This window comes from Coturnix japonica, chromosome 1 (assembly GCF_001577835.2).
Source record: "Coturnix japonica isolate 7356 chromosome 1, Coturnix japonica 2.1, whole genome shotgun sequence".
In the NCBI taxonomy this organism is placed as follows: Eukaryota; Metazoa; Chordata; class Aves; order Galliformes; family Phasianidae; genus Coturnix; species Coturnix japonica.
The window spans coordinates 138,138,156-138,210,244 of record NC_029516.1 but is presented as its reverse complement, the minus strand read 5'-3'; the positions used below and the strand labels follow the sequence as shown (position 1 = coordinate 138,210,244).

Sequence of the window (72,089 nt, the reverse complement as noted above, 5' to 3'; positions counted from 1 at the left end):
GATTGATTTCCACTTGGATATTCTATATCCATTTAACATTTATCCAAGCATTTTAACAACCCTCTGGCTACAACCATTCAACCAATTCTTTATCCACCAAACAGTCCAGCCTTCAAATCCATCTCTCCAATTCAGAGATAAGGATATGGTGTAGAACTATGTCAAAGGCCTTGCACAAGTCCAGGTAGATGACATCAGTTGCCCTTCCTTTGTCCACTGATGCTGTCACTCTGTCATGAAAGGCCACCAGATTGGTCAGGCATGATCTGCCCTTGGTGAAGTTGTGCTGGCTGTTTTGAATCCTTAATATTTATTTCAGGAGGACCTGTTCCACAATCTTCCCAGGCAGAGTTGAGGCTCACTGACCTACAGTTCCCTGGGTCTACCTTTCTCCCTTTCTTGAATTTAGGAGGGATACTTCCCTTTTTCCAGTCACCTGGAACTTTGTCTGACAGCCATGACTTTTCAAATATGGTGGAGATCAGCTTGGCAGTCAGTTCCTTCAGAACCTTGGGATTCATGTCATCTGGCCCCATAGACTTGTATACATTCAGTCTCATGAGGTGGTCTCAGACTTGCTCTGCTCTTACACTGGGAGGGATTTTGCTCCCCTGACCCCTGCTTAGAAGTTTAGGGACATGAGAGGTGTGAGAAGCCTGACTGGACAGGAAGATAAAGGCAAAGAACTCATTAAGTGCATCAGCCTTCTCCATGTCTAAGGAGAACAGCTTTCCTTTTTCATTTGTCAGAGGGAATGCACTCTTCTTTGCAAGTTATTGTTAATGGAGCCCAGGAGTCTTCTGGACTGTTTACACCCCACTGTGTTGTTTTCCCAGCAGATATCTGGGTGGTTGAAATCCCCCACCAAGATGACAGCATGCAAGAACTATGCCTTTTATAACTTTGCAAGAAGGCCTTGTCAACAAGCTCCCTTTGATCAAATATCCAGTAGACACTGACCACCAGATGCTCTTTATTAGCCCAGTGCCTACTTTGAACCCTCAGGTTTTCAAGCTGTTCAAGGCTCTTTCTCAGAGGCAGCTTTCACAGTCTATCTGCTTAATGTACAGGGCAACTCCCTCCAGAGGGCAACTTCTGAAGGTGTAGAGTCTATATTCTATATTCTACGGAGAAGATCCAACCATTCTGAAAGAGTTGTAGATTTGAACTGTGGCAAGCTGATGGCTATTTTATTCTGTATACCTGCCTGATCAGGTAAAGACTATCTGAGTCACTTCTGAGTCACTTCAGTCAGAGTGGGTTTGAGACTGTGTCCTGCCAAAGGAGTGGAAGGCTGGACTTAGCAATATGAGAAAAAAACACACTGCTAGTGTCTAAAGCAGAGTAAGTGTTGTTTTTTGTTGTTGTTTCTTTTTTTTTGGTTGGTTGGTTTTTTTTTTGGTGGTGTTTTTGTTTTGTTTTTATAGTATGTGAAGTCTCAACATTAACTGTCATAATTAAAATCATCACAATCACCTCTATATAATTCTTTGTAATAATATGTGTCATATTTCTTACCCCATCATCCATTAAGGAACTGCTCTTGGCAAAACAAAAATAGAGGATGGCAGTTATGAAAATATTTAATAGATTGTGATTAAATTAAATTAGTAGTGTGTGTCCTCTTCAGCCTTGTATATACAGTCCCGTCCTGTGATCTTTGTGCTTATGAGTATGTGGATAAAAATATTTTATGAGAGATATTGCAGAAAATTAAATACTGGAGTTAAAAGGGGGGAAGCTGACTTTGATTTTTGCAATATTTTAATGTTGATACTGTATTTTGAATCACTGTTTTCTATTAAAAAGGAGTAGTAGAAAGAAAGGCATCTTTAATTAATATTCTTTATTATTTTTTGTTCTTTCTTCATGCTTTCCATTATAGAGGAATGGACACACTAGATCGGATATATACTCCATCCAGACCAGTACCTTGTTTCTGACAGAGCTCAGAGGAAGGTGCAAAAGCCTGCTGTCAGATGCAAGGGTGCTGTTCCCTCTAGCAGGAAGATAATAAAGCTGTTCACCTTGAGCAGTCTCCTGGAGATTCATCTAATGATACCAGAAATAAAGAATCAACCATTCACAATTTTTCTATCCATTGTACTGAGTGACCCTGAAAAATGGCAGAAGATATCACACCTTGTCCTTGATTGAAGCCTCGTTGTAGGACAATTGCCATTACTTGGAGTTAACACACTGAACTAGGCAGAAATAGCTATGGACACAACCAGCCCAGGATCCCTGAGAAATCACAGCTTGACATTCCTAGGCAAATGCACTGAAAGTTCCTCTCTGCTGATAGAGATGTTTACAAGGGAGTAATCTCAGCTCTTCTGTTTGGTGCAGTTTTGTGAGGATTTCACACACTCTGTCTATCCTTGGTCTTAGACCCAAGTTTCTCACTGGATTTTATCAAGAATTGATGGAAGTCTCAGCAAGAACATCAGCGCAGTCAGTCTGAGGAAAGTCAGACATAGCCACAGGACACAGGGAGTCACCTGCCACTTACACCAGCGTGCAGAGCTCTGAGTCAGCTTTGTGTGGAGTCAGACACCTTAAATGATTCATGGAAGCAGAGATGCCATAATATGGAGCTCCTTGAAATTCCCTTTTTCTTAGCACAGGCACTCAGGAATAGTCAATAGAAAAATACTGAGAGCAGGGATCTCTTACATCTTGTAAGTGCCTTGTTAGTTCTATACATCTGGAACCAGAAGCGGATTTGTGTCCACCACTGCTATTGCAAAGTGTTGACTAAGGACTACTGTATTAACCACAAATTGAGGAGAAAGTGATATAAGGCACACCCAGCCACTCTGTATTTAGACACTCTTCATGAGCAACCCAAGAGCAGGAGTTTAGGACTCCTGTACTAATGGCACGTTACACAAGAAAACTATAGGGAAAACTTGTCATCTGGAAAATTAATATTGTGCATGATTGCATTTAAAGTCAGTAAATTAATATATACATATATTTACATGGTTCATGTTTTCCTCATCTGCACACTATCTTCCACTGTGTGGTCATACATTTGACTAAATACATATTCTGTACCTTATTGAGTAAATCAAAGCTCTTTTATATTTTAGCTTTCATAGTACTATTGCTTATGACATACTCTGCCATTGGATTCAGATTAGCTTGGATGTAAAGTATGTACAGAAAACTACAAGAGACTATATAGTAGTTGACTCAGGGCAGCATCACAATACAACATATCTACTTATTCCATTCATCTCCTTTGCTTCTAACAGAAATTTATATTCAAGTTTAAATAGCCTCTTGTATATAAATTTTAGTTTTTGAGCTATTTTAGTTTTTGAAGAATTTGTTTCCTTTGCAAACTTCTTTGTAGTCACCTCTGTTGTAGCAGAAGAATGAAAATAAATCAGTACATTTTCATGATTAATTAATTACAAGGCAGAAGTGGAGACTGTTTACATTTCATTGACTTTATAATAATAGTTGCAAATAAGAGTTGCAAATGTATGTGTGATTACCTCCCTCCTTCTTGTTTGTTATTCCACAAAGGGCTCAAGGATGCCCTTATCTGTTTCATCAGTCATGGTTGTCAGAGACAGGATGTGGCGAGGATGGGAGAAAACAAAATAGGAAAGAAACAGGTTAGCACCGTCCCATGAAAAGATGTACATAATTACAGAGAAAGTATGGGCTATTTTTCAAAGTTATTAATTCTGTCTTCATTTTCCCTATGAGGAAGTAGCAATTTATACAGTATACTTATGGCTTAGGAAGAAGAGAAATTGTCATTCATCATAAGAGGAAGGAAGATCTATGATTTAGATGGTTGAATTAGATGGTTTGGATGGCCCCAGGGCTTAACACTGGGCCAGTAATATTCTGCATCTTCATTAATGACCTGGATGGAAAAACAGAGTGCACATTCAGCAAGTTCACAGGTGATGAAAAACTGGGTAGACTGGCTGAAGTGCCAGTTCATTGTGCTACTATTCAGAGTTAACTTGACAAGTTGGAGAATGGGGTACAGAGGTATCTCATCACTTTCAACAAGGGTAAAGCCAAAGTCCTGCATTTAGGAGGATTAACCCCAGGCACAAATACATGCTGGGTATCAATTAACTGTTGAGTGGCTTTGCTGGGAAGGTCTGTGGAAGAGAAGTTGACCTGAAGATGGACAACAAAATGACCATGAGCCATCAACGCACCTTCATGGCATGAAAAGTCCAGCAATATCCTGGGTTGTGTTAATGTCACAGGTTACCTAGATTTACCTGTGCCCATGACAGGGGGCAGCCACCCCGTAGGGCCCCTGGCCCAAAAGGGAAGGGAAAAGGGGAATGGGAAAAGAGAACAGAGGCAGCAATCTAAGGAGGAAAACTTATTTTACTAAATATGATATTGGAATACAAGATAACACAATATAATACAATATGATTGAGGCCAATAAATTGAACAAAACAGAGAGAGAGAGTCCCCGAAAACCGAGAGACCTACTGTGAACTCTAGGCAACACGGCTGGAATGCTTCTCACTCTCTGAGAGTCCGAGAGAGAGGGAACTCCAGCCTGGGAGCGAGATTATATATGTCCTCCTCCCGTGACTTATCTCTGACCGCGACATCCTATGGGATACGTAGTTTTCTTCTGAGAGCTGAGTATTTGGGACATTGTTATTCCACGGAACTAGAGTATGAAACTTTTAATGATCCATACTGCACATGATGTTATGATGTGCAATATTGACAGCAACATTACAAAACCATGACAGTTAAACATAATTTGGCGTGCAGACGAAGGCAGATGATCCTTGCCATCTGCTCAGGACTGGTAAGGACAAAACTGGAGTACTGTGTACAGTTCTGGGCTCCTCAGAGCAAGAATGGTATGGACTTACTGGAGGAAGTTCAGTGCATAGCAACAAAAATGGTTAAGGACCTTGACCATCTCTCATGTGTCAGAAGCTGAGAGACCTGGGACTATACTGCCTGGAGAAGGCTCAGGGGAGAGCTCATCACCTGCAGGAGTACGTACACCTGCTCGCACTGAATCAAGAAGAGGAAGCAAGAGTCTTCTCATCAGTACCCACTGACAGGACATAGGGCAACAGGAACAAATTAAAAATCTTGAAATTCCATCTGAAAACAGGAAAACTTTTTTTATTGCAGGGTGTGGTCAAGCGCTGGAACACCTTGTTCAGAGAGACTATGAAGTCTACATCCTTGGCAGTACTGAAAACTCAACCAGACCACCATCCTGGGCAACACAATCTAACTGACCATGCTTAAGGAAGGATATTATACTGTATGAGCATAAGAAGTCCATCCCAGTCTCAACAATTCTGTGAATTCTGTGATTCTCTGAATGGATTCTACTAAGTAATTGAAGCCTTCATGCAACGGTATAAATCTAAAAATGTAAGCATTTTCTCTTTTGAGTTGTCAACCAATTTGGTGAACATTTGACTTCTCTAACATCTAAAGTTATAATGGTTCTTGTCAAGTCCCATCCTCAAATTTTATCTGTCCCAATAGTGCCTGGAAGATGTTAAAGATCACTAATATGAAAACAAATCTTGAGGTCAGACAAGATTCTTTCATATGGAAAATATGATCTACGATAATATTTAGTAAATATTTATGTTTTTAATAGCTTTTCTGATATATGTATTTGGAGGGATTCGAGCAAGGTGTAATTTGTAGATGAGAGAGATAGTGCAGTACTTTAAGACTTTAAGAGGTTTTGGACATAATCCGAAAGGCCATATATTGTTCCTTCTAACTACTAGCAAGTTCTTTTAGTTGAAAACCTATGGGAAAGATCTCTTGTAAAAGTATGTACCTGTTAAGACTGGGAAAATAGAGGAAGAATATAACTAGAAACAACACAACTGGATTTACAGAGATGTTAAAATGCTGTTTTGAAGGTATGGACTGTCCTGTTTGTTCAGTAGTTACTAAATTAAGACACTAGCTTTAATAGTTGGTCTTGTGACTGGTGTAAACCTCCTGATAGCACACTTAGATTAATGGGTGGTCTTGCTCTACCCAGTGTCTTTTGTTTTTGCTGTAAGCTTTGCTTCACTTCTTTTGATCATAAAACCTTCCATGTACTGGATCAGTTTACTGATCTGACTGAGGTGATCAGAGGGACTATTATTAGAATACAGCCAAGGGCAGAAGAGGGAAGGAAGAACTACTCCTTCTGGTGGGAATGTGGTATTTGATCAGTTTAAATTGATAATGAAACCACACCCTTGCTGCCAACTGCAAAGCAATTGTCATCACCCGTTTACTGGATCACTGCAATGTACAGTTAGGTAAGAGACAGAGATACTGATTCATGGGCATTACTGGGGTGTTTCCTGAACAGGCAGTGACTATAGTTACACCTCTGACTGTTCAGGAGGCTGACCTGAGAAAAACTGTCTGAAGAGGTTACAAGTGAACTTGGCCTTCTGTATAAACTTCCTAGGGCTGCTTGTCTGTGGGTAGTTTTCAGCTGAACCACTACCCTTCCTCAAGCATTGGCTTTTATTTGACCTTCTGCAGCAAATTTCAGATGTTATTCTGTCTAGATCACAAGCAGTGTGGAAGAATAGCTAACATGCCATGCATTGTTCATGACATAGTTTTCATGAAACATCACTGTTCATCCTCTTTCTTCATTTGATCATAGATTTTTTATAATGTAAAATTTATGAAGAAAGAGTTATTCTTTTAGTCCTATAAACACTTCTATCTTTGCTTAAAAACAGCAGGACGTGTCTTCACGTATCCAGTTTTCAAAACCCTTCATAATCACAGATAATTATGATTTGCACTGTCAGTATCTAATATTATACTGATCCTTGCCTTCCTAAATCCTTTTCTACTTGCTTTCGTTTTCTCTTTGACATCATCCTCCTTTTGCTTTAGTGACTCTGCTACCTTCCAAATTTCAGTTTCTGTGTACTCTTCTTTTTCCAAACATTGGCATTTGCAAGTGCTTTTTTCATGAATTAAATTCTAGTCTGATTTGCTATAATTTTTGTGTGTGTCATGGTGCTCACTTATTACTTCTACAAGGACAGACTTAAAGTATTCATTTTCTTCAATAACAAAACACTGGATCTTTTGGTGTTTAATGTTTTGGTTATACAGAACATGAGATAGCACTGTAAGTTATATAGTATAATGTCATGGAAAACATCCAAAAATTAACATACTTATCACTTGGGAAAGAAGGAAAGAAAAGATTTTAATCTGTTCCCTAGAATGTGAGGTTGAATGCTTCCAAACAAAGTGTTATTGGCAATAATGGCAGGCTGAAGCTTGTATGTAGCTTGAACTCTTCTGATTTTTTTCTCCTTCAGTGAGCAAGAGATTGAAATTGATATTCCAGTCATCTCTTGTGAATGCTGTTTAAAAAGGATTGCTCTTAGTTTCAATTGAAATTATCTTTAGTTCCAGAAGAGATCTTTATTCAGGAGAAAATACCTTTTAGTTTTTCAAAGCCTAAAGCCAGTGTATATGAAAGATTCAATATGATGCCTGCTCTCCATGCAAAACTTCCAGGATACAAGAAAATCCAGGTTCAAAACAGTGTGATTTTTGACAAGGTTCTTGTGAACTTGCAACAGACTTCAGGCTAGTGTATTCCATACCCTAGAGCAGTGGTTGCAGAAGCACTAGCAAATAACTTCTATACTGCTCAGAGTTGAGAAATAGCTTGATTGTTTGTCCTGACCACAGCTATTTTTATAGAAAACCACAAGATTTTAATGGCTGGGCTTGATGGTATGTGAATTCTGCTCTCCAATGAGCATGAAGACCTGCAATTTTGGCAGTTTCATTTCCTGGTTGATGACAGAAGCAGAAAAAAAAAAGACATAGAGAAAGATCAGTGTGACACATACTGCTACACTTGATTTTGTGGTATCACTTACACAGAGAGGCAGCTGATTTAAGCTCAGAAAATGTTATTTGGGAAGAAGCAGGAAGTACACCAAATCTGGTATGTCACAAACCTGACTGTCTCTTTAAAATATTCTTAAACCTGCTTAACACACCCTCACTTTTCACCACTCCCTGGGAATGTGCACCTCATATAGCAACTTGCAAATCAAGAAAAACCAAACCCAGCAATTTATTCTCCAGAGCACAGTGGCTATTTTCACACACCCATCCTGGCTGTATAATTAAGCTACAGCATAGCTCACTGATGTGAAGCTTTCTGCTGCAAACTAAAACGGTAAAATCACTATGAACCTAGAAGTTTCAAATATGCTAGAGCAGAACTGCATATTTCAAATGAACATTTGAGAAAATATAAAAAATCAAAGACTGTGATTTAAGCATAATACTATGGAGATTCTGCTCACAAGTCCACAGATGTCAAATCCCGTTGATACTGGTTTGTCTGCAGCTCAGGGATCTGAAAAGAATGAGTACAGTTAACCAAAAGGCAGCTAAGCCCCCAAATTAAAGTCTTGCTTTTGTTATAACTAGACGGTTCAAGCCAAAAAGGATTTGACATATTCCTTCTAGAAATAGGAGTATTCCTTTCATACCCATGAAAGAAACTGCTCCCCCAAAAGAGAGAAAAAAAGCCAATTACTTTTTGTTTTCTCTCTCTCCCCTTGTCTTGCACATTGTCTGTGAGCTGGACTCCCATATGCCCAGGTTACAGTTTCCTCATCGTACTTTTTCTGTCAATTGTCACGGTTGCAGGGAGGCTGTTTCTACAATGCATCACTGGACATGCTTGAAAATAAGACAGATTTTGATTTAGTATAGGTGGTGTACTTTTCAGGGTGCAGAAAGAACCTTGCAACTTGAATTTTGTCCAGAGACAGAGAAAAAAATCTTCATGTTTGTTTCCTTTTGTTTTCTGTTTGGCAAGAAGTCACTGCTTTTTGTATGAGCAAAAATTTAGCTTGAAATCCCGATATTACATGGGATTGATCTGACATGTCTGTGTGTTCACAGTGTAGATGCCTACATTTCACTTGTCATCTTAGGCTCCCTTTCAAGACAGTGAAGCGAAACAATAACTTCTAGAGCTCTGACCTAATTTAGTCATCTACATTAATGAGATGAATTTCATTAGTAGACTCTTGGGTGACAAATGTAGAGGTAAGAGCCTGACTTTTGATGTTGCCCAGCTTTTTTATTAAACAGGGCCTGCGATGGAAGTCCTCAGCCCACACTGAAGAAAAAAGTATTTGAAGAGTCATCACCAGTTCGGCTTCTCCTTTCATTGAGTAGAATTCAAGTTATCTTCTTGGGTATTAATTTTCATTTAGTTTTCTCAGTATAAAAGACAGTACAAGGGTCTACAAAAACTCATTTTTTAAATTGCTGGGTTCTTCATGATGTGCTCCTATAGGGCCAAGGCAGGATCTGAAATGTTAGGAACTGATCTGAGACTCCATGATTACATCCAGATAATTACAATAATTTTGTTCAGACTCTTTCCCTTTCAATATCACACAAATTTCTTTGAAAATATCCTGTTTCAAAGCCCAGACTTGTCATTGATCTTAACAACAACAAAAATAAGTGAAAAAAGCCTTTAGTGCAATTCTTCATGTAGTGAGCATTAAAAATAATTTGAAAGACTGCTTCTGCCAACGTCCTTTCTAAAGTAGTTATAGTTTTTAAAATAATTTTTTCCGAAGTATATAATTTACAAAGAGAGAAGTTTATTTTCAAAATGCATTAACTTACATTTATAACAATCTATTGGCTAGTTTATATCATAGGAAAAGTGTTTAAAAAAGGCAAGAAGAGATCTCAACTGTTTCTTTGGCATCCCAGTTCACTATGCCCTATTTGGTGAAGTGTTGATTTAGGAAGTGTGTTCTGATTTCTTTCACATACCTTTCTTTGTGATTGAAATCTGCACTTGAAATTTATACCTCAGAATATTCTTGGAAATGCTCTTGATCCTTCTGCTCTCATGGACAATGGAGAAAAATGAAACAGCTGAATTCTGCTGGAAGGGGAGCAAGGAGAGAAGACTCTATCATTTTCTATTTTATTCCTGCAGATGACCTACATTTCAACACATACCATAAACCTGTCTTGCTATTTTATCTGTCCTTTGAACAGATGAGCAATTTTATTTGACTGCAAAGGTAGTTAGGTGTAAGAAAACAGTCTTAAACATGTATTAGCAAAATATAGTGCTCTCCATATTTACATATGTGCTTACTCTCCACAATCACCAAATAACTAGGCAAGAAATTTGGTCTGTCTGTAGAAACTAGAAAGAGTATGCTGTATGACTCAGAAAAGGAGCTGAGATTTACTAAGGGGATTAGCTTATTTCAATACCCAAACCATAAACATTCCGAAAAAAAAATCTTATATTACCTTCACTGTTTTACTAATTGTTACTGTTTTCTTCATCATCAAAGATTTAGGAACAGTTTAACACAATTTCAGTTTTTTGCATTAAACTTTTTCTGCATTCACATATTTGGACCATAGAAGCATAACATAGGTGTCCAGTCTTTGGTCAGCTTACTTAGCCCAGCAATCTATCTCCAACAGTAGCTAAAAGCAGATGCTTGTGGAAGAGTGGAGGAACGAGTTAAGTGTATGTATGGCTTTCCCTAAGTGTCCTTACATGTTCTATCAATTTGTATGTTAGAGTCTTTCTTAGAGTTTATTTAGTAGTCATCAATGGATTTCTCTTCCATAAGCCTGGAAGCCTTCTTATTAAACTGTTTTAGTTAGGAGTATACACTCATTCATAAATATATATATGCATGGAGAAACACAGACAGATATAAATGTATGGGAAATAGGGTAAGAGCTACTTTTCTGTCATTCTCATGTTTGACTTTTATGTGGATCTTTGAACAGGATCATGATTTGTTAAGCACAACAGTTATGTATTAACAAAAGTGGAACCACTTACTAAATTAAGATTAAATTAAATAGACAAAATATTAATTCATTAGTCCATCGGTTATTTTACTGATACAAAACTTCCTTATAAGATTTCAAATGATAGTTGTTCATATTTGTATCAATTCATTTGTACCAAATACTAAATGAAATAATTACAGTAGTAGAGGCTGCATAGTCCTCATAGATAATCCCTGCACAATACCAGGTTAAGGAGGAAAACCCAATCTATCAGATAAGTGTAATTTAAACCTCCTCACAAAGATATCGTTTTGTGATGTAGATACATCTCTGTATCTGCTCTGTTAAAAACAACAGCTTGGGGGATGTCTTTTATGTGTTTAAAATGCCCATGGCAGATTCATTGCTTTGAGAAAATTTTAGGTACAAAGCAGGAAAGCACCTTCTTCCCTTCAGTTTGTCCTCCAGATTCTTTAAATGAGATGTCTTTCCTGAAATCAGTACTGTGGGTTCTTTTCCAGATTCCTCAGTGAGGATTTCCAGGTAATGGTGGTAGTTTTGCTTATTCTTTAATGACAAAAGCACATCTACTTTGTCAAAATTGCACTACTATTGGTCAAAGCCTGATTTTTACTTCTTTATTTGTAAATGATAGCACAGTAACAAAGTAAGTGATTTATCAGCAGCATAAGTTACAAAACCAGTTAGAGCCATTCAGCTGGTACCATGCAGATGTCACTTGACATAGCCAGATTTTCAGAATAATATTATTTAGACAACTGCTTTTGCTAAAGTAACAATGGTAATGGTACAAGATTAAGATACACAGGTTTAGAATACTATGGACACAACTTATAGGGATTTTTGCAAGTCATTGCACTCATTTGCAGAATAGGGAGCTATTCAGATTGTCAGAAAAGCAGGACCAATAACACTGAAAAAAATTTGTCTGCCATGAAATGTGCTGGCACCTGCTATGATAAGCATGTTTTCTTTACCAAGCAATTTTAGAAGGGGAAATGGAAGAAATTGCTCGGCCAGTTTTTGTGGAAATTAGAAGCAGTAGGATGGTTTAGACAACTTGCATACTATTACAGCTTTTTTCCCCCCCCATTTCCAATTTTGCCACACCCTTTGGGAAAACAAGGGCTGCTGCATACATCTGCAATGTCATTAAGGATTTCCTTGCAATTAAAAAATACATATGAAAAAGCTCTGACAGTGCTTCTTCCTGCACTCAGGAAGATGTGGTGAAACTATCGCTCTGCACACCCTACATCTATCAGCCAAAAGGCCTTCTCAGAAGTGCAAGCCAGGCTGGCACACACACAAAAAAATAATCCATAAAACACATTAACCCTGTGCATTCTACAGATTTTTATATATGAATGAACTAATGAAATATTTTTCTTATTTTAACACTACCATAACCTACAAAAAGTGGTTCTCAATCATTTCAACACTGAACAACAGCTATTCTTAGCTAGTATTACAAAATGATCTTCCTCTCTGTCTCTTTTAATCTCCAAACATGAAACATACAATATAAAAAAGAGGAATTCCCTATGTAATACCTAAATATTGATTTAGTCTGTGATAAAGCCCCTGGAAGAACTTTACAATTCACTGTATAAGTTATCTGGCAGGTAAAAATGGTCTTCTGTCAAAAGGAAGAGTGCCATGAATTTGGTTTTAGACATAGTCTGTGTGACTTTTCCAACTGGTAAACTGCTGCTTTCTCTTTCTGTCCTTTCAAAGATTTAGGCATGCTCTGAGATGCATGTAGATAAGGCAGAGGAATTCTGACTTCTGAGCAAAGAGGAGGAAAAGGTTGTTAACATGGAGCCCAGGCACTTGGCAATGCCGGTAGTTAGACATCGCAAAGCTGCCTTCAAATTGCTTAACTATCTTTTAAATTTCCATCCCAGACTCATGCCTAGGGAGAAAGGGAGTTGCCATCTCACATCAAATCAGTAGGTTTGAAGTTTGGGTTTTTTTAAGATTTCTTTTCAGGAGGACAAGAATTTTAAGGGGAAAGTTACAGAAAGCTGTGGGATCTAGTGAGGAAATAGCTTGCCTGTTAAAAATAAACAAATAAACAAACAAAAACCAAACAAACAAAAAACCCAAAACAAAAACAAATGACACCCATGCTTCTTATTTCTTTATTTTCTCTCTGTTGCAGCAGTGAATCCTACTGGGATTCACATAACTGTATCTAGCCTGGTTCTGAGTTATAAATAACTCTTGATAAGGATGTACTCATAGGCAATATATTCCCTTGGTTATTTATTGTTACTGAAGTTGAAAAATACCCCTCTTCATAGAAATAGTAAAAGTTCCAAGCATCTTCTTATTTTTTAATGTTGGACTGGAGTGGAAATGAAGGTAGAAGTGATTCTTCTGTTAGCCACACCTAAGAGGAAGATGTCACCCTATGCACGTGCACCAGTCCCCTACCATTTGCTAGGCTGCGATTGCCTTCCCTAAATCTTTTTGAGTTACTTATCAAGGCTGCTACCTACATACATAGGTAATCTAGATGGTGCCTGAGAAAGAAAAATGTGCTGGTAGCACAGAAATGCAACAGTCCCACCAAATACAGGTCACTGTTTCCGTCTGTTAAGCCATGCTGGCTGTCAGCAGGCCATCATCCACTGCTGACACTTCACTGCTATGGTTTTAGTCTCCTTTAGACACAAGCTACATCAAACACAATTCACTTTGCAAAACTCAGATTGAATGAATAGGACCATGCCAGTTAATTAAGAAGGGGTAGATTTGAGCAAAGTTCCCCATTTATCCACACCTTCCTGTTAGCGCACACCTTGCTACAGTTTTGTTTGCCAATTAGTTCTCTCTGACACAAAGCTTAGGCCTGGCTGTCTCTAGTACAAGCCCTGTGCTCTGACAGGAGTAAGGATGAAGCTATACAATTTGTTTTGGCAAGCAAGTTTAGCCCTGTATATGCAAATCATGCTGCAACACTTGTCCTCTGGCCAGAGACTGAGCTTGGTATGTTTAACTTGGAGAACTGTAGCTATCTATTTTTTTTTATTAATAATTTTTATTATTATTATTATTATTTGGAAACTCAAAACTTAGAACACTGCTTGCTGGAAGGTCTTTAAGTCTTTTAGACACAACAGTAACAACAGACACATCTGATATTCCTAAAGACATTACTTTGCCAGTCCTAAATGGAAGGTTTGCACTTCTATTTTGGAATAGAGCCTATGAAAAAGATGTATTCTGTAAGGTATTCCTCCCTTTTTGGGAGGAGTCACAGAATGGTATTTGCCCAAAAAGTTGTCTGCTGAGTCATCACTCATTCCTCTCTCCGTTGTGTGTCTATGTAATACCTAAACAGGGCTAGGCTGAAGAACACTATTTTCACATGGCAGGCATCCTACAAACCTTAATAAGAATGTGGAAGGAGATTAGCTATACATTTTGTACTTGAAAAATGGAAATTCAATAAAAATTGGGAAGAAAATGCATTTTAGTAGCAGGCAAGGATGGGCTCTTTAGAAAAGTACAAGCTAAAGTTAAATATGTAGAACTATCCTGTTCAGAAAGAGGTGGGAATCAGCGAGTACAATAATGTGTTACTACAATTGGATACTACACGCACTTGACTTTGGAAACACTAATTTATCCCTAAATGATGGTCTTTCTGAACTACTTATGGACAGTTTTGTGTCAGTGGTACACAATTTTAAAAGTCAACATCCTTCACTGGAATCTATCAGTTCACTGGGAGAAGAAAAATTCTCTGAATGAGTAATGAGCCTAGTCCTCAGTGAGCTTGTTGGAAATGGCCTCCAAAATTTCCTATCAGCCTGATCTGCAAGAGACAGTGAACTATGACCATTAATCACTAATGTGTCTCTATTTGTTTTTATTAATAAATTTAAAAAATGACTTAATGTAATGAGAAGTTCTAAATCATTTCTTGCTTTCCCTCATAAACCATGTCAAGTCAGTCAATCTGCTAATGGGAGTCATCAGAATGATTTTCTATCAGTTGAGGATGTGGCCATTTGTGTATTTTCTATTTTATTTATTTATTTATTTGTTTGTTTGTTTGTTTGTTTGTTTGTTTTTGAGTGAGAGAATAGTGAGAAAAAGCAGAACATATAGAAGAAGTATAGAAGTTATGTCAAATAGGTAGTTATGAAATTAATTACCATCATCACCAAATTTATTTTAATTTAAACTCATAATGTATTCCTTCAACTCTGATAAATTAAAGGAACAGTATGGCTGTTAGCTGGTGGGTCAGGTAAATTGCATCCTTTGACTGAAAGACACTGGTGGTGAACCAGATACTTGCATGTATGGGGTTTTTTTTGCATTTCCATTTTCTGACACCACTGAAAGATCTGCTTCAGGAATGGATGTCTGTGCTATAACTGCGGAATTTTACTGTGGGGAAGGAAGGGAATGAGAGAGATGTTTCAAATTTTAACGAAGCCTGCTATTGTTTCAGTCTATCTATATTTCTGTCCCTTCTTCACATAAATATGGGCTTTACACTAGGGTCTGAAAACAGAATTGTCTCCTCATGATGACTGTAGAACAGTTCACATGATCTGTGGAATATACTTGAGACAGAGAAAATTTTGAGTTCCTCTGAAGTTCTAAAACCTAAATTTCTTCAGAAAAATGCAGAGGTGATTCATGGGAGATACTTGTAAGTCACTTCCACTGTATGCCTGTGCAGTTCAATTCCTGATATGTGGTACTGTGTAATATATTCCTTATTCATCTGATACAATACTTGTACAATTGCTATAGAGAAAATCAGACAGAATGATTAGCAGTGAGTCATATTTGCTTTAATTTGGAGAATGTTTTTGTTTTTTTTTTCCCCAGCTCTGAAACAGTAAGTAATTAGCATAGCTAATGATAAGGAATCATCATCCATTGAATGTGCTGATTGTTGCAGATCAGTCTATAATATAGCTGGCCTACTTTATTCTTAAGCTGGGCTCAGTACCACTGTTGGAATTTCTTGGAGTTATGCATTTTTCTGTGGAGGCTCTATGTGGTCATGACAACAAACAAAGACTTGGCAAGACTGTCTTAAAGGAAGACTCCGGCTTAAGGTAACAGAACTGGCTTGCTATATCTCCTGGTTTATTCTCTGAGTTCAAAGGTTATTAATATTGGAAATTATCACTTGAATTTCAGCAGGCTCTGTCAGCTTCACCCTTTTTGGTGTTTCTCAAACATAATGGCTAAAGAAGGCAGTGCTGTAAGACAGGTTAAGTATATTTTGGATTTATAGGCAAAGTTATTTTAGATAAATGTAAAATGCTGGCAAAGCAATGTCATCCAGCACCTGGATCATGAAAAAAGGGCCTTTCAAAATGAAATGATGCTTTGAGTCTTGAGTGTTGCTGTTATATATATCAAAGCATACATAGAATTTTGTTTTAGCCTAATTTCCATTATGTATTGCTCAGGAAGCTGGACTTCATCTGGGAGATGTGCAGCACAAAGCGTTCTTCTTGATTGTAAAACTTGAACATACAGTACAATATACTTCAACATGACTACTGTAATTATTTTTCACTTTTGGAAACCTGGAGGCTGAGATGTACAGAGTTTGGGAAGGTATACTTGTGTTTATTAACACTGAAACTTGTGGTTGTTAGTAGTTCATACTTGGTGTTTTCTGATCTGCTACTTTGCTTCATCAGCTGCATTTCATCAGATATAACCAATGTTTGGATAGTAAATTCATGTTTCTATCTAGTCTGTGAAGAGATAATCATCAGCAAAAAGAAGGACTTGAAACATGGCTTAAGAGACATTTATTATATTGCTTTGTGTCAGTGCTTGCTTTTTTTTAGTACTAAAAGACAGTCTTAAGTTTAATGATAGACAGTATGAGTAAAGGAGCTTCTTGTATAACCATGCCTTACATATTTTGTTGTAAAAACTCTCCAAATATAAAATAAACATGGAGTTACGTATGTGTGTGTTTGTGTGTGTGTATGTATACACATATATATGTATCTATAAAGACTTTGTGCCTGAAATTGAACTACAGCATCTTACAAAGAATTCACATAACAAAGTGATTGTTCCTTAACACTGTATTTATTAATGAAGAGACAGTTTTAGCCTTCAGAGAAACAAACTGTAGTCACTGTAAATAAAAATAAAATAAAATAAAATAAAATAAAATAAAATAAAATAAAATAGAATAAAAGCAGAGGCAGACTCTTTTCTTCATTCAGTTTATTGTTGGCTGTACTGAAGGAGAATGCAAATGTGCAGAGATAAGAGACTTGCAACAAGGTCTCATGTGGGAAGGTTTTCCCCACAGATGTTTTGCCTCTGCCCACATATTCTAACAGAGCAAATACCTAATGTTTATCAGTATACAGTGCCTTCTCCACTTCTGTAGAATTTTCCTGTGATGAAATGCAGCATTTCTTTGTGTTTGCCTCTGTAAATACCTGAAACCCTCTACCTGAGAGACAGTGCCAAGGCTCTGCAATATAAGCATCTGTGGAAAATCCAAATGAGACTGGTATATTGTCACAGATAGTAATTCCTTGGCTTTCTGTTTCAAGGTGTGTGCACGCACTTCATTTTGTGAAACCCAGCCCTATCGCACTTGAAAAGTACAGTAAGCACAGAAGTATAACAACTTCCCAGTACTTTTAATTGATCTGGTATTTCTACAAGGTGCCACCCTTTTCCACACCTCCTGCCTCCTCCTTAAGTGACTCAGCCTCTGAAGCAGAAGTCTCTTGACTTTTCAGGCAGCTGGATGGAGAGCAACAGTTCAGCTCTCGGTCTGCTTTGATTGTAACTCACTTCCAGGTATCTTCAGGTTGACTTACCATACTGAACCAACTAGGACATCGACTTCTACCATATATAGGTAAGAACATTTCGTTTTTTTGCTTGTATATACCAAGTAATAAAGTCCTCCATTTTCAAATGCCCTGTGATTTTGGGGTGTCCAACTTTAAGGAGTCTGATTTTCAGGAAGTGAATCTGCTATGAAAACTTACGTGTCTCACGTAATTCCCTTCACTTTTCTGAAATCAAATTCCCTTCACTTTTCTGAAATCTTCTCTTGCCCATACTATCTTAATTACGTGATTAATTACATTTTATTAGTAGTTGTAGTTCTTTGATGATGAACTCACAGTTCCGACTCCTTTTCATGAATGGTTGTTTTAATGTCATTTTGTCACTTTTACTCTATGGCTTGGTTTATTGTTTCTTTACTATTTCTTTGGAATTTTTGTCTAAAATGAAGTAAAGTCTATTAAAATCTCATTTACTCGAATTTGCTTTAGTTATAAGATTTTTTAAAAGAAAATAGTGATAGTATTTGTGGGTTTTGTTGTTGTTTTTTAAAGAACAAACCACTTGTGAAATATTCAGAATTAATTTATGTCTTTGCACAAGGTGTAGCCAAATGCTTGCTCTGCTGTGATACAGTGATTTACCCACAGGATGATGTGAATTCATGTATAAACAGGAAAAGTTCTTTATTAGAAATGTTGCAAAATGAAAGGAAATAGATTAATAAAAAAATTTAAAATTAATACCTTCTCTACCCCAGTAAAACAACAACACATATTTAAAACTGATCATATATTTCTAATTACAAAGCACAAACAAATTCAGGTTCTGACTTAGCAGCTGATTTTTGGCATACATTAGGGACAGTTCCAAAGCATAATTTCTTTCAAAACAGAATCTCCTCCACCCACGTCCAGAAAAACCAGTTTTGAGAGCTCTTTCTGCTACAAATAGATGAATGACTTCTGTCTTACATTTGTGTGTTCTCTCATCCAACCTTGCTTGTTCTAACCTTGCCTAATTTAACTTTACGTATGTGCACGTTATTTCTGTTCTTTGCAAGGGTTGTTGTGAATTCTCTGGACTAAACTGTGTAGTAAAACAGTCATTTATACACACTGTATTCTTTCCAGAAGTTTAAAGATGTGTTATACTGCTTTTTATCTGAGTCTCATGAAAAAAATATTCTAGGAATGTGTTTTTTTTGTTTCTTCAGTGTCTATAAAATAAGTGTAGTTGTCTTTACATGTGGTTTTCAGCAAAAGTACAGAAAGGTTAATGAATTGCCAGATAAACATTTTACTTACACTTTTGATATTCACATGTTCAGGGTTAAGATTTGACTACTCACTTGGTACTGCACTGAGTGTCTCAGTTTCAGCTGGGACAGAATTTTTTCTTTAGAGCATCTCGTGTGGTGCTATGTATGGTTCTAGGAGAAAAGCAATGTTGTTAACACACTGATGTTTATAGTTGCAGCTAAGCGGTGTTCTATAGAGCCAACAATGTTCTCAGCAAAAGGCCCAAGAATCTGGGAGGGAATAGAATTAGTACAGCTGACTTAAACTGGCTGAAGGGATATTCTAAACCACATGACATCAAGTGGCAGGAGTTTTGAAGGAGGTGTGAGTTCATCAGGCTGTCTTTTCTGCTTAGATGACTAGCTGGGTGTTGGTTGGGGGATGGTGTGCAGTTGCTTGAGCTCATTTGTCGTATACATATATATATGTATTTAATGATTACTATCAACTTCCTATTATCTTTGTCAATAGTTTTATCTCAACTCACCAGTTCTACTTGGTTTTCTTTGTCTCCCCCATTCCACTGGGAAACAGGGGATTGGGTGTGGGGTGAGTGAATGTGTGGTGCTGTAGGGTTAAACCACAACACTGAGTTAGCAACAGAATTATTCTTTCTATTTCATGTCGTGAACTACAATCTTGAACTGTGGTAGTAGGTGCTAGTGGTAATTTTGGAGGGAGGACAGCAGAGCATCCATTATATGTACAGATCTGCACCTGAAAGAGTGGACCTTTAAGTCATATGCTTAATAAGGCAAGATTGGCCATGTGAACTTTGGCTGTCTCTTGCTGTGATGGGGACTTGAAAAGCAGCTTTCATCCGTGACCAGGAAGTGTACCCATGTTTAAGTATACAAATCCTTATTTGTGTATAGTCAAGTCTGACAGAAGAGTCACAGCATTTGATAGGATCATGACAGACCTTCACTTGAGGGAAGAAATGATGGATGTAGAAACAGCAAGATTGGTGCTGACTTCCACACCATCCAGAATGCATCTCACATGTATGGTTATCCATCTAGAACTGTAATGATGTGTATCTCATTACATTATTTTAAAGCTGTGAGATCTTTATCTTTTATCAAGACAAGGTGACTTCAATCAGTGGCTGCTCACACATCTAGGTCTTACTATATTCAAGAGAAATAAACGTCTTTCTGTATTCAAGACAAAATAAAAATGTTTGCTGATGTGGTACTGTGATTAAATAGGATCAGATGAGATTCTGTTTAATACAGCCTATTTTTGATGCTCCTTTTATATAAATGGAGAATAAGTTGTGGGTTAGGGCTCTAACTTCAACAGTTCCTATGCAGAAAAAGTATTAAAAAGATTAAACCAAAGTAAACCTGCATTTTATTCAATCACCTGTGTAGTTATTCTGTTTAGAATTTCTCAGTGGTTTAAGTGAAAGGAAGTAAATAGTTTACAGCACTAAGGATGTGGAACATCAGTTTCCTAACCGTTTGTTAAATTTCTATTTGAATGATTCTAAAATTTTGAGCTCTAAATACTTAAAAAATAACAAATTTTCATCTTACTTTTGAACAACATAGTACTTCAGCATAGGAATTTGGTGGAAAGTTTTTTATCTGGGGTAAAGAAAGACATGTCTGTTTACTTTCGTAAGGTAGGGATATGGTGTTTTTGGAAAGTTGAAACTGTAAGGATACAGTAAATATATGTTTGAAAACATTAATCAATTTTGTGACTTTTCAGAAAAGAGGATGTACCTGCCACTACATTTTTAGATCTACTGCAGTGAAAAACTTACGCACTGTGACACCATGCAGTATATTTAAGCTGGGGAAAGACAATGTTTAATAAAAGTGAAATCTGTGTGGTATAAATATTTATAAATAAGATCTTAATCACTCACAGAGCTTGAAGCTATAGAACAGAAACATATTTGGCTATAACCCATTCAGTCTAATGTGGAAAAAAATAATTCTTATGCAAAATGCTTGTATTATTCTTGTTTGTTTCTTTCTTTTCAAAATGCATAAATGTGAAATCCAATTATATAAAAAGCCCAGATCAAATTAAGGAAGGCAAGAAGACTCTGAAGTATAGGACTATTCAGAATAGCTGAAAACTAGAAGGTCTAGCTTTAAACATTTATAGCAGCCTGAGGTCCTTTGCTGATCAAGATGTGGAAATGAGATGTAGAATTATGAAAATGGTTATATGTGGACTTCTGCTGCTTTCTGAATAACTTATTACAGGAGCAACAGGAAAGTAAAGGACAGAGTCTTTAGCAGAGTCTGTGGGGACAGAACAAGGGGAAATGGTTTCTAGCTTGAAGAGGGTAGAATTAGGTTAGATATAAGGAAAAAATCTTTTACAGTGAGGGTGGTGAGGCACTGGAACAGGTTGCTGAGGCAGGTGGTTCATGCCCCATCCCTGGAAACCTTCAAGGTCAGGCTGGACAATCTGATGTAGCTATACCTATTCATTGCAGGGGAGTTGGACTAGATGGACTTTAAAGGTCAACTTCCAACTCCAAGGATTCTAGGATTCTACGGTGGTTCTACTACCAGCTTGAAGAGGCATTTGACTACCCCTGAAGTTATGTTTGGAGATATTTTTTTGGGTTGAACTGTGTTTAAATTTTCCAAAAATGAGGGGAATTCTGAATACAGGACTGCTATGCCCTAAAACCTTTTGGGAGCAGCTCATTGGACTGGCTCAGGCAGTTTTCATCTTCTTTTAAAGTTTCCTGACGCTGTTTTTAAATTCAAATTGCTCTGAAGCAGCATTCCTGTTTGTTTTTATTTTGCATTCCAGGAGAGCTGTTTTGCTTCAGTGGCTGAGCTCTTAAGAAACCCTGAACATAATTTACTACCTTACTATAGAAGACTAGAACTTGTCTTTCTCACAATTTGATTTTAGAAGTTAATTTTTTATTATTCTTTTTTAATCTTTTCATAGTTATGGGATGATGATAAACTGTTCACTGACCTGTGTGAATAATGTGTTGGTTTCAGATCTTTATAAGTCGAAGTTTTCAAATTTATACGATTTTCACAGTTTTCTGTCCATTCCTCTTTTCACATATGCAGATGCACCTTTTATGTAATAGTGAAGATCAAGAAAAAAAATGCTTTGAATTTTATCTTGCCTCTTTATGCAAGATTTTCATTTTTAAGATCTTGAAATATAATTCTTCCTCTGATGACTCTTGATTATCTGTGCTAGAGATCAAATTAGAAGGGTTTTTAATTTCCATTTTAAATTGTAATGGATTAATCTTTGATATATAACTTGAAAGTACAAAAGCAAGACATAAACCTTGAGGACAACACGACATTGTGCTGTAAAGCTAAAATACCTGGATCTGAAATTTCTAAATGACTGACACATTTTCAGTGCTGGCTGTAAAAGGTAGTGAGCTGTTTCTTACACTCACTGATGCACTGACCCACTGGGGCTTGCAGACTAGATAGTAGTTTGTTTAGGATGCAGTGCACATGTGCAACAGACTTTTTTCTTTTTTCTTTTGCCCTCAGAGCAATACAAACTGAATATAGGATTAAATGACACACAGTTTCAATTAAAAGATGAAGGATGAAAGAAGCACTCTTGCTGTGGACTCAGTTCTCTGCTGGACTTTGTTTTGTCACGCAAAGGAATAGCAACCTGTTTTTCTGTTGCTTTCAATGTCAGTATTCTCAATGTGTTTTTACTCTGTAGACTTTAAACTCAAGTCTGAAAACATATGGTTTTGTTGGTTTTTGTTTTGGTTTGGGTTTCGGTTTGGGTTTTTTGTTGTTTTTTTTTTTGCTTTAAAGATAATTTATTTTTCTGAACTAATATCTGTGGCATTCTTTTCTATTTTTAACAAAGGTGTATGGAGTAAACTTCCTTGTTAGTTCTATGAAAAATTTCAGTTCCCCATCATGAATCTATGGACAAATAGGCAACGGTATACCATGAAGTCTACATAGCAATTTCCTGCTGTTTTTATGAGAAATCTTTCAAGTGCAAAGTATGAAGTTTTAACAAGAAATTCTAAGCCACATTTGATCTAATCTTGACAAAAGAAGGCTCTTCGATGTTTTATGATGCTCTTCCCTTAGAAAATACGTTTTAAAATCTTTTGTACAAAATAAATGGAATTTCCTTCTATGGAAACTATTTTTTTTTTTTCTCCAGATGAAGAAGTGCCAGCACTCATTGCATGTGAAACACACTGAAATGTCAGGCTTCTTATTATCCAGGGACTGACTGAAATAAAGAGCGGTATCAGATGTCCAGCTGTTGCTAAGCTGAAAATATAGCTGAAAATATAAATAAATTAGAACTGTTTTATCATATTTTTTGTTTTGTTTTATTTTGTTTTTCTTCTCATATGACTGTGACAGTTCAGGGAAACATATAGCAAGAATATTCATTATTTAAAATGGATCGCCTGAACAGTTTCCAGGACATTCAGTACGTATATGCTTAAAACCTTGTATCAGTAATTTTGGAAAGTATTTTGTAACCTACTGCAAAATAAATAAGGCTCTCTATAGCCCTGAGCATATTTTTATTGGGTGGGAACCAGATCCAGCAGTCACGCGTTTTCTACACGCACTTTGCCAACACATGCTTGGTACTAACAACTAAAAAAAAGAAGCATGGCTCAGAGCCTTCCAGTCTACTTGTTGGAATTTTAAACTCTTATAAACATCTGGAATTTCACATCTCAGTAAGACAGATGAGGACTTTTGTACTTCAGTACTGTTTTTAAATTTATATATATTTACTTTATAATAAGATCTTTAAATGCTTTCCTTTTTTGAACATCATAAGCTCGTTTAACAAGTAGAAACAAAGGGAAAATGTGCTCTAAGTGCAATTCACTGTGGCATCCACTAGCTTATTTTGTTTCCATACCTTCATTTCAGTATTATTGTTAGTACCTTTGCTAAGATTTTGCTGAAATTCAACATCATCACTTTCCATCAGTAAAGAAACAGCAACATGCTCTGGTCTGTCAGTCTGCTGTTTGCATCTGTAAGACACAACAGTGTCACTCAGAGAGCCAGGAATGTTTGTGACTTTTTAATGAACATCTCTGTCACAAAAACTTTCTTGTCCTGCTCTAAATCTTATCAACCTGACCAGTGGAACAGGTTTGGAAAATTCCAGGTTAACATCATTTTCTTTCAAAGTCCTGCTTTCAAACAGAAAACCATTTGCTAAAGAGAATCATGTTCGCATGCTTATGTTCTTATTAATATTTTTTTTTTCCTTAAGGGATTTATTTTATTTTTTTTTTGCTATTAAAATGTCATTATGTTCTATTTGATGTTTTCTGTATAAAAATCATAAAGTTTCAAAGCACGTAGTGAAATTTTTGCATGACTCAACTCTCAAATATATGTTTTTAAATCAGAATATTTGCAGGCTTGTTTTTTAACCTTGTTTTGGATAGGGAAAGAAGTCAGTGATCCGTGATTTCGCAGGGCAGAAGAACCACCTTTTCCTCCTCCTCCCCCTCAGTCCCTAGAGCCCTGCTGTTAGCTGCAGGACACTGAAGCTGTGAGACCTGTCAGCAGGGCTGGGTGAGCCCACATGTGCTTCAGGCAGCGCTCTGAGCCACAGGCTGATATCATCTTCCCACCTGAGTCTTCTCCTCTGAAGGCTCTCATCACCAAATATGTTCTCGGGGAAGAAGCTCCAGACAAGAAGAGAAAGATGAGCACAGATGCAGGGCAGGATTATATATTGCCTTAATGAGGGATGGAAAATTGAAACCAGTCTGAACCTCAGTTCAAAGAAGGCTGCTGTTATCTCTAAGCCATTCTATCTTACTAATCTTGTCCAAGGGGCTGATCAAAGTGGCAAATGTATTTACTCTAGCTTCGAGACATATTTCTAATCTTACTGCCATCTTTTCTGTTTTGTGTTTTTAGATTCCTACAGAAAGACACTCCACTGAAGAAAATGTCAGCCTTCAGCATACGAAAGCAGTCTCCTAATCAAGGTGGTAATGCTGAGTGTCCTTCATTTCCTCCACAAGCCTCTCTCCCTGTTTGCAAGCACTGCTGTGCCCACTGAACAGCTCCCTTCTGTCATGGTTTTGTTATTTTTGCTATTGGTATTCCACATCATGACATCATGTGGAGCATTGAGAAGAAAAACTACATATTCCAGACAACCTCATGGTCAGAGAGGAAAATACGTCACAGAAGTGATGCGCTCTCTCTCTCTCTCTCTCTCTCACTGCCCGGCAGCGGGTGTGGGTGTGCTTCCAAGCTGTGCACCTTCAATTTCAAAGTAGGCTTCTCAGTTTTGGGAAAAATCTCTCCTTCTCATTTTACTTGATTTATTAGCCTCAATTTCAATTAGATTGCATTATATTGTTGATTGCATTATAGATTGCATTATATTGTGAAATCTTTCATATCATAATTAGTAAATAAGTTTTCCTCCTTAGATTGTTGCCACTACTCTGTTTGTTTCCCTGAGCCCAGCTCCCATCTCCCTACCCCTCTTCCCTTCCCATTTTTGGGGCTGGAGGGCTCACAGGCCTACTGCCCCCCTGTCACAGACATAGATTGATTTAGATAACTCCATGACACATTCCAATGCACACCAAAACACTCTTTGGTCGCAACACTGGCAGTGTCCACTCTTTGACAGTAATACAGAGTTGGACCCACCACAGCTGCAAAGCCAGGAGTGTTTATTGAAACAGAGTTCCCAGGGCAGTGGTAGAGTCACTATCCCTGGAGATTTTCAAGCAAAAGTTAGATGTCACACTGAGTGACATGGTCTATAGGTACGGTGGTGATGGGTTGATGGTTGGGCTAAATGGTCTTGGTGATCTGGAAAGAGGTTGGAAAACCTCAATGATTCTATCATTCTGTGTCATGTGAAAGCTTTTTCTGTCAGAGGTTTAAGCAGAAACACTGTGCTGGGCAGTGTGGTACAAGATGGCAGTTCTCTGTGGTATCCTGGTTGCTGTGTAAACCCAGTGGGAACATGGCAGCTGGGCTATTCAATGGGGGACATGAGAAACTGTGGAAAATTAGAATGGAAGGGAGGAGTGAGAAAAGTTGTTTTATCGTTGTCAGATGGGATGTAAAGTTTTTGCAGACTTACTATTTTGAGGTGCCTGAGGGCCTGGTTTTGATGAGTCACTAGAGGCCTTAGCACATCAAGATGGCCTTAGCCATGCTTTCAGTACTGACCAAGGCTGGAGGCAACTCAGCCAAAAGTATGGGCATTGTGCAGCTTCCCTGGTGGATTGACTACAAAACAACTTTATTATTTGTGCATTTTCCTATTTACAGCTTTCAGGAACTTGTGCTAATATTGCCATTTTCTGTAGGCAGTGCTCAGATCAAGGAAGTCCTGCTGTAGAGAGGCAGAGGACAGGAAGGGAACAAGCATTCTGCTCTCTGAGGAGGGTTTCCTTGGAGCAGCAAAACTGGAAATGTCTTCTGGAAGCATGCTGGAGGCATGCACCTTGAAACAGGCTGTATGACCCATGCTCTTAAGCTTCCTGAAAATCATCGTTTTGTGTTATTCTGAATGTTCATCAATTCTGGCTGAATTCACTTGGGTTTGGGAAAGTAATTCCTCTGCTCCCATGTTCAAGCCCTGCTGAAAAAATTAAGGCTGAAATAGTGAAGAAACAGTATATGAATAAGTGACTAGAGGCACCTGTATTCAAACCTGTACAGTGATGATGACATGAACTACTGCCAAAATAAGAAGGGAATAATCTCTGTCTGCCTGTGCTTACGACCTACATGGTTGCATCAAATATGTGTTCAATTTTTAATTGAAAACTGGGGGGTAATTGATTAGATCAGAAATGAAAGCTGTTCAGCAAGGTGTAGGCCTCATGCACCAGCAAATAACTTGTAGTATTTCCTGAAAAGAAAGTACAGTATATATCCTTTGGGTGCTGTCTTTATAGGAGATCTCCTGAAGCCTTATGCGTACTGAACAATTACAAAAAGCCATGTTTTCTCTGAAATCCAAATGATTTTTGGGCAGATGATAAGAGCTTTCATAAAATGCTATTAGTATGGAAAAAGATTCCATTTAACAAGTTAACTGGATTTATACTGAGTACTTCTTGAACATGTTATGTTCCTGTCTTTTTATCAAGATTTAGAGGAGGTTATCACTGAAAGCACAGCTCAGATTCAGATTTGTTGTGCAGTAGAAAGCTTCTCTGGCAAAAAACTCTAAGTATGAAAGGAATGCTGGAGTTACCTCCACTCCTTGCCAAAGACAAATTTTATCTCTGGAATGCATATACTTAAACTCATATTTTTCCTACTTTCATGAAGTAAAATGCTCCATATTTTTCCAGTGCAAACGATTACTCCAAATTGAAAATATCTACATATTTATGAGAATAGGAAACCACAGTTCTTGCTATTGCATTCAAGTCCTTGATTTTTGATTGTTGCCTGTTTTATTTCTGTATATTTTCATCCAAGTCCCTAGCACATTCTAGCTATTGCTAATAGCATCAGTATGCTCAAAAAAATAAATATTTTGAGCAAATGCCCTTAATACAGTTTTGCTTGCCAATTACAAACAATTGTTCTTGGCAGTGATTATGAGGCACTGTTTAAACTGATGAAGTTCCTTCCTCTCGTCTGTTTTCAAGAAGTGAAATTTTAATAGATATTTCAATGAACCATAGGAGTTATGCAGGGAAGGCTGTGATATTTTCATTTTTGAAGTCTTTAGCACAGGTTTCAATAAATATTTTTAAGAGAGAAAATAGTTTAAGTGTTAAGAGAACAGGCTGATACAGAAATTACACAATGAGGATAGATGATGTTTTGTTCTTGATTTGTGGTTGTCAACAAGTTTTCAAACACCTATCTTTGACACGCATGTTCATTTTGTGATAGTCACAAAGAGATGCATCTTTGTTGCTCTAAAAATAAAATCAAACTTTGGGATCAAGGCCAAGAGACAGCAACATGCGCCTATATGCATGACCCGAGGAAATGGCCACAAGTTGTATCAGATGAGGTTTAGACTGGACATAAGAAGGAACTTTTTTTCTCAGAGAGTGGTCAGGCACTGGAATAGCCTGCCCAGGGAGGTGGTAGAGTCGCCATCGCTGGCAGTGTTCAAGAAGTTGCGCCAAGGGAGATTCAGGCTGGACATTAGGAAGTATTACTTCTCCGAAAGGGTAGTCAGGCATTGGAATGCACTGCCCAGGGAGGTGGTGGAGTCACCGACCACGGGAGTGTTCGAGAAACGTTTGGATGTTGTGTTGAGGAATATGATTTAGCTGAGAAGTATTGGTAATGGTTGGAATAGATGATCTTGTAGGTCTTTTCCAACCTTGATAATTCTGTGATTCTGTGAAGCGTCTGGATAGGGAGCTAGGAGATATGGTTTAGGGGTTTTCTGTAGGTATGGTAAAGGGAGGACGGTTGGACTAGATGATATTATAGGTCCTTTCCAACCTTGTGATTCTATGATTCTGTACTCTCACATCCATGCTTCTTAAATGTTTGTCCCTTCTGTAGCACTTAGTCTTGGATAGAGCTAGTTCGACAAAGAGGCAAAGGAGCAGATAACAACAGGCACAGTTTGGTTTGCATTTAGGTACAGATTTTTAGACTGACTTTTTGAATGTTATTGTAGCATGGTTGTTGGGTTGTTGTTTTTGTTTTGTTCTGTTTTGTTTTGTTTTCATAAGGAAAATGTATTTGAAAGATAAATCTTGGCCACTGTCACTTAAATAAATGTTTGAGTGTTCTGTTATGACTCTGTGTACTACTCACTGTAGTTATTTGTCATTTTTCATGTTACCACTACAACTGACAATCCTGGATCAAAAGCAGGAGCTACATTTTCTTATAAGTCACTCCAAAATGTCAAAACACAGAACTGAAAAATGACACAGTATGAACTGTGAAGTGTGATCTTCCTTTAAAACTGAATGTGCTTAATGAATAGCAGATAATAATGTCTCCTGAAAACTGGTGGTGTGTAACTACTTTTGTTTGGGTGATCAGGGAATTAGGACCTCGTGGGGAAAATCATTAAGGTCTCTGAAGGAAAACCTGAAAAATTCAGTGTTTTTCATCAGTCAGGTTGTTGACTCTTTGGATGCCATTGATAAGGATTTTTATTTTAATTTTATTTTATTTTATTTTATTTTATTTTATTTTATTTTATTTTATTTTATTTTATTTTATTTTATTTTATTTTTTGTATTTAATATTTTAACTTATTTTGACCAAGGAAATGTGGAGTTTCTATTAGGGGTCAGCTTCTAGTCTTCCATTTTAAGGAGAAATGTAATGGCAAAAAAAATATATTCCATTCCACTTCAAAGAAGAGGATGATATGAAACTCAGTGGGAAGAAAAAAAATGTAAATAATGGATAATAGTTTTAATATTTTTCCTTGTTCCTGAGGCAAACTCCTCACAAAGAAAAAACAGAGGAGATAAAGATCAGCTTTCTAATACATTGAAGAACGTATATTCTCACAGATCGAGTGAGCATCATATTATTAGTTACTCAGTGTACTAGACATCAGCATTGTTGGCTAAAGATATTTTAGGTTGTTCATACAACTAAATAAGAATTTTATGAGTGTGCATGTTTGTTGTTCTGTTCCTCTTGAAAACCTTTGAAAACACCAAAATTCTATACTTAGAAAAAGTTTAAGAAAAACTGAATAGTTGTTTAGAAAAGAGAACCTTGTTAATTATGCCGCTGAGGAAAAAGCTTCAGAGGAACCTGAAAATTCAGAAAAGTTGGGCTGAATGTTGGTGGAGGACCATGTGGTCGTCTCCAGATCAGCTTTCACTTGAAATTTGTATCCTGACCTACATCTAAAAATAAAGGAACCACAGACAACCCCTAGCAAATAGGAATTATATGTTTTGGCCTTCCTAGAATAACCATGGTATGTATATTTCATAGTTCCTCTATCAGTTCTATGATATTTGTTAGCAGAAAATAAATAAATAAATAAAAAATCAAGATACTTCATATTGAGGATGAAACTGATTTCAGTTTTGGAAACTTCCTTCTGCATCCCCTTTAAAGTTAAAGACATTAAGCCAAGAACTTTTCAAGGAAACAGCCTGCACTAAACAAGATCATCAGACATATTTCTTGTGCTTTTTCTTTTCTGATGGTAAAAAAAGCTGAACTTTCAGCTCTCACTCCTCCTAACAGTACTTTTTAATAGTAAAAGTTTCCAAAGCTTTCTTATGCCTTCATTTTCAAAACATGCTTCTCTGTCTTTGTAGATAATAAGAGCCCTTCTGTTGCAATGAAAAGCAGACAGCAAGCTAATCATGATGTTAACAAACGACGGACCCTTTTGCAAGATAACAGTTGGATAAAGAAGAGACCTGAAGAGGAAAGGTAAGAAGGATCAGAAGTACATTTCTTCAGTCTTCAGGTTATCATGATAAGTAATTATTTTCTTAGAATGTCTACTTTTTCATGAATGCTATTACCAAAAATGAAATAGATTTCATAAAATAACTATTATTTACTCATCTTGATGAAATATTTATTCTGTTATGGAACATTAGCTGGTTTGACTTTCAGTGATTGATTTTTAGTAGATCTTTGAGCACTGAGTATTTAATGAGAGGTACTGAGCATCTTAGGCTTATGCTTTGCATGAAAAGTTCCACATTTCCTGTACATATGTTTCAAGATTACCATCTGACTCTTTTTCACAGGTCTAAAGACTGTAAAACTTGACAAATTGCTCTAAGGAACTTAGTAAAGTCAGAATCATTTCAGATTTACTGTAATGAAAACTGGTGCTTCTATTAGAGTAGAAACTCAACCTACAGACCAGACCCTCCATGAATACATAGGAAGAGATCATTCATATTCCAAAATGTTTGGAGTGATTGAATAGGAAGCTCTGTTGTTGGTATGTCTCCAATGGCATTACATTGTTGTAAAATCTGATTGAGGACAGAAATATATATATACATTTTTCTATTTTTGGTATTAAAAATTAAACTAACCACTGTCTTTATTCTCCTTGCAGTGCTGATGAAAACTATGGAAGGGCTGTTCTTAATCAATACAAATCCCAAGATAGCCTACACAGGTACTGTAGATTATCTAAACATCTTTCTGGTGATATTGACAGAGAAAACCAAGCATCCTTCTATTATATCCTGCTTATAACAAGAGCTTTCTTTAAAGAATAATCCATTATAAATGTGACTTTAATTTCCCATTGTAAATCTGTTCTCTTTTTAAATCTCACATAATTGTTAAGCTGATGACTGCAATAGAAACAGGATTGGGTCTGTTAACACTTGAATGGTCTGAAGTTCTGTATTAGACTTTAATTCATTTCCTACATTATTTTATATGTGATGAGTTGTTTAATAAAACAGTGACAAATGTGTCTTTTTAACCTTTCTTATGGCAGTAGTGCAAATGAAAAGGAAGATCAGAAAACTGTACTTGGACGATACAGATCTGATACTAACTTGGACAGGTACAGATATTTTCCACATTTTTATTTTGTGATTCTCATATGTATAAGTAGTCTTGAATATGAAGGAATCAATGAAATGAATTACATATCATTTACTGTGTCCATGGAAAGCTGGAATAAAATGGGCTACAGTTTTCTGCGATTCTGATGAATTCTACAGTATTTGTTCCTTCATCATGAAGCAAGCCTCTAACTTTATTCTATTTTGCTTTTCTCCATATCTTTTCTATCTCCATATTAGTCTTTTTGACCTGAGAGTTCACCTTAGAGCACACCATGCACATGTACAAAATTATAGCAATGGTTTCTGGATCATTTGCCGTATATTTCCTCATACTTCACAATTTGCTCTTTTGTGTACCACTGGGAATTGAGCTGTCATTTTCACAGTACTATCTATATAACTCTCAGACCTCCTTCTGAAGAAAAAAACAACTGATCTCTGAACTAGCTATTATCAGAGATCAGTTGTTTTTCTTGGCAGGCATTACTTTGCATCTAAGAAAAATGAATGTCTGCCATTTTAGAAATGTAGTATTTTAACAGATGACTTCTGAAAGCCTTGCCAGTCAGCATTTGCTTTGACTATCATGAGTTAGTGTAATTGGCAAGCAACATTCTCTGACTTCTCTTTTCCAGATAATTTCTGAACATATGGAAAACATGGGTCTTGAACAGATCTCACTTTCCACTCTGAAAAAAAATACCATTTATTCCAAAGCTTTATTTCTGACTTTTTAACCAGTTGTTTGTGCATGGAAGAACTCTATTACCACATAGCAGATCAGTTCATTTAACTTTAGTGAGGAATTTTCTAGGAGTCTATTTGGAAATGCAAATAGACAGTATCTACCATGTAATTCTTACCCACAAACTCCTTGACTCAAAAGCAAACTTAAGGCCTCATTTATCAGAATAGAAGCTCTGACTTTCCACTTTCTGTAGTGTTGATGAAAATTATTGTCCTGAACATCCCTATCCAGCTGGGAATTTTTTGTTTTATGATGAGATGTTAAGGATGCCTGAATTATTTTAGGTTGTAAGCTGCCTGTCTTTGTGTTCTTATAGGCGTACATATCTAAGATAAATTGTTATTAATATGCAACAGGTGACAAAAAATATAAAGAAATGGTTATATATATGAATATGCATTTCTGATAACTGATATGGAATTAAGTGAATAATCTTGGTTCTATCTTAAAATGATAAAAATGAGGAAGCAGGTAGTCAAGTAGTTTATTTTTTCTCAGTCATCATTGGTCTTCTCAGATCTGTGATATATAGTAATTTCAGGATTAATTCATACACACCCACTGCCAGAAGGCACTTCTGTGAAAATGAAACGTGTTCTGCATCTTCTCAGATTTGCAACCTGAGGCATAAAAGGGAGTGGTGATGTATTTTCTCTTAGCTTCTCTTTGTAGCTTGCAATTAAATTTGGTACTTCCGCTTCCTCTGTAGAGGATGTTTTCCACCTGGTACAATTCCCTTAATTTCTTACAAATTATTTCTGGCAAGAATAACAATACTACAGAAATCTCAAACTTAGAATATAGCAGTTTTCAGACTAGCAATATTCCTTAGTTTCCTGTGTAAATAAAAGATTTTATTTGTTTATTTATTTATTTCCTCAAAACTAAAATGTATAACTGAAAAATGTCTTCTATGATTCTGGAATATAGAAAAAGAATCTAAAGCATTGTTCACAGCTTGACAGCTTTGAGAAGAATTGCCTTTGTATTGTAGATTTCTCAGCTGTTTACCAAGTAAAATAATTTTTGTTTAGCTGTTATAAAATGGCAATCTATCCTGTAGAAGGTGCACAGAAGTTACCAGTTTTAAGCCAAGAAATAGAATATCTTTCCAGATTTCTACTCTATAGCTCTTGTGGCTGTTACTGTAATACTCCAAGACATAGATTTTCAGAATGGGGTTCTATCTAGATGAATGTCTAGAAAAGCTAGTTTTTAAAACATCTGAATAGTCATTGAAATTCTAATTTTAAAAAAATTGAAAATACACTGCTTGAAGAGTACAGGAGTAATTAGAGGTTCTTCAGTGCATGTAGAAATACAACAGTGAAAACATACGTACAAGCCATTTTAAGTACAGATATAATTCCCGTTTCCTGTCATCTCTGTATTCAAGGACATTGTTGTTTGATATGAGTTTATCCTAAGCCCAACCTCAGAGGCATACAAGGCCAGGTTACAAAGGCCCTGAGCATCCTGATCTAGTGGGTGGCATCCTTGTCCACAACAAGAGGGTTGGAATTAAATGATCCCTTCCAACCCAAGCAATTGCATGATTCTATGATAACCAAGTAGTTACAAAATTGGAACATCAGTTTCGATATCAAGGACCTGGAAGAGATGTTGGGGATGTCTTGGCTGCAAGCAAAAGGGCAGATGATTTGTGAGAAATCTGTAGTTTGAATGCGGTAGATGCACATATACTGGCAAGTAGATCTATACTTCATATATCAGAGAAAAATTGTAATATTAAGATGTGAGGATAAACTACCACTCAGTAAAGGTATTAACCACTTTTTCACTTCTTGAAAATGGAGATGTCAGTACATATGTCTGTAGGTACAGATTAGCTTTCATACATGGAATGTCTCAAAAGAAAACATTTTCTCAGCTTGGAAAATAATGTAATGTGTGGAAAGTGTAAAGAAGGAAGCTGACTGCTTTATTTTAAGAACGATGAGATACTCAATGAAAGGTTTAGGTAACAGTTCAAAGAAAATAAAGAATATATGCTTTTTTGTTAAAACACAAATTAACTATGAGAGTCACCCCTGCAGGGAGGTTAGATATTTAAACTGGCTCAGAAAAACTTTAGATGGATAAATGCATCATTAACCCAGTGGTCTCTGTTGCAGACAGCACTGTGTGCAAATGGTGTATATTCTTCCATCACTGCTTATAAGAAGCAGAAAAGGTGTACAAGGAAAAGTTAACTTTATAGTTAACTTTCTTCTTTTACATTTTTCAAAACATTGCTGCATTGAGCAGCCAGATGGATGGATGGATGATAGACCCTTTAAGTCTTACCTAGTATGGTATAATACATCACCACTTAAAGTACTTCGCTTAAATTTTGAAAATAGGAAATGAAACTCTAATGAAACGCTTCTTCGGTGAATGAATTACAACACTGATGTTTGCATTCACGGTACAGTTTGCAAGATTAGTGAGACCTCTAGTGATCTTTTGAGTAACTGTAGCTGCCAGTCACTGTTACAGCCATGATATGACATAGTTATTTGAGCAATTAATTTTAAGGGTTGAATAAAGAATAGTTTGTATCCCAATGTCCTTGGAGGATTTTCTTTAAATACAACCATCTTCCATGATAGCTGGCTGAAGGCAGTGTACAAAAGGTTTTGTACATAATACTGGGTTATAAATGTAGAAAAAATTATTTATATCTATAGTTATGTATCTATGGGATACATAACAAAAATAATTTCCATGTGTAATTAAGTTGCTGCTGAAAATATTTTTTTGCTAATTTAACCAAATATTTAAGATAAACATCTCAACTTAGATTTGTAATTTACTTCAATTTATATTTGAGCTTTTTGGATTCTCTCTGTTCTTACTAAAGGACATAATCCTGAGCAGTCTGCTGTAGGTGGCCCTGCTCAAGGGAGGTTGGATCAAGTGACCTCTGTAGGTCTTTTGCAGCCTCAGCTCTGTGATTCTGTGATTTAATTTATGGGATAATTTGTATATAAGTATTTAAGCGTTTAAACTATGTTTCAGCTATGATAGCTACCTAATGCTTTCTGTGAAAGTGAGACAGGGTTTTGGGCAGCAACCCTACAATACTTAAGAGCCTTAAAAGTCATGATTATTTCTTAGTATAATTTTAATGGCATAATAAAATCAATTTAAGCTAAAACAACATAACTTCTGTGTTAGATGGTACTCCTACAGGCTACTACTAGGCTTTATCAGGGATTATTCACTAGAAGATTTTCAAATCATATTGATCTCCAAAGCCATAAAGAAAACCATACTGCTGCATCTCTCAAGGAATGGTAAAGTGAGAGGAAATAGTATACTTTACATACTGCTTATCTGAAAAACACTCCTTTCTTTCTAGAGTTCAGTTATAATTCAAATGAATTGCCATATATTCTACTCTATTTATTCTATTCTAAAATTAATTGTTATAGCAATAAGGCTACTTAGACTATTGAGATATCAACTCACAACATTTATATTAAGTCAGCTTCTCTTCTGTGCCTTTTTTGTGGTGCTAATAAATTGCAATCTGAACACAGGACAAAGGGTTATTTCATCTTTTAATTTTATTCAGTAGTTTTAAATAAAGATCTAGAATATGTATTTTGACCAATTTCTGTTTTGTTTTTTTGGTTCTTTTTGCCTCTTCTTTTGAAACAGAATTCCAGGCGGTAATGATATCGACAAAATAAATAAGCCTCTCACTCTGAATAATAAGCAAAACAATAGGTAAGTGTTTTGGAAATGTTACCATCTAAGCACTGTATATCAGGTATTATCACCTAAGTTACTTATATAGATAGCTAGAATGTATAAAGAAAAAATTAGTATGGTATAAGACTTAACGGTAAGTTTCATTTCACCATTTGACAACTGGAATACAGCCATCTATGCCTAGGTTACCACGGACTCTTTAGCAAGGGGGTTGGACTCGATGATCCCTTGAGGTTTTTATCCTTGTTTTCTCATTTTAAATGATATGCTTATTGAAGATGAATTAGTAAGTGAATTAATCAAGTATATTTTCTTAACAGACAGTCTTGGACTCCTAATGCATCATCTGCAAACACTCCTGTCACTTCTCCAATCAAGAAAAAAAGGTATTAATTGCCAACATAGTTTGACTGACAGAGTATACATAGCACTGTATTAAACCTCAGTTAATAACTGTATCAAAAAACACTATCAACTTTCTCCCCTAGCAAACTCAAACTTCAAGAATTCTCTGCTTTTTTTTTTCTCTGAGAGTACGGTGTTCCAAGATAGTTTGTACTACCAATTTAAACTCTGTGGATACAATAATAGATGCTAATTCTTCACTACAGCCCCTAACTCAGCAAAACTATCTCTTTTCACTTGTGCATCCAAAACTGTTCATAATTTCTGTCTGTGATTCACTCTCCCATATTCCATGTGCAAACAATATGATCAGTAGTATTATAAAAGTAGAAATGGTTGCTTGTTTGCCTTGCAAACAACTGCTTTAGCAATGTTTCAAGAAAAGAAGTGAAGCATCAGCTGAAAGTTCTTCTAATACTCAAAAGTCATTTAATAAAAGCTCAAACGTGTTTCTTGAGTTGGTATTCATACTTTTATTTGATTTGTACATTCTACTTTGTTGTGTTTTCAGAGAATGATCCACTTATTTTTATCATTCAAACTGTAGAAAAGACAATGTGGAGTCAGAAAATAATGATCAAATTTATTGTGTTATTTCCAATTCCATTCAATTGTCTGGATTTAAGAAAAAATGTCCTAAAAAGTATAATTATGCAGTTTTTTTCAAAATATTAGCAATTTAAGAACAATTACAGACATTCCTACACCATTTCTGAGATTCTAATATTCTTTTGAAAAGAAACAGACTCAAGCTGCTGTTCAATCCTATAACATATACTAATACTCAAGCATTTATTTGTTAACACTGGCAGACAATCTTGGATGCCTCCCCCAGTTTCAAGTAATAAGACCGTGACAGAAACAGTAGAACTCAAACGGTAAGTATTAATGATCATTAGCTGCTTTCTTTTGTAATTTTTTTTCTAGAGCTGATTTCGCATGTAAGCCTACAGGGCTAAGTAAGAGGGTATGGGCAGAAAAAGCATCTCATGTCTAAATACTTGTTTGGGTTCTAATCAGCTTTATGACTGACTGAGGTGTGAGTATGTGAAGTGTCAAAGACTTGAGGTTGTGTAATTGCTCCTAAATTCTTCTACGATGTATGTATGTTTTCTGTGTGATTTTACTTCAGAATGTTTCAGTTATGTCTCTACAAATTTGCTATAGAATTACTAGTCATATGGGCAGGAATCTTTTAATGCCTCTTCGTCAGACAGACAGGGGTTGCCTGACCAATCTGGTGGTCTTCTATGGTGGGATGATGACACAGGAAGGGCAAATGACATCTTCTAACTGGACTTGTGTGAGGCCTTTGACATGATCTCACACCTCTAAAGTGAAGAGAGATTAAGTTGAAGGGTGGATAGAGATTGTTCGGATGGTCCAGCCAGAGGGTTGTGTTCAGTGATGTTTCAAGAATAGCAAGAGTTCATGAAAGTTTCATCAAGAACAGGCCTGTGTTTCAGTCATCTCTGTCTGATGAGGGTAGAGAAGTAATTGAATAATTAGTGACAAGAAGGACAGGAATCTCAGTATTTTACTGGAAGCTGGGCAGGTGTCATATAAAGATGCATTCCTTGCTTTCAAAATTACCATGATTGTAGTGAGATACTGAAATTAAGTCAGATAAATTCATTGCAGCTGACAAATTAAAATATCTATTAAGCACTGGCTTTCCAGTGGTTGGTGAGTGACTGAATTCTGGCCAAATCCTCTAAATTCTTCTTCACGAGGCAGCTTTCAATGAGCTCTTCTCTCAGTCTGCATGCATATCTAACATTGCCCTGGCCTAAGTGCAATGCACTGCACTTGGTCTTGTTGAACCTCGTTAGGTTCATGTGGTCCCACATTTCAAGCCTGTCCTGACATCTCTCCTTCTGTCATCTCAACTGCACTGCTTAGCTTGGTGTCATCAGCAGACTTGCTGAAGGTACACCCAATCCCGCTGTCTGTGTCACTGATAAAGATGCTGAAGAGCACTGGTCCCAAGATGGACTACCTTGAAGACACCACGTTTCACCATCTTACAGTCTTATCAAGCATACTTAGTTAAACATTGATGGGCATTAAATTTGTTTATCTTTGAAAAGTGCTTTGAGGATGGGTAAGCTATTTGAAATTGTGAAAATTACTGTAACTAATAATAGCCAAAGGGGAGCCTTTTATTTGCTTATGAATTTCAGAAAATAAAGTGTGATGTGTATATGCTAATAACCACCGTTTTAAAAGGTCACTATCAGTCTTAGGATAGTTTGCTGGAGCATATGGGAGTGGTCTATGCTCTGCTGTGTTTACAACTTCAGGAAAGCAGTTCAGCAATGGAGGATTATTTTTTCTATAGAGTTGATAATCTTTTCTGATTCTGAGACCCAATTTTAGTTTTCTGTATTAAAGCATGACACATGAGCTTTTATAGTGCTTAAAATGCTTAAAAAATTAAGCTAAGAATATAAGCAGCTGACTGTAATTGAGTTTTCTGGGCTGTGAATTGTGTGCTGTAAACAAAACACTATTGATCTGTGATTTACTGGAGAATATTAACTGAAGATAGTGCCTTAGTAACATACGAAGAATATGATTAGACTTACATCGTAATAGTACTTGGGTTAAATGCATTATGTGCTACATTAAGAAACAAACGAAAGTATATTCTTGAAAGAAGAAAAGTAAAATTAATTGCTAATTGTTGACCTAAAAACTTGCAAATTGCTTCAATATTAACATTATATGGAATGTTTTTACTATCTTTCCCAGTGCCACTTCATCAGAAAATTTGAATGATCCAACAAGGTATGTCTTGTTTATCTTGCTTCCTAGTAATTCTGGAAATGCAACACACCCCTATGCACAAACATTATGATCTTATACTTATTCATATAGCATATTGTAGCATATTGTAATACAATTATTTATTTTGGGAGTTTCCTCCATAGTCAAGATCCTAGAATTGAGTGAAGAAGACATCCTTCCTTGCAGAAAGATAGTCATGTTTGTATAGTTTAAAACACTTATTTGGATATTTACTCAAAATTAAAAAAACTGTAGCTACATAAAAATATTTAAAATTGCATTAAAATTTTAATTTCACAATTATATATGTAGTTAATGAGACTGTTTATGCTAAGCTGATGTTTTAAAGATTGAAAAAGAGAGTGAGCGAGCAAAGTAAAGGAGAAAATGATGAATGAAAAAGCTATATAAATTCAGAGTTTTGTAATAGAAGGCATTAACGGACAACAATTTATTGTAAAGTCTCCCTAAACATGAGTGTTTGCAAAAGTTGCTCCAATTTCAGAAAGTGAATTTATTAAATAAATTCATTAATGAAATGTGCATTTCACATGGCCTAATGTAGGAAAAGATTACTTAACCAGCCTGTAATTTTGTGGCTTATGAAGAAGGGAGCTGCAAAACCTGTCATAATTTAATTACAATCTTAATAGAAAGACTGTCCACAGAAGCATGGACTCTAACTTCCAATTGTATCTTTCACCTTCTCCCATCATTTCAGAATGTTCTAAAAGTGACAATTCTGACTGATCCTGTCAGAAATAAGTAAATATATCTACAATGATAACTAATATAAGTGATAAATTGTGTAACCTGTTTCCAAATATCATATGCATTAAGTATGTTTTCACCAATTGTTTTACAGTGATGCTTTTTCATCAGAACAAGTCACCCCTCAAAAATCAAAGACTTACATAGATGATCAAGCTACAGCAAGGTAACAGAAACTGACAACATTAAAATAATGTTATAGTATGTGATAAATGTCATTTTATGTACTCCTATTTTTCACTTCCATATTTGATAGCTTTCTGGGACATGATGTGTGATAAATGCAGCGTTTCTGTACTGCTAACCATTATCCTGGAAGTATGAACTTTGAGTCCCACCTCACTGACTTGCTAAGTTATTTCAGACATCTTCATTTTTAATTCTTTCAGCAAATTTAGCTTGCATCATAACGGGCAGTATATAGATAGATGCTGTAAAAAAAGAAAAGGTAGAGGCAGATGTATTGCAGTAGTATGGCTTGTATAGTATATTTTCTTGGGGCTTCAAGAAATTGTGGGAGCAGGAGTGTCTTCACACTGCTATGTAAATAAAAAGTCCCAACTTTGAAATTTTAAAAAGGAAAAAATAACACATATCATGACAAATTAGTATGTTTATACAGATGCATTTCTTCTTGTGGTAAGTTAGCTGGCATATGTAGTAATGCATCTTAGAAATGTGTCAGTGTAAAGAATACCATGAAAAACGATGGGTGAAAAAGACAGAAATGTTGTTTTACTGAAATTCCAGTGAACTGTAAGAATCTCTACTAACAGAGATGGCATATTTTTTCAAAACAATCAGTGATACTCAGGGGTGGTGGTTTTACACTGATAGGAGCTAATCTCCACCGTGCCACTTGCTTGCTCCTCCCCCTCCAAAGAACAGAGAAAATACAATAGAAAACAAAATAGCTCATGGGTTGAGATATTTTGGGTCAAAATATTCAAACAGAATAAAATGCCTGAATATGAAACAAAAAAGTGAATGAATTTAGATTTCTAGATGTGCACCAAGAATTATGATAGCTTTTAACGGTGAATACTAAATTGCCCAGATACTAATTTAGCTAATTCAATTTGTTTGATTCACTGTGTGTAGTTCTGAGGTCTGCAATCACAGTTCATTCTATTTTGAATTTTGTTCCTGCCCCTCAGTATGTAAAATCAGTACAGAATAGTTAAGGATAACATGCAAAAAACATGTGACAGTGTAATTCCTTGGAAAAAGCAGTGCTTTAGAGAAACATTTTCCTGTCAAGAAGTGTGAGAGATCTTAAAGAATTAAATACCCCACTGTATTAATGAGGGAATTCATAGCCATTCTTTACTCCTGAAGGCGTGTAAAAGCCTTATTTAATCCCCAGCCTCAATCAGTCCGCATCCATAGTCCCCGGTGGCTCTCATTACCATCTTGAGCTTTGTATTCTAGTCCCTCCATTGGCAGAGAGCTGGAGAAATGTTTGACTGATCTACAAATTACTATGGTAACCTCACACTAAGTACATCTATATGTGTCACTATATAAACTATAAGTAGGCTGCAATCTTCATGGGCAAAATTCTGCTCTCTTTCCTCCTGCAATAATTCCTTTACATTCAGCTGATGATTTAGATGTCAACCATCTGCTACTCATTGTGTCAATTTCACAAAACTACAATTTTTTGCTGAATTTATACTAACCAAATATGCATTAAGCAGCTGTCAGCAGAAGCTCCTTTCTTCCTCTGAAGATGACATATCCATACTATGCTTTTGTCAAAAACGCTTGTGCCACACAGAAATAAATGGCAACATTAACAGTATTTCTAGTAACATTGATGTGTATAAGAAGTAATCATCATTTAATTTCACATATTTTTATTCAAAATGCAAAGATTTTCAGGTCATGCTTTTTGAAGGTGTACTTAATTATTTGTCTTTTGTCAAGGATTCTGATATGGATGTTAATGGCATAATGGATTAATTTCAGTATAAAATAAAGAAAATATGCTAAGTGGTTTTCTATCAAACATCATTAGTGGCATAAAGAAAATCTTTTGAAAGGACTTTCATTTCATTATATGTTCTTGCGTTTCAATAGAAGGCGAAAACATTAATTTACCTTCTAGTGATAGGGACCTTCTGCCTGCTCTTTCTGACAGATTTGCAACTTTTCTGTTGTTGATACAAATGATCTGCCGTTGCAGAACTTCAGGGCAGAAATCCAAGCCCCTTATTCCTAACTGGATTGATAATATAGCATTTGCAAGGATATGCACATTCTCCAAGCTAAACTGAATAAGTTGGTGTCCTTTCTTCAGTGATCTTTCCCGGTCTACCTTCTACAAAACATTCTGGTCAGTGGATTCTTCCTCTGTATTTTACTATGAAATCCTCTAAGCTAAGCATTATGCCTGTTTGGCACTGTTTAAATTGGCATTTACAGTTGACTGCAGAGCTCTTCTGTTCCATCATCCTCTGCTGTTAGTCTGAATGAGGACTCCTGGCACTGGTTAGTGAGCACAGTGGTGTGGAAGGAAATGCAGCCTGCCTCAGAATAGACGTCACTTTCTTCTCAAAGAACTTCTTTATTCTTTTTCATTTATACATGACAAAAAGTCTGATATAAGGGTAGTAAAGCAGCCATGCATGGCAGATCAAAATTCAGACAGGCCCATGGTGTTAAGCTTTATTCAGTGAGGTGCCTGACATACTTAATATATGCTTGACCAACTCCCTTAGTTCACACTTGGAAGGTCCAGCTGGCAGCCATTTGTTTTTGTAACCTTAAACTGTCTTCTGTGCTGAAACTACTAGGTCAGAAATTCCCTGAATGTTTTAGACAGAGTTTATTAGCATGGCCTTTACATATTCAGTCTTGGTAGAGAAAAAACTGTGGATCAGATGCTTTGTAGGAGGTCGACTGGGAAATATCACTGGAGAAAGGGTAACAGATAAAACTTGTTTTGTATCACATCTAGAAAAGTTAGTGCTGACTAGAGATGGCAGCTACTTGATTAACTGATTCCTAATTTTGTCACAATGGCTATCCAGATCAAAGGAATTTACTTCTTGCATTGTATGGCTCACCATGATGTGTAGCAATTCATCAAAGGAGCCAAAACTCAGAATGGTGTTTTATTAAGTTTCATGGGCAGCTCAACCATATCCAACAATCAGTAAGTCTTCTGAAATTCATACGGTAATTCTACTGTCTTGTCCATAAAACATGGCCTACAATGATGAAGACTTGCATACTATGTGAGCTGTTTGTGCATCAGCGAAGAGGTATTCTAGGTAATAACAAATATTTCAGGAATTAGAGAACATCTGAACCTAGAAATGGACTAATTGAGACTTACATTGGCTAATTCCCTACTCACTGAATAAGTAGGGAATTGCTATCACATACTTTTCTGCCTTGTTGTCAGGATGCGTCTTTCAAGAGTATGGCCAGTATCTGGCCAGTTTGTCTTCTCATTCTCCCACTTGCATCCAGGATCAACTTAAGTTTGGCCTCAGCATAATGACACAGTAATGTGGTCAGACATTTTAAGATCTATTTTTAGATACATTTTTAGATTATTGTTTACTGACTTCCAAATTTGCAAATGCAAACATTATGAATGTTTTCATTGCTTTCAGCAATCGATGACATGCTAAAGCTCTTTTTGTAGGCATGGCTTATATCTTTCCTTTTTCACCGTTGTTCAGATTTTTGTCTATATGCTTTCAAGACAACCAAAAAACAAACAAATACCCAAAACCAAAAGTATTAGCTGTGCTTGAATTTGTGGATAGGATTCATTTTCCTTTTCCTTCTTTGATGGTGATCTGACACATCACCAATCAAACTAGAATTACAGAACTATTACACACTGAAATAAGTGAGATTCATAAACATATCTGACAAAGCAGAACTAAAAAATATTAGAGCTTTATCTCATGTGAACTGAGTTAGAATCAAATGCAGGGTGGAAGTCAAAGCAAAATGTAGATAACTCAATTTCTGAATTTGTGATACAGAGCATAAAAGAAAAAATAATAATTTGTGGTTACATTATACATCAGTTTCACTACCTTTAAAGTTTACTCACTTGATATGTCTGCAGGTTTTTAATGCATTAAATCTATAAAGACATTCAATAGACATTCAATAGCTAACATTAGCAGAATGAAATAGCCCCAAATAAAAATTTTTTGTGCAGATGAAAAAAACTTTTGTTTATATTGATTTGGGGTCAGATACATGACACTTTTGAAAACTGGCTAATTTCTGGAGAGCTTTTTATCTGAATGATTTCCTTTTTAGTTTGTGTCTGAGAATCACAAAGGCTGAAGATATGGCAATAGATGGTAAAATAAGAATAATTTTTGCATTCAGCCCGATGTGGCAGCAATTTTTTAAATGTACTTATCTTCATTGCCATACTTTTTTTTTTTTTTTTTTTTTTTTTTTTTTACTTATTTACTTTTTTTTTTCCCCTGCTGGATTCTCTTCATTAGTTATCCCATCTCTAATCCAATTTTGCACAAGGATCTAGAGGCTTTGGTTTTACATTGTCATCTATATCCTAAGAAACTGCTGACAAAGTTAAGAAGAATGTATTACATTCAGCCAAATTTGGACACTGATTCGTTTTTCAAATATTATATCTGAAACGGGAAATATTTCTCCACAATGGCTTTTCATTCAGTGAAATTTTATGATATTAAAAGAACTTATTTAATAAATGAGTCTATAGGTTGGTCTCTTCCCCACTTTAATACTCTTGACATATCTTTTACAAATATTAGTAAATGTAATATTGGGTTATGTGATTTTATCTGCACTTACTGCCACTGTTCTATAATAAAAGTAAATGTAGTTTTACTAAGGGCCAATACCTAATCAGTTTAAATTCTGATTGACCTGCCGTTTGCCCTATTCTACATTTTATCCTTTTGTAAGTAATAACTTCAGTGACTAGTAACCTGAGCTGTATTGGAACCAACAGCCTGCAGTTACACTCTCCTGTGACTTCTGCTTTGCTCTTCCCAGCTACCATAAAGCAAGGAATCTGCAAGATGTCAGCCCTGATTACTTTCTGCAGTCCTGTCAAGCTGCTGTTTTTCGTGAAGTTGAAAGTTAGTGAAAACTTAACAGTGCAGTAAATTACGATCTTCTGAGGGTCATGTTCTGTACATGTTTTGTTCCATAGGAGCCATAAACTATAGATGAACAGGTCAGTCAGCATGTGCTTTTGTGTTGAAAGCTGCAGCTGCGACTGTCTCCATCCCCTCTCTAGGACTTTTCAGTGTTACCCTTCTGTAAATCAGGCTTGTTGTCAGGGTATGTGCATACAACCTAGACATTACTTTTGTTAAAATCCCTTTGAACATCAAGTCTTCCTCGCAAGTCCGTCAGTGTATTCTAATACACCAAGTATTGAATATAATGTGTGAAGAAGTAAAGAATGCTGCCATCTGCAAAGTCATGACAGTTTGAAGTCTACAGAATGGAACAAACTCAGCATTAGGGTTTTATATGGTCAGTAGACACCTTTCTACCCCCAATGGTATCCTGGGGTGCATTAAAAAGAGCGTAAAGGGAGGTGATCTTCCCCCTCTACTCTGCCCTGGTGAGGCCACGTTTAGAATACTGTGACCAGTTATGAACTCCCCAGTTCAAAAAAGACAGGGATCTCCTAGAAGTAGTCCAGCAGAGGACCCCGAAGATAATAAAGGGTCTGGAGCATCTCCCATGTGAGGAAAGGCTGAGTGACCTGGGTCTGTCCAGCATGGGGAAAAGAAGACTGAAGGGGAATCTAATAAGTGTTTATAAATATCTAAAGGGAAGAGTGGGAGCCAAATGGATGAGGCCGGGCTCTTCTTGGTGATGTGTAGTGATAGGAATAATGGCCTAAAACTCCTAAAACTTGTACATAGGCAGTTCCATACTAACATGCAGAAGAACTTTATGGCAAGGGTGATGGAGCACTGGAACAGATTGGTTGGAAAGGTTGTGGAGTCTCTTTCTCTGTATATTCAAGACCCTTCTGAATGCCTATGTGTGCAACTTATTTGTAGGGAACTTGCTTTCGCAGGGGGGATTGGACTCACAGAATCACAGAATCACAGAATCACAGAATTACCCGGGTTGGAAGGGACCTCAAGGATCATGTAGTTCCAACCCCCCTGCCTAGCAGGGCCACCAAACAATACACATTTACTAGATCAGGTTGCCCAGGGCCCGTCCAACCTGGTCTTGAACACCTCCAAGGATGGGGCATCCACAACCTCACTGGGCAGCCTGTTCCAGCACCTAACCACCCTTCTAGTAAAGAACTTTCCCCTAACATCCAACCTAAATCTTCCCTCCTTCAACTTAAAACCATTTCCCCTAGTCCTGCTATTATCAGCCCTTTCGAAGAGTTTACTCCCTTGAGAGCCCTTCCAATCCCTGCAATTCTGTTTAAAAAAAAGAATGCCCAGGAAATATTGAAAAAAAAAAAAATTGAAAAAAAAAATAAAAATTGAAAGCTGCAAAAAAAAAGGAATACAATATTTTATATGTATACCTTGAGTGAAAATGTCAAGTGTATCTGTTTAACTGAGCTAAGTTTTAGAAAAAGCCATTTGGAATGTAGTTCCTTTGCTGAAAATCAAATACTGAAAATCGGCTAGAGAAGCATAGTATCCTGCAGGGACCAAATTTGGTACTATTGCAGTCTTCCTATTGTTCCACTCTGTGAAAGTCAGCAGAAATAAGCAGAAAGACTACCGACAACCTTTTGAGTAAACTGCATTTAAAGCCATGATGGTGTACTGAATGAGATGGAGCTCCAAAACTACTACTTTCTGTGTTTTGGGTTAATATGCAGCACTGAGGCTGATAAATAAATGAGCGTTGTATAGCATACGCAACATTTTTGTATATACACATATAATTGATGTAGCTGCAGATGCAAAACTTCAGTAGGCTTTACAGAAGACTTGAGATGCATATTTTAAACACTTCTAAGGAGTTCAAGAGATGGAGGATGCAGAAGACTCCAGATCCTGAAGAAAAACTATGAAAGCTGTGAAATCTGTGAAAATCTGCAAAACTGTACTAAGCGGATTCTCTATTTGTTAATAACAGAAATGGACTTCTAACTAATTGGCAGTTAACTCTCCTTACATAGCTTCTTTTATTTCATTGCTAAAGAAGTGAATATCTTGATAATCTCACTGAAGTGACTCTCAAAGCTGACAAACTTGATCTAGAAAAAAACTGAAAGGGCTGTCTTTACGTTTCATTCAGATTCTGTTTCATGGCAGAACTGTACAGAATGAAATCTCATATGGAATATAGTTGACTACCAAGTTATCAATAGTGGAGTGCTGTCATAGTATCATAAGCATCATTCTTTCCCAAATTGCCAACTTAAGAAAATGATTTTTCATTATTTTTTTTCAGTCAATTATTCATTGTAATGAGTTAAGTTTACTAGATGGTAATTTATTGGTAAAGTTGCTGTAAGCTTTCAGGAGTTTTCAGTTGGAAAATGGATTTTTCATGGAAGTGAGGTATCTTGCAGAATCATATCGACACTGGTTAATTCTTATGAAAATAGATAAAAGCATTCAAGCAACACCCCATTTTTGGATTTGGTACTATTAAACATTCTAACTGACTGAATTGGCCAGAAAGAGTTAGTACATAATTATTACCTTTTTAAGTTAGAAATTATTCATGCAGGTGTCAGAAATATTTGGCTGATTTTATTTCTGGTAAAGATACTTGCTATGTCTTAGCAAGTTAAAGGACAGACACTTTCTGAAGCTGCCTGTGATTGCTGAGTCTATGAGTGATGTATGGTTTGAACTTCTAATCAGCTTAATTTGAACTTTCATTAAGAATGTGTGAATTGCAATTTCATTTTAAGTAATATACATTGGCTAATTGGTAGCTGGATATATAAATTTTGTTTTATATATATATATATATATATATATATATATATATATATATGCTTCATTCTGGCTATGAAGCAATCAAGAACTTAATGACCCCATCAAAGTGAATCCACAGTCTTTCACAAGCAACAAGGAGTAAGTCTTCAAAGCTTTTCAGACCCTGCTTTTCTAAGGCTAGTTTGTAATAATGTGAATGTCAGGAAAGGTAATGTTGCAAATCTCTAAAATATTTCTAGATTAATAAGTAGGATTCGTTATACAAAATGACATAAACATGAATATAAAAATTCAGATGAATTAATTGATATATGCACTGTTGGCTGAGCAAATGTTATCTATGGCAAGCTTCCATACATAACCAATATGCTTTCTCAATAATCCATAACAGAAATATATTAATATAGTTAGGGAAGGTGCACTGAACAAAATATTGTATAACTCGCGGATGATAATTTTTGCCCCAACAGCATGTAACAAAGCATTTCAGTCAGCCAAGGGAAGTGAGCCATGAAGAGCAGCTTGAACTTACAATTTTGGACTGCATGTCAGATCACTTTGTTTCAGGCCAAATTTCTTGTAGTTTATAATCAGTCTTTCTGCATGTAGAGAGGAACTGCCCTGTGGTACACTAGAAGAGTTATATATTGTACTGTGCTCGTAAGTGCTGCATAGCATTTTTCACATCTTACACTAGAACTGTGTGATAACTTCAAGAAGCAGCACACAGATGTTGCCAAGATGTGATCATCCATTTTATAGTAGACAATCTTGTTTATATGCATGAATACATATAAATTTGCGTACAGTTTAGTACTAAACTGTAGGTTGAATATGACTTTTATTTTTTGCAAATTTTAATTTACAGGGAATGTATTAGGAAAGTGTCCAAGACTTTGAAGTACTGCTTAATTCTGGGAGACATCCAAAGTTCTAAGATCAATAAGTCCATTCTGGATTAAAGTGTCCAACGCAGTTATCAGCTTCAATGAGCTACCTTACCTTTTGCTTTTTCTCTCTTCTTCTATGTAAAAAGAATTAGAATTCACTGCAATAGTTAAATTGGTTTTCATAGGTCATTGTTTCCTCTAGTTAAACAAACTAATATAAAGCCAGTTTAAAGAAATTAAATTTTAATTAAAATATAAAAATTGAAAGGAAAAGGTGACACCTAGTTTAATTACACTTCTTTATATGTTTCTTTGTTTTTTAACACTTTACCTCTTTCCAGCTAGAGGGAATATTGCAACAGTTGTATTTGTTTGTTGTTTCAGAGTGAAAGACTTTGAGGATTTAACTGAAATAAATGCTGCTGCTCAGAAAAATAAGAGGCAAGGCTGTCATCTTTCCCTTACATACTCCTAAAAATTCTTTGGTTTAATGATGATACTAATAGGTTCTTTCCCGTAAAGTTAATGATGGAAGTCAAAATTAGTACTTGAGTTTGAGCTAATTACTTAAAATTCCTCACTAAATATAGTATGGCAAATATAAATAATTCAGTGTGGAGGAGACTTAGTTCATGATTTTATCTTATTTGAACTTAAACAGTCAGTTACCATCTTCTTTAATTACAGACTACTTAATATGAAATAATGTTATCAAATAAACTATTTCACAGCCACTGAGTTAGTAGTTACTAGTATAGATGTGGTCATACAGTCCTAGAGAATATACAGAGACCTAAACTATAGTAAGACAAAACTGGGCTGGATATAACTACAAAGCAAATAACACATTTTTGCAACCATCGTACTGGTGCCTGTACTAAGTAAAATCATATTTCCAAGCTGAAATGGCATAATTATAGCCTACTTAGAAGATGTAAATAGACTCTTCAGCTGTAGCATGGCAAGATGATGAGATGCAAGGGTCATAAATTTAAATGAGAGATTCAGACATTATATAAGGAGGAGTCCAGCAGTGGAGAAGGTTGGGTAAAGAGGCTGTGCTACTTCCATCCTTGGAGGTTTTCAAGAGTCAATTGCAAAAAGTCCTGAGCAAGCTGGTCAGACCTCAGAGGTTTAGAGACCTCCCAAGGACCCTTCCAACCTGACTTATCATACAGTCCTATAATGTGAGAGAAACACAGACATACTGTGGAGAGTCCAACAGAGGATTACCAAGATGATCGAGTGATTGGAGCATTTATCCTCTGGAGAGAGGCTGAGAGAGCTGGAACTGTTCAGCCTGGGGAAGAGGAGTCTTGGGAGACCATATCAACTACTATGAATACCTGAGAGGAGGATGCAGAGAAGACAGAGCAGGCTTTTTTCAGTGGTGCAGTGAGAAGATGCAGTGGACACTAGCTGGGACACAAGAGATTTCATCTGAACACCAGAAAGCACTGGCACAGGTTTCCCAGAGAGTTTGTGGGGTCTCCTCCTTGGATATCTTCAAAAGCCACCTGGATCTGGGCCTGGGCGCCTTACTCTGTGTGGCTCTGCTTGAGTAGGGAGTAGGACCAGATGGTCTCAAGAGGTTCCCGCCAGCCTCAGCCCTCCTGTGATTCTATGTGTGATTTTTTGAGTAGCATGTCATACCTCTGTAGTGTCACAATGGAGAGAAACAGAAAAATACTATAATTTGAACTGATAACTTTTAATTCACAACTGTAGAAATTGTAGTATACATTCAGTGTAGTCAGGAACTTTCCTTGTTAAATGCATATACTTTTTTCCTTTTTTGACATATAAATATCAACACATCTAATATGCTTAAATTGAATCAAATAACTTGATTAATTCTGAGGTGTTTCTAACTTTCACAGAGACAAGGACCTTGGTGATCACATGGAAGTGAAGTCTCCTGATGACCAAAGTAAGGAAGTAAAGTCTCCTGATGACCAAAGTAAAAAAGGGTGAGACTCAGTTCATATTCCTCTCTAAAACTTAAAGACCACATAGCAAGAGCTGTAGTTGTTTAGCATGGTATCTGAAAATACTAATTCCTAATGCAAATAACCTGAATGTGCATAACTTGTGTAAGATATATATTATGTAAGATATGTATATTATTTATAAAATGTGCCAGATTAATTAAATATAGCAACATAACCATGTATTAGCAAAGCAATATAAGTAAACGTATTCATAGCTTAAAAAACACTGATGCTAGTTTGTCAACTAATGTAAAGGCAGTATTATGTTATCAGGTACCATTCATGTGGTATTTTTGTAGTCTTCCATTTAGTTGTATATATAAACTATGAGGAAAAACTTATCTATCTCAATACAGAAGCTCTTCTGCATTTTTTAATAGAAGTATTTTTATCCTAGCAGTTCCATTTGACAGACCAGAGGAACATAACACTGAATATGTAAAGTGAATGAGTTTCTCTTTTAGTTCTGAAAAGAAGCCTGCCAGATTAGTACTAAAGCACAATAGAGGGTGCTGCTTCATGCAGCATGCTATGCATATAAAACAGCGACCGCCACTGAGTGAGGTTCATTTAGCAGAGCTTTAGACCTTGGCAAGTTCATTGAAGTAAATCAAAATGCAAACCAATCATCCAGAGTTAAGGCTTATAATCATCAAATTGTTTCAGAATATAGCATTTGACAGAACCAAACAAGAGTAGCCTTTGTCTGAGCTGCTTTGTAAAACTGTCAAGAAAATTATTAGCACTTATTACTTAAATCCTATAATTTATCTGACAAGGTTCATTCCTGTTTGGTGGTATATCATCTTTACTGAATGGAAGATTGCAAAAGACAAGGTTTATTCTGCTTGAATCATAATCCTGCCTCTTGAAATAAGAGTCTGAGTATCTGTTTAGCTCATGATTACTGATGAAAACTTTAGTCTAGTATTTATATGTATGTATGTATGTATATATATACAAATAAAATATTCCATTTCTGAGCTGGAACTAAAATGCAGTAAAAACAAGAATAAAGTATTGTGGAATATTGCTAAGAACATGCAGAATGTTATCAACCATTGAAACTCTAACGTACAGCTGAAAACCTCAGTGGGCACTTTGAGAAAACTAAGGTTCAATTAATTTGGAGGAATTTCTGATATGTATTTATCTACTAGCATAAACTGAGGGCTTAAAATTACAGATTTCTTTAACTGCTGTTATTAAGATAAGCTTCGCCATTTTTGGCCATAAGTGTAAGTGAAAACTGTGTAACTGAAAATGATTTTTATAAAGACTTTTTTTTTTTCTTTTTTTTTTTTTTTTTTTTTTTTTTTTTTTTTTTTAGCATAACTAAACAAATATATGAAAATCCTCCAAGTGCTCCAAATAATGTCCCAGAAGCAACCTACCTCAGTGACAGCAGAAGAAAGAGCAGGTACAGTGGACAATGAATTGAGAATCATTACATTTAAAGTGTTATTTCTTGGGGGGGGGAGAAAACTATGAAACTATCTTTATGCAAGGGATATTTGAAAACCTCACACTGGTCTCTGATGTCATGCCAGCCTCCTATCAAATTTTTCTTGTACAAATAGAAGCCCACAGAGAAAACCTTCATTGCACAGAGTGAGCAGGACTAGACATGCCTTGTGTAGCTCTACAGATGTGTCTGAGACATGAAATTTAGGAGAGATGTTAAGCCAAAATTCTTACATAATCAATAGAGGAAGGTATTTCCAGCATGTTACTTGGATGCTAGATGTGCCATGCTGTAGGAGAGCCTTATTTCTTTCCAAAGCTGGAAGGAAAAAATGACATTCAGTTGGCTTCTAAAGTTCCTAAAGCTGTATGGGATGAATCTGAGCCCCTGTCTCATCTCTTACCCCAAACATTATTGCTATGACCTGGGTTTCTGACTTTTTAATTAGGTATAAATCATTTTTAAAACCATTTCTCCTGTTCTATTTGGACTCCGTCACTCGAAGCACTCTATTCTGAGTAGGAAAAAGAGGTGTTATAGAGGTGTATATGTAATAGACCTGTCTAAAAACCCTGTCTCTTGGTAAGGAGAAATCACTGGATCTTTATCTGAGGAAGTATTTTGTGATGAGCAAATCTGGGCTTGCATTATTATTAAATGGCAAGAATATTATTATGTTCCGTAAAATATAAAATATTTACCAGTTTTATTTCTCACTATCTGTGCAATTTTAATACATGGTGTTGCACAAATATGCACTAAAAAGACAGGTAAGTGTAAAGTGTATCTGGGCTGTTTAATAACCTACACATGCATGTTGTCAGGCTGTTGCACTTAACCTGAAAAAAACATTCTGCAAGCGCACGAAAGTATTTAAAAAATCACAGCATTACTGAATAGTACACAAGATTGATATGAAATATAATTATTATGTTAAATTATCGTTACTGTTATAATTGTGTTAAATTGCTGTACCTTGATTATTGTGTTCAATTTGGGGCCCCACAATGCAAGAAACACATCAAGGCCCTGGAGCATGTTCAGAGAAGGGCAATGAAGCTGGTGAGGGGTCTGGAGCACTGGAGCTGGGAATGTTTAGAAGAATAGGCTCAGGGGAGACTTCATCACCCTCTACAGCTACCTAAAAGGAGGTTGTGGTGTTTACCTCTTCTCCCACATAATACGTAATATGACTAGAGGGAACGGCTTCAAGTTGCACCAGGGTAGATTCAGGTTGGATCTTAGGAGAAACTTTCTCTCCAAAAGACTGGTCAGGCACTGGAATGGGCTGCCCAGGGAGGAGGTTGAGTCACTGTCCCTCGAGGTGTTCATGAAATGGTTGTACTATGGGACGTGCTTTAGTGGGAAATATTGGTGATAGGTGGATGGTTGAACAGGATGATCTTAGAGGTGTTTTCCAGCCTTGGTGATTCTGTGATTCAATGAATTACTATATACCTCATGAATTTCTGGAAGAATAGGGTAATTAAATCAGTTCAAAAATGTTCAAAACATGTATGACAAGATGGCTTGTTCATCTGTCATATACTAGCTCATCCCTTCCATGCCAAACAAAACTGACAGTTAAGTAACCAGAAAAAATGGAAGAATTAACTGCTCTGGCAGTGAAATTCAGTCTACTCCTTCCTAATATGAATATAAGGAACAATAAATTTATTGTAAGGAATGCAAATCACACATTAAACAGTCTGTATTATAAAAACCCCCAGTCTACTTCTAGGGACATATTGTAATTTTGTTTGGCTATTTGACAGCTATTTGAGGACTAGTGAAAGAAGACAAAAATTGCAAAACACGCAACATGCCACCATTTCATAGTAAATATAATCTAGGCTGAGATATCAGCACAGGAAAAACCATTGTTATAGTGTAGATTTCACTCAGTAGCATTGTGGATTTCATTTTGAAATACTAAAGAATCATACGGCAAGTGAACACAGTGTAGGGGCACTTTATGTCCAAGTTACACTTTCTTATTTGGTATATATCTCTTGATGGAAGAAAAAAAGGAACTTATTACTAAATGTGATTGTTTTTTACAAGAACATTACATTTGTTCAGTTTCCCTATGATCAGTAGTGAAGCCTTTAACAATAAGAAGTGGCATTTTGTAATTTTTATGTACTTACTGCCTTGCAGAAATTCATCACATCATGCCTATGACGAAAATATAACTGGAAATACTATCCAAACTGTTTATTCTACTTCTGATCAGTAAGTACACATTAATAATGTTATGCAGTATCAAAGGGCACAGATGTTTTATGTAAGCTTTTCAGGTGTTCAGACAAAAGGGAGCAGTAGAAGTCATCATTAGGCTAGTCAGACAGCTTTTCATACAGCACTCCCTTTCAGTGGGATCTTGTCATCAAATCATTACTACAGTTTGGCAGCCTAATATTATGTAGGCTTGTTAGAGCTGGCATATAAAACATCTAGAAACAATAGCCAGGGCCTTAAGTGGTGGAGTTGGATTTGTGATTCTGTAGGTTGCTAACTCTGCCGGCTACTAACTCTGCAAAAATCTCATTCCTACATGAAAATAGTGTTTATGTGACCAAATCTAAGTCCAGGTGTGGGAAAATAGGTTCACATGATAATGCTGATTAAAATTTTTTCACACCAGTGTTTTCACACCAGTAAATATCTTCCCAAGCATAGAAGAATATTTGTTCAAATCAGTAATATCTCTTGGGAAGAAAAAACAAACAAACAAACAAACAAAAATGTTATCAGTTCAGATAATTTGGATATTTCCATTACTTGGAAATACATAGAAGCATAAAAAACTTGCACCCTTTCCAATGTAAGTGTAAGAAACTCTGGGGATGGTTAAGAAAAGAGTACAATGTTTTATCACTGACTAGAAAGGAGCAGGGCTGGTTAACTTTATAATACAAAAGCAGCACTGACAGTTGCACCCAGATAATACATAGATTGGTGACTTAGAAGGATGCAAAAACAATGGAGAAAATATTTAAAAACATTTATGTTGTTATAAATACTAGGTGAGCTGTTTTATACATGTCCTACATTGCTGCCTTGAAAAGTAAGATTTTGTCTACAGTACAGTAAATAAAAATGTTTCCATGTACATCAATTTAAATTCAACTACCAATTTACTTTTGCAATTAAAATGTTCTAATCATTACCTTCTACTTCATCCTCACTAAGTGCATGTGCTCCTAGACATTCAGCAGCTTAGTGATGTCTCATTAGTGTTTGAAATCATTCAGTTTATCAAAGAAGACTATCATTTCAAAGTACTTTTGCTATTTGGCAATTATACTCATCAATTTGCCAATCATGGGAGCATGTATATTACCAAGACCAAATAGAACAGAGGAAATGCACACATTACATTTTTTCCATTTATGGTCACTGTATAGTAGGATACTAAAGTCTTTCCCACACATTGCACTAAGGTTATCAGTTTTCTCCTTGAGATTGCTCTTTTTCTGACAGCTGATGTTATATTATATACACAGGAGTATTATTGGGAAAGATATATGTACATACTGCAGGAAGCCCTTGGGCACAGATGCCAAAATGATCTTAGATGCCTTGCAAATTTGCTGTCATTCAACTTGCTTCAAGGTAAGATTTGACCTACTACTATGAAATAAAATTCAAATGCAATACCTACATTATATTACACATTTAATAAGCGATTATTTAGGCCTTAGACGTGGGAGAAGAGAAAGGCCTGCACACACGCTGATTAATCTAGGAAGTACTGTAGTCTCTAGTCTCTCTTTTTCCTCCCCAGTCCTTTCCCTCTTCCTCTCCTTGCCTCTCCTTTCTTTCTCTTGCAACTATGAGGAGGATAAAGGATACAGCAGGACATATCCTGACTGTCATTCATATTTATAAGCCTTCAGTTATACAGACTTCCAGACTGATACAGTGAATTATAACCTATTTACAGTTTAATCCTACTGTAAAATCTTATTCTACTCTTTTCTATGAAGTTTTGTGGGCTTTCTTGGTTAAAGCCATACTCAAAGGCATTAATTAATAAGAAGAATTTACGTAAGTAACAGAGTTGAAATAACTTTCCCATTGGGATCAAAATATCAGTTAAGATTTTGTTGCTGTGGAGATTTCCTGCTGTAGGATAAAATAATCTTAATTCTGCTTTCATCTCCACGCACTGTTGTTGTAACAAAACTTACTCATGAAAATCAGCTAATTAGCATAGACCACTTTCTGCCCAGTCTTCCATAGTTTCTGTTTCTCAGAACTATTATTTTACCCAGCTACTGCATGAAAAGTCACCCAAACCTGAATAGTTAGCACTAGCAATGCAATTTCTTCTCTGCCAATCACTATGTAATACTTCCTCAAAATTGTTATTACAAATATAAATTCTGGTTTACTTCCATGCTTTTTAGATGGATGAACCCACATAAAGAGGAATTAATTTTTAAGGCAGTTAGGATTGATGACTTCTTTTGTTGTTATCAACTGAATTATTTTTTAAATATTTTTTTAAATATTTAAGCTTGCTTAGAAGATATTCTTTTTGATAGATATTCCCAAACGGCAGTGTGTTTTGCCAGCAAAAGTCAGCTTAATTTTTCTGTAACTACACACTTATGAAAGTATTGACAGAAAATTAAACAACTAAGTCTGATCTGGGGATTGAAATTCTGTTCTGTAGATAGAATGACAGTGCTTCTTGATACATTCACTGTATGCTCTCCTTGTGAGCTTTGGAGGTCAGTCTTTGTGTTTATCTGTGAAGTTTCATACATGAAACAAGGGAAATACTTCTCTATCTCAGAAATTTGCTTTTTCTTATATTTGTTAAAGAAGTCTCTGGATGCTTCAATAATTATATATATATATATATTTATATATACACACACACACATATACATATAATGGTTAAGATAAAGTATTATAAAACAGTTTGAAATAAGAAAGTTCAGATTCCTTGAGTTCTACTCTGAGTTGGATGTTTAAGTCTAATCATACTTCCTTTATTCCCCCTGGGGAGTAAAGCACCAACCCCTGTGGAACACCACTCGTGACTGGTCTCCAACTGGATTTAACTCCATTTACCACCACTCTCTGGGCCCGGCCCTCCAGCCAGCTCCTTACCCAGCTGAGAGTGTACCCATCTAAGCCACGGGCTGCCAGCTTTTGTAGGAGAATAGCATGGGAGACAGTGTTGAAGGCTTTGCTGAAGTCTAAGTAGACCACATCAGCAGCCTTTCCTTCATCCATCAGACAGGTCACAGGATCGTAGAAGGAGATCAGGTTGGTAAAGCAGGACCTGCCCTTCACAAACCCATGCTGGCTAGGTCTGATCTCTTGGTCATCCCACACCTGCCACATGATCTCCCTCAAGATAATCCATTCCATAACCTTCGCCGGCACCGAGGTCAGGCTAACAGGCCTGTAGTTCCCCAGATCCTCCTTACAACCTTTCTTGTAAATGGGAGTTACATTGGCAAGCCTCCAGTCTTCTGGGACCTCACCCGTTAACAAGGAGTGCTGAAAGATAACGAAAAGCGGATCAGCGATCACCTCCGCCAGTTCCTTCAGCACTCTCGGGAAAATCTCATCCGGCCCCATGGACTTGTGACAGTCCAGTTGGAATAGTTAATTCCCTGACCTCCTCTTCCAGAATCACAGGGGGTTCAGTCTGCTCCCCAGCCTAGACTACCAGGTCAGAGCATGGGGAGCCCTGGGAATAATCAAGATGACTTTTAAAGACAGATGTAAAGTAGGCATTCAGAACCTCTGCCTTTTCCTTATCCTCTGTGATCACATTCCCAGCCTCGTCCAACAAAGAGTGGATATTCTCCTTTGTCCTCCTCTTACTGTTAATGTATTTGTAAAAGAGTTTGTTTGTTTTATCCCAGTGGCCAGCTTAGATTCAAGCTGGGCTTTTGCCTCTCTGATTTTCCCTCTACACATCTTTACAACCTCTTTGTAGTTGTTCCGAGTTGCTCTTCCCTCCTTCCACAGGTGGTAGATTCTCTTTTTTTCCCGCAACCTTAAGAACAGCTCCCTATTCATCCATGCTGGTCTTCTTCCCCGCCGGCTCATTTTGCGGCTCAGGGGGACCACCCGCTCCTGTGCCTTTAAGATTTCCTTCTTTAAGAGCGACCAGCCATCTTGGACCCCTTTGTTCGCTAAGACTGAACGCCAGGGGACTGCCCCTACTAGTCTTCTGAACAAGTCAAAGTCTGCCCTCCGGAAGTCTAAGGTGGCAGTTTTGCTATTCTCCCTCCAAGCTCCACCTAAAATCAAGAACTCTACCATTTCATGGTCACTCTGTCCAAGACAGCCCCAACCTCCACATCCCCCACCAGACCTTCCCTGTTTGTGAACAGCAGGTCTAGCGAGGCAGCTCCTCTCATGGGCTCTCTCACAAGCTGCGTTAGGAAGTTATCCTCTATGCATTCCAGGAACCTCCTAGACTGCTTCTTCTCCGCCGTGCCATGCTCCCAGCATATGCTGGGGAAGTTAAAGTCACCCATGAGGACAAGGGCCGGTGACCGCGCAGCTCCTGCCAGCTGCTAATAGAGCAGCTCATCTGCCTCTTCATCCTGGTTTGGCGGTCTATAACAGACGCTCACCAAGATGTCTGCCTTGTCAGCCCTTCCTCTGATCTTTGCCCATAGGGATTCAACCGCATCGTCCCTAGTCGCAAGTTCTGCAGCATGAAAGCATTCCCTGACATAGAGAGCCATGCTGCCACCCCTCCTTCCTTGCCTGTCCTTCCTGAAGAGTTTGTAGCCATCCATTGCAGCACTCCAGTCGTGGGAGCAATCCCACCATGTTTCCGTTATGGCAACTAGGTCATAGTTTGCCTGCCTCACAATGGCTTCCAACTCTTCTTGCTTGTTGCCCATGCTGCGTGCATTGGTATAGGCGCACCTCAGTCAGGCCCCTAGCCTCGCTCCTAATCCCAATACCACTTCCTCAGTCTTATCCCTAGAAGACCTGGCTTTACCCCGTTCCACCTTCATAGAGTCATCTTCCTCCGTCACGAAGGCACAAGACCATCGGTTCTTACAAGCACGTCCCTCTCCTGCAAGCTCTAGGTCGCTACGCACTGACTTTGTGTTAGTGACCCCAGTTACACACCTATCCCCCTTCATACCTTGTTTAAAGCCCTCTGAATGAATCTGCCCAACTCTCAGCCTAAGATCCTTTTTGAATGGTGGGAGAAGCCACTCCTGTTGGTCTCAAGCCGGTCCAGTCTCCTGCAGACAGAGCCAATGTCAAAGAACCCAAACCCCTGCTGAGCACACCAAGCTCGGAGCCAGGTATTTATCTGCTGACCCATTATATTAAAGTCCTTCATTATTCTCTATAGCTGGAGGGACAGAGGGAAACACAACTTGTTTTCCCAACCCTTTACCTGTCTCCCCAGGGCTCTGAAATCCTTAGTCCTTAGGGAAGTTATGTATAAATTATCACTACCAACCTGAAACAACAACAGAGGATAGTAATCACTGGGCCGAACTAGGGAAGGAAGTTTCTTCTTTACATTCTTTACTTGAGCACCCAGGAGGCAGCACACCTCCCTCTGCAGAGGGCCTGGTCTACATATTGGCCCTTCTGCTCCCTTCAGCAGAGTCACCAATGACAATGACCCGTCGTGTTTTCCTATTTGATGATGTATTAATTTTAGGCGAAGACTGGTTAGACTTGGGAAGCACCAGCCGAGCAGATCCATCATCACCACCATTATCCAGTTGTCCCTGCAGAGCACTGTACCTGTTCTGCAGGGGCAGCTGGGGGGGCCGGGGACTCACCAGGGGGGCACGCCTGCATCGACAAGCAGGGGCCTTATGCCACTGACCTACATCCTCCAATTCTTTGCCGTTGTTCCCAGAGGGGTGAGAGGACAGTGGGTTCACTATAGCAGGAACGCCATCTGCACGTAGGTTCCCCTCTGTTACCTGTTTGCAAGGCAGCAGGGGGTGACATTCTCCATGCAGAGCCTCATCCGGCTGACAAGATCTAGGAGCTGAGAGGGCTTGGTGCCAGCAGTCAATCTCACTCTCAGAATCCCTAATGATTCCCAGCCTCTCCACTTCCTCCTTCAGGTCAACTACGAGGCTGAGCAAGTAGTTAACCTGGTCACAGCGTACACAACCACTGCCTCCCTCACCCAGCACTGCAAGGGCCAGGCTCTGGCACTCAGTACAGCCAGAGACCTGCACACCAGCATCTCAGGTTGGGGGCTCAGTCTTAGTCTCCTCAGATTTTTTGGTAGCAGCCTTCCGATCAGGCATGTGCAGGAACTTAGTCTGGGTCTCCGCAGTCTTCTTGGTTGCTGCCTCCCTTTTCTGAGAGCATTGGACCCTTGTCTGGGCCTCCTCAGTATTTCTGAGTATTTCAGCCTTCCGCCGGGGCACGACCATGTCTAAGCAGAATAGTTACCAGCACTGAAACAGGAAGTCACGAGGTGCACGGACCCGGACCCCTCGTGTCCGTCTCTGGTGGCAGCGACTAGTCGCTCCCTGTGCCCGTTTAAATCTCCCTCCTTTGCCAGGCAACGCCCACGTCACGTCAGTCACGTAGCCGCTCCCGCGAGAGCTGCCGGGCTGCTCCTCTAGCCCAGGGGTTCCCTTCTCGAAGGAACCGCCCGACATCCCCCTTGAACCACGCGGTCAGTCGCTGCCGATCGCTCCGGGACGGCTCCGAGTCAGGCGACTTCGGCGATCAAAAGGGCTTCTACCGGGTACTGTGCCCGTTTTATCGATGTGCCTTGAGGTTAGGAAGGCCCTTCATGGGGATCTAGATAAGCTGGATCCTGGGCTGTGGTGAACGGGATGAGGTTCAACAGGGCCAAGTACCGGGTCCTGCACTTTGGCCACAATAACCCCACGCAGCACTATAGGCTTGGGGCTGAGTGGCTGGATGACTGTGAAGAGGAAAGGGACCTGGGGGTGTTTGTTGATGCTCGGCTGAACATGAGCTGGCAGTGTGCCCGAGTGGCCAAGAAGGCCAACAGCATCCTGGCCTGCATTAGAAATAGTGTGGGCAGCAGGAGCAAAGAGGTGATCATCCCCCTGTATTTAGCCCTGGTGAGGGTGTACCTCGAGTATTGTGTTCAGTTTTGGGCCCCTCACTGCAAGAAAGACATTGAGGCCCTGGATCGTGTTCAGAGGAGGGCAACAAAGCTGGTGAGGGGTCTGGAGCACAGGTTTTATGGGGAGCAGCTGAGGGAGCTGGGATTGTTCAATCTGGAGAATGGGAGGCTCAGGGGAGACATAATTGCACTCTACAACTTCCTGAAGGGAGGCTGTGATGAGGAGGGGTTTGGCCTCTTCTCCCAGGCAACAAACAGGACCCAAGGAAATGGCTACAAGTTGTACCAGAAGAGGTTTAGATTAGACATAAGGAAAAACTTTTTCTCTTAGAGGGTGGTCAGGCACTGGAATGGGTGCCCAGGGAGGTGGTGGAGTTGCCATCCCTGACAGGGTTCAAGAGGCGTCTGGATGAGGAGCTACAAGGTATGGTTTAGTGGCTTGTGGTAGCAATGGAAATGGGAGGACAGTTGGACTAGATGATCTTGTAGGTACTTTCCAACCTTGTGATTCTGTGATTCTACCCTCTGGAAATGCTGGGGGAGGAGAAAGGTTAGTGATGATAAATAGAACCTGGGGAACCAGACGAGACTCAGATATTTGACTTCTAGAGGTCTGAAAGTTGTATTTTTAGACTTACAGTTTATTTCACGAAAATAGTTTATTTAAAGTTCAGATTCACTACAGTACTCATAAATGCTGTTCTGGTCTGGGTATATTTGCTTTATGAAGGAGTATGCTGGAAATGAATAGTAGTGAAGGGCTTTATTTTTTCTTTCTACTTTTCCTCACGCTTTGAAGTGTGAAGTATGCAAAAGACCACTGGAAGATCTGAAAGCAGGAGACAGTGTTTGGATTTACAGACAAACTGTGCATTGTGAGCCTTGCTACACCAAAATCAAGGGTAAGATGCAAGATGTATTGTAAGGAACATTAAAAAAAACTTCAGTGTATTACAACAGGGCTGTTGCTTTTGCTTATGTTGGTGTATGCAAACCTTTTCAATGTATGCCCCCAAAAAAGAGAATTTAAAAAATCTATTAAACTATAATGAAAAAAATATACTGTAACTGACATTCTTTGCTCAGTGATGGGGACAGTGAGTAAACAAATATGCAAGGTGGTAAAGAATAAAGCTTTTATTTCATTAACTTCTCTAGAAATTGTTAGACTTTAAGTCTTCTTTGTTCGTGGCAACTATTAATTCATAACACTATAAATCAGTACTTCTATACCAAATAAAGACAAACTTAAACCTAGATGAAATGCTCTAATATGCTAGTGTTGCTCCATGGCCCTTTTTGGGGATAAGATCATGTAAACTGAATTAATCAATTTGCATTGTTAAAGAACAATGTTATTAAGCCATTGCAAAAATTGAGGGGAAGAGTAAATTTTACAATTAATCATATTTTAAAAGTAAGGCATTGTGACTGTTACAAAACTGTAGAAAGAAGTATTCATACTGTTATAAATTTATATACCATATTTCAGCAAGTGACAAGAAGTGATAGCCAGACTCCAATTGATTTTCTAAGAAAAAAAAGAAGACATAAAGTTTACTTGTATGACATTTAGAGTCTGCTTCTGCATTGGCATCTCTAATCATTTTTATTTTATTTTTTTCTTTTGCAGAAAAGTGGATCTACTAACTTTGAAATACAGAAAGTAAAACAAAGAAGTCCCACTAGTGTTTAATTAAGTGTTAGTTAGTTCAAACTGCTGCGAAACACAATCAATTTTTACTTCTAGAAATAAATGCTCTACTGCATGGCTCTCAAAGGAATGAATTCCATGAGAATTGAGATGCCTTTTCGTACACACATTCCAGAAAGCAAACCAAGATATTGTTCAGTATATCATCAGATATGTGAAACTGCTGAACTGTATGTAAAACTAGTGATAATTTATTGAAATGTTCTGAATAGTAGGACATACACATCAGTTCTGAAGGCTATTAATTCTATTAATTGTAACCACATCTCCTTGTAAATAAGAAACTGTTGTCTTTGTGAAGCATGAAAGGAATTCATCTCATTTACAATTAGCCATCTAGAAGTCAGTTATTCAGTTTAAACTACTGGTTTCATATAGAGTGTGGCGGGTTCTTCTTCATGCTTTGAAAACAGACATGAATCTCCAAAAGATTCTTCCCAAATATAATGATAATTTTAAGATGGAACAAATACATTTAGAGAACACATCTCTCTTTAATAACAGCAGAGGCATTATTAAAAAAAAAACCAAAAAACTATTAGTTGAGTTGTCACAGTAGTATCCCATTCCATGTCTTTAATCCTGGTTAGCATTGTATTACCAATTTTTTTTTTTCCTTCATAGGTGTTGTGAAGTCACAGAATATGTACTTTGCCAGACATTTTGTTGTATCTGTCTTTTCTACTCTATTAAGCTGCCTGTCTAAATAGCTGGGATGGGTTAATCTCTTATAAATTCAAACATCTTCAGTGAGGAAGTAGATAATTTTAGGAAGTGGTTGGTCAGATTGAAAGTATCTATTTTTTGACGAGGCTAGCCAAGTTATGAACAGTTGTTTTACTTTCCACTGTTTACAAAGGAACCTGGGGTAAATAGTTCCAATCTCTAGACATTGACAACAGGACAGATGACCTCCTTCTTTTGAGTTGAAAGCTTTTTATTTTTGGACAGTGTATATCTGTTGAAATAAGAAACTGAAATAAGAGTTCATTTTCTGTTAGGTTTCTGCAGCACTTAATTGTTATTTGTCTTAATTGCCTAAAATAATTATTTCAGTGGTTTACTGGAAAAAAAAAAAAAAAAAAAAAAAACAACCACAGGCATCAACTGCTATTCTATATTTTGAGGTGTTTTAGATCACAGTATTCAGAAATAATTTTCCTCCCTTACCTCTCAGCTGAAAAGGACTTCTAAGGTATGACTGTGACAGAGTTGAGTGCTTGGAAGCTGCTGGACCTGAGCAGAGCTTAGAAAACTGAAAAGTGCCAAATCCATAGATTAAAGTTAGACTGCTGAGTGTCTGTCACTGCCAAATTTCCTCTTCTTGTTTGCACTTGCTCTAGTGGAGGCAGGAGGTAAGAATTTCTGTGTGATTTAAACCCCCAAGTGGATACAATGCAGTCTGTTTGTCCTAGCATGAAGTGTGTATATACAGTTGTATGAAAAAGAGTCATGTAACAGTAGATAATTTAATTATTTTCCTGAAAAATATGAATTAATGACAGTAGCTTTAGAAAATCTGTTATTATCTGTCCTCCACTATCTCTATTTCTGTTGTGTGCCCATTGCTGATAACATGCTTTAGTTAAACTATTATCAATATTATCCTGTGTTTTACTGGTGTAATAAGACCTGCACAACTGGTAGAGAAAATTCATAGAATTGTTTTAATAATGGGTGACAAATTTGGTCCTGTTCAGAGACCAAGAGTTATTCCTAAGGCTGAATTACAATGGAAGTTGCTGGATATTCACCTGAGCCAACACATCAGAATCCAGTACATCCTAGTGTTTGAGAAACCAGGAGAAAACTCTGGTTCCAAATATCTGCTACTTAAATGCTCACTGACAGAGAAGTAGCAATACAGAAACAATAAAGAATAATTGTCTTCTCATTAATTCATCCTTTCTGAACAGCCCTGGCTATTTTGCCATGTGGATTGATTATTTTTTATTTTTTATTTTTTGTTATTATTGTATGTTGTAATTTTCCTGAAAAGAAACACTGGTTTTGTGATGTGTGATATTTCCCATATAAAAGCACAGATAGCTGTACTCATTAAAGAAAAAAAATCATATTAACATCTCAATAGTGATGTATCAAAACATAATTGTTTTTTGTCCTTTTTGCATATCATTAGCATGTGGTATTTTATTTCTCTTTGACTGGTACTTCCATGAAACCATTGAAACAAGCAGTTTGCTGACAGCTGTTTTAATGAATGTGTTATCTTCAATAATGCATTAAATTAGACTAGAAAGCTGTATTGAGAGGTGATGTACTAAATTATGTGGGATTTTGTGATTCATCAGGCCCATTTTCTCAGTATCTAATGGATACTTTCTTTTGCAAATCTTGAGCATAGCTCTACAGGGGAAAAGTTCATTCATGCGTATAGATATGTAGATAGCATCAAAACTACTGATATTTACAAGTAGAAGGAGTGTCACAAGAACTGTTTCACTGTTGTACTGTATTCTGTATTCTGCTGTATCTTATGGGTTCTTACAGAACACTCAATCTTTGCTTGAAGCAAAGTGACAAACACATTAATATTGTCTTCTAGTCTTTTTCCTCATGTAATAAATGTCTGTGAGTTTGATCAGACACAGTCTTCCTTACTTTGTAGAGCCTCATTAGCTTATGAAAACATGGTCAACTGCAAAGGGTCCTTGCTTTTATTCAGTAGTTCAGCTCGCAGTATTTCTCCTTGATATGAAGACACATGTCATGTTGGAAGTTTCACATGTTCAGTTCAGAACATGCATAAGTCACTTACTTTCTTCTCTTGATATTTTAAAACAATCCTATTATTTGGGACAAAATGTACTGGTTTTCCTGGTTGTTTTTGCTTTTGGATCATGGTTGTTTGTTGTTAATAGTAACTACTTTTACTCTAGGAGACAGTTCGAGCTTCCAGTCAAATAAGTATCAGACTACAAGAGAGAAATGTAGCCTTTTTTTCTCCCTTCTGCTGCACCAGATCACCTCAGTTTTCTTCACCCCAGCTTAACAGCGGAGACACACTTCATTTCATAAAGACAGTGGATAAAGACACCTAATACCTAGATAGATTTGGTGTACCAAACCTGAAATTAACTAAAAATGTTCTGTTTAATTGCATAACTGATGAATAATCTTAGAGATCTTAAGGTGATTTTATATCTCCTTTGAATTTGACGTCTTGAAAGCGTTGTGTGCTTTGCCTGGCCTGAGCAACTCAGTTCTTATCTTCTGCATCAGTAAAATGAAGACTTAAGAAACACTCCATGCATTTTAGGGAGAAGAATTTGCAGATATTCTCAGAAGCACATTTAGTAATATCAGGCACCCTCAAAACTCATATCTTTTAAACTCATGGAAGTAGTAGTGTTCTCTTTCAGAAGAGCACTGCTGAGAAAGTAGGAGGGACGTGATAAATTTATCCCCCGGTGATCACCTGTTTTAACCAGGTGGTTTAATACTCTGGTGTGTGAAATAAAGTAGGTTCCCATTCATGTTTTTGCCATGTTCCATGATTTGTGCAGAGTGTATTCTTACAGTCTATGGATCATAGGTTATCTGTACAGCTTGCACACTTGTTATCTGTATGCCTATTGACCCCTCAAAAATTACTATTGATTAGAAAATATGGAAAAAGTCCCAGAAGCAAAGAGAACATCCTGGAATTTCTTTGAGTCATCAGAGTGGTGCAGTTCATAATTAAAAGCAGTCTTAATGATTCTCTGTTTATTTCCATTAACATCATGCTCCCTTCCAGCACCATTAGAGGAGCTGGCTGCACTCAGCTTTGGCTGGAGCAGGATAGTGAGGGAGTGGGAGGTTGTGAGTTTCATTTGAGAGCACGAGAAATGCCATCAGAGGATGATCTCCTTTAAGCTTTGGTATATTCTTTGCCTTTTTTTGCTTCTGAACTCTGCTGGACAGGAACGAATTCCCTCTGCCATGCAGTGCCCGCCATAGCAGTGGCCTCTGGGTGGTACTTCTGTACTTGTGAATATGGCTCAAGGACGATTTCACCTCCCCTTCCAAGCAAGCTACCTATAATTTACTGTTTTTCAGGAGGTTTTATACCTGTGTGAGCTATAAATTGTCAACTACAGTCTCTTATCTGTGCCAAGACTTAAAACTTCTTGATTTTGGCCCATTAGAATCAATATCTGAGTATAATCATGCCAAAAGCTCTCGTCTGAGTCTTGGCATTGCTGTGTAGTCATTGGACATCTGTTTAGCACTCTCAGACAGCTGTTACAGTCAAAGCAATGGCAGCCAACATTTTAAAACTACATACTCTGAAAAGAAGAAAAGAAGAGAAAGAAGGAAAGAATGGTCATTTCTGAAAAGAAAATGCAATGTGTTTCTGGCTTTCATTATATTTTTCCTAATGGGGGAATAAATAATACTAGTGTTCACATATCATAATACTGAAAACTAGCATAAAAGGGAGAAAGGACTAAGAAAAAGATGGAAGTGTTGTGCAAAGAAGCTAATTAGGGGCAAGTAAAGATGGTGATTTTGAAACTAGGGGTAGGAATTTAAAATTCATAGTGTTGCCATAAATAATGGTGTCATTGAAATCAATAATAAAACTTGGCTGCACGATGAATATTCTAGAAAATGTTTATCTTCACATCTTCTGGTTCCTCTAGGGAGTATCCAGCTATGGAATCTGGAATTATGTCATCCTTGTCTCTAGCTCAGATATTATAATTAAGAATGGGATACCAGCTACTTGAACTTGTAGCACTATAATCCGAGACATCCAGATATCTTGAGTACTAATATTTGATAAATCTACAAAAAACAAACAAAAAACCCTATACAAATGAGAATGCATTTATCCTTTTGACAAAGTAGCAGTACAACTTTCTGAAGTAAAATACCAGTTTTCTCCAAAAAAATTCTTCTATGGGAGCAGGCATGCTAGTTTTGACATGAGTGACATCTGTGGAAAGCATAAGGAAGAAAACAGCAATACTATTTCTTCTGCCTCTTCTGCTGCAGAGTGAGACATGCCAGACACTCAGTCAGAAGAAAGCACGTGGTCTGGGAACTCCACTTTCTGTTTGTTTCTTAATTGAACTTTCTATCACAGAATCTGATCTCAGTAGGAACATAAAGGAAACAGTGAAGTGGGGATAGGAGGGACTTTGTTTCTCCTGGAAAAAAAACTGAAAAAAAACACGAGGAAAAGATGTAGCTGAAAAGAAACCACAAATGCCTTTGCCACAGCAACATTTATTTTGTGTACAGATGGGCTCTATCAGCAGAGGGGTGGCCACCAGGGAGATGATTGTCCCCCTTTGTTCTGTCCTTGTGAGGCTCCATCCAGTACTGCATCCAGGCCTGGGGCCCCCAGCACAGGAGAGACAAGAAGCTGTCAGAGCAGGTCTGGAGAAGGGTCACAAAGATAATCAGAGGGCTGGAGCACCTCTCTTCATAAGAAAGGCTGAGGCAGCTGGGCTTGCTTAACTTGGTGAAGAGAAGGCTCCAGGGAGACTTTACTGCAGTCTTGGAATACTTTGAAGAACGCTTATAATCTGAAGGGAGACTGACTTTTTACACGGGCAGATAATGACTAGACGAGGGAATTATTTTTACTGAAAGAGAGGAGATTTAATTTAGATGTTAGGGAAAATTCTTTACTCAGAGGGTAGAGAGGCACTGGCACAGGCTGCCCAGAGAAACTGTGAATGCCCCAAATCTGGAGGTGTTCAAGGCTAGGTTGGATGGGGCCCTGGGCACCCTCATCTGCTGAGCGTCAGTCCTGCCCACAGCAGGGGCATGGAACTAGATGGTCTTCAGGGTTCCTTCCATCCCAAGCCATTCTATGATTTTATTATTTCTGGATGTTCAGCAAAAATTTTTGCATGATCAAACTGAATTTGGATGATAGTTCAGGCAGTTCCTCTTTGAAACCATTCCCCTATATGCTAACACAAGTAAAACCTTCCAATCAGCTGCAAATTTTCCATACTCTTTTGACATTCATTCAACTCTGATGTCATTGCACTCAGATTTACCTTCTCAGAAAGCATGTTTAGTGCTGACTGGAGGGCTTTTCACGTCAGTTTTTCCCAGATATGTGACATGACCAGTGCTGAGCATATTGTTGTTTAGTTTTTTAACATGGAAACTTCTAAACCATTTTACAGTATCATTATCAAATTTTCAAGTTGTAAAAATCACTCAGTTATCCGTGTGATGGAGCTGCTAACATGGATAAATATTTTTTTCCCACTCTATTGAACAGTTGCCCCAGTACATTCATATAGTCATGAAGGCCTTTTTCCTCTGCCAACATCCACTGTTCCAAGAAGACAAATCAAGTTGAAAATAGAATTGTTGGCAAAATGTGTGCTGTGGTTTTTTAGCCACCTAGAGGTCGGCTATATTTCTGTCATTCTTGATGAAAACCTGTAAGAACAAAACAACCCGTTCTGATGCAGGTCAGTGCTTTCTGTCTATGGCTGATAAAGTAAGGGAAGGATTGATGGATTTGTAAGCTAGAGTGTTTTCATATGGAACTGATAAGTCAAAACAGAAAAGTACTCAAACTACAAGTGTCATGTGTTACTTGTAGTTTATTTCATGTCAGGATTCTAGCATTAAGCCTCCGCGAATCCAACCTGGTCCAGTCGGGGCCCATTTAACTACGCATTCACACCAACATGGTGAATAGCTAAATGGCGTTTTATTATGCGTGTTAGTGGTTTAAATAAGCCGCTATCTACTTTGTCTACACCCCTTCTACATATGCATAACACCTTCTACATATGCATAACTGAGCAGGGGAGGGCCTATCGTGTTACATCCCGAGTGTTCGTGCACGCCTAATACAACAGTCATATTCCATCTAGATGGATCTACAAACTAGCGCTATCTCTGTGTTTGATACACAGGCAATATTTTGGATACCAAAACTACTGATTTTCTGGGGTAACTGGTCTCATAGAAATTTATGCAGTTTTGGACTTAATCTCATGGAAAATATACGCTAATAGTGACTGCAATGTAGTTAAGTTTAATATTAATTTAATAAGAAAAAAAAAAGTATCAGGAAGAATCATAGCAGGTTAGAAAAAGTAATTGTATAAAAACATTGAAGTCAATCAACAGAAAACTGAAAGTATCAATTAAGAAGGCAATATGTTTGCAGGAGGCATTGATTGTAAAGAGTCCACACTGTAACCCCAGGAAAATGTTCACCTACTCCAATACATTTGAACAAATCTATAAATGTAGCAATAACAAATTTCTAGGACCAGACTGTGCATACAAAAAGTCCACAGAGGCGCAAATGTACCATTGTTGAACTTCTCACAGGCATTTAACCTATCGCTCGGAGCATGCCTGGTGCCAAATGAACTGGAAGCATCAGCTGTGACAGTGGACCTGAATAAATATGAAAGCTGCTCTGTGGAACTATAATTCAGTCAATTTGACTCTTCTATCAATGCAATTTGTACCAATTATAATAAATAATGGTATTTGCAGGCCTCTGGTATGATATATTGGAAGCAATTCTATACAGCTTTTTTAAGACAAGGTGTGCTCATGAATATATGAATGTTTCTAAAGTCAACAATATGTTTTTGCGTAAGGTGTTGTGGTTTTGTTTTTGTTTTTGTTTTAACCTAATATATTTGGATTTATAAGACAATTTTCAGTCTTTCCCTAAGCAATCACGATATATGAAAACAAGGACTGCTAATAAAAAGGAAACAATGGGTTGGAAAATTCAGTTTTCATTATGGAGGGAAAGAATGGGAGGATCAGCCCAGCTTCTGTGGGGGCAAGGCTCTATAAATGAGGGCTTGTCAGCTTGGAAGAGAAGTGACTGAATTTTAGAAGTCATGAACGATAAAGAAAAACTGAATAGAGTGTGATTAATCATTCTGTCTTAGAAAAACAGAACTAAGAGGCACCCAATTAAATTACTAGGCAGCAGATCTAAAGCAGATAATAGGAAGTAGCTTTTCTTACAATACGTAATTAAATTGCAGTGCTAATTGCCACAGGGTGTTCCTAATGGATAAATGGTTTAAAAATGGGTCTCCACAAAATATATTATTACACATTGGTGGCTATAAAAAATAAATGGTCCAGATGTCCCAATCCACTGACTACAGAATGCTGGAGATAACCTCTCTGTATTTTTCTAGTTTCTGATATATTTTCCCTAAGCAGCTACTCTCAGCCTTTGTTAACCGGTCACTGGTTAGATGGGCTGCTGCTGCTGTATTAGTGGCTTTATTTCTATAAAGTTACTTTCACAGACATTTTTCAGACTGGAACTGCTCTTTAAAATCTCAGCAGACGTGGGGGTCACCATCCGTGCTCTGACCTTATTGTAACACATCCTTTGTGTAGCTCAGACTGGATTACTGCAATTAATTCTTTACTGGCTTGCCTGAAAGGCAGGTCCAGCCTGCAGCTATTACAGAATAAAGCAACAGGCTTATTATCAGAGAAGAGCAGATGGGATCTGCAGATTTTCCTGCTTCTTTGTTCTCTGCATTTGGGACCCTATCAGCAACTATACTGATTAATAAATTTCTATTCAGTAGGCCATGTAAGTAGCCAAAATCAGCACCTTTTCTGCTAATACAATTTATCAGGTCCAGGAACAACAGGTTTGATGGGCACTCTAGGATTTGAGATTAGAGGTAAAACACATCAGTAACTTAAAAAACAGGAAAGAAATAGAATCATAAAGTCTTTATTTGGTTTGCAAAGAGCTTCTGTGTTCTGGGTTGACCAGAATAATCAGCTACTGCTGGGACACTGAGTAGAGCTTGTTAACATTTTTTTAGTACTGTCAGTATTGGGAGAAAAATAACTTGTTGAGAAAAAGCAAACAAGTCAAATATTTTAATCATTTTCTAACCCTCTTGAAGAGGGTTAGGAGACCAGTATGCCAGCACGAAGGTGAAGAGATAGAGGACTTAAAAGCACACATCTATCAAGCAGCACTACGTGCAAAGATATTACACGTACATGTGAAATACAGCAACAAGACCAACACGGTGAAATGAATTGTTAACCTCCACCCAGCCAGGAAACACCTGGAAAAAAGACAGTCTCACACAGTGATGATGAGCACAGTAGCTGAAGCGTGCACAAGTTTGAGCTCTTT

General features: G+C 37.3%; 1 protein-coding gene across 6 annotated transcripts; it reads left to right on the top strand.

The window, feature by feature from the left end:
• Nucleotides 1-17,539: 17,539 nt before the first annotated feature.
• SCEL (sciellin) lies at nt 17,540-70,446 on the top strand. Of its 6 annotated transcripts, none has more exons than XM_015851600.2 (18): nt 17,540-17,746; nt 24,884-24,957; nt 30,226-30,343; nt 30,990-31,052; nt 31,386-31,451; nt 35,870-35,938; nt 36,244-36,309; nt 37,141-37,206; nt 39,083-39,118; nt 39,984-40,055; nt 47,887-47,946; nt 49,083-49,139; nt 50,579-50,668; nt 52,020-52,109; nt 54,315-54,389; nt 55,664-55,772; nt 62,036-62,138; nt 62,870-70,446. In XM_015851600.2, exons 2-18 carry the CDS (start codon nt 24,915-24,917, stop codon nt 62,884-62,886), a joined length of 1,200 nt encoding a protein of 399 aa, XP_015707086.1. In that variant the 5' UTR covers nt 17,540-17,746; nt 24,884-24,914; the 3' UTR covers nt 62,887-70,446. The 6 variants fall into 6 exon arrangements, with proteins under 6 accessions (XP_015707086.1, XP_015707084.1, XP_015707087.1 ...); XM_015851598.2 differs by having other exon boundaries at nt 17,547-17,746; nt 31,383-31,451; XM_015851599.2 differs by having other exon boundaries at nt 17,557-17,746; nt 24,884-24,954; nt 31,383-31,451.
• The last annotated feature ends 1,643 nt before the right edge of the window (nt 70,447-72,089 follow it).

Bases quoted from the DNA above. Each gene is read 5' to 3' on its own strand.
- SCEL (XM_015851598.2), top strand. From the start codon at position 24,915: ATGTCAGCCTTCAGCATACGAAAGCAGTCTCCTAATCAAGGTG. The intron at 30,344-30,989 runs GTAAGAAGGATC...TTCTCCTTGCAG, and splicing joins AAGAGACCTGAAGAGGAAAG to TGCTGATGAAAACTATGGAA. The intron at 50,669-52,019 runs GTGAGACTCAGT...TTTTTTTTTTAG, and splicing joins GATGACCAAAGTAAAAAAGG to CATAACTAAACAAATATATG.